A 72,089-nucleotide genomic window follows, 5' to 3' on the forward strand; every position below is an offset into this window, starting at 1 on the left:
TCGAATAATTGACCACAAACCGAGCGTTGACCGAAATTCTGAATCGGGTTTGGAGTTAGACTCTGTTTCAGGGCTTGTAGAACTGAAAAACGTCGACTTTTCATACCCTTCAAGACCAGATGTTAAAATTTTAAATAATTTTAGTTTAAGTGTTCCTGCTGGGAAAACTATTGCTTTAGTCGGAAGCAGTGGCTCTGGAAAAAGCACGGTGGTTTCCCTCATCGAAAGGTTTTATGATCCCACTTCAGGTAAACGATAGCGACTCTTCATTAACTCAGTCCAACCAACATACCTTTATGTACAACTTCCTATTGCATACTGTACAACACCATGTTTGGTCTCTCTGACAATTCTGTTTGCCCTTAATGGTTTGTAGGACTTTATTGTGTAAACAAAGTCGGTTTTGTGTTTTACTTTTTACAGGACAAGTATTGCTTGATGGGCATGACATTAAAGGACTTAAATTGAAATGGTTAAGGCAACAAATTGGATTAGTTAGTCAAGAACCAGCATTATTTGCTACAACCATTCAAGAAAACATACTTTTGGGTCGACCCGATGCATCCATGGTTGAGATTGAGGAAGCTGCCCGTGTTTCCAATGCTCATTCCTTCATTATCAAATTACCCGATGCGTATGATACTCAGGTGAGTGGATCTTTTTAAGGGTATTTTGGTCATTTTGAGCGGGACCCATATGTTTGGCTTTTTGTTGGTGTAATTGTTACATGTGGGCCTCACTTGGGTAGAGTGTGTTGGGGGTAAAATATTGTCACTTACACTAGAAGGTGAAAAAAATGATGAATGGGTAGGGGGAGTGGGTTTCTTTTGAGAAAGTTGGTTACTTTTTGGTTTTGCTACATTATTACATTTTACAAAACTAATTGAATGGCCCATTTAGTCAAGAAAAGATCCTAACTTTTGGTTCAAAAAAGTCAAAACTATGGGGGAGGTGAAGTGAAGCTTTCTATAAGGACATCCATTAATGAAATGTGGTACAACATGCTTCTTGAGTCAATAGTGCATGTGCAAGATCCATTGCTAACAAGAATTGAGTGGTTGACCAAAAAGTCAACATCAAAATAATCCATAAAGTTAAAGTAAACCATAATTAAGAACAAGATCAGAGATTTAGTTTGACCAGGAGCATGTTAAGGGAACCCTTTGACCATCAAAAATGAAGGAAATAATGCAAGATTAGATGATTAAATATACAAGAAAAGAAAAGAACAAAAAAAGTGTGGGGTATTGGTAAAAGTACTAATTTTTATTACTTTGATTAAATCCTGAAATTATGGTAAAAAGAAAAAGTGATGGTGTTGGTCTCTATGACCAAAATCATTACAAAACCTTGAAATAAGAACCAAATTTAACAAAATATGTTTTTTTACCTAATTAAGAAAGGATCACAAACCACAGGGACCGTTTTTGCAATTTACTCATTTTAGAAGAAAAAAAATAATCTGCAGGTTGGGGAAAGGGGTTTACAGTTATCCGGTGGACAGAAACAGAGAATAGCGATAGCGAGGGCAATGTTAAAGAATCCGGCGATCTTGCTTTTGGATGAGGCAACGAGCGCTTTGGATTCTGAATCGGAAAAGTTAGTTCAAGAAGCTTTGGACCGGTTTATGATCGGAAGGACGACTCTGGTAATTGCCCACCGTCTGTCCACCATACGAAAGGCGGATCTGGTGGTGGTTTTGCAGCAGGGTAGTGTTTTGGAAATGGGAACTCATGATGAGCTTTTTGCAAAGGGCGAAAATGGTGCATATGCTAAACTTATAAAGATGCAAGAAATCGCCCATGAAACCGCCATGAATAATGCAAGAAAGAGTAGCGCCAGGTAGAAGTTTGACTTTAAAAGTCAAAGTGTACATTACCTTTTGCGATTTTCATTTGTTTACTTATTGTTCTTTCTCTGTGTTTTTAGGCCTTCGAGTGCAAGGAACTCAGTGAGTTCACCAATAATCACCCGCAACTCATCATACGGGCGATCCCCGTACTCCCGGCGGCTGTCGGATTTCTCAACCTCCGATTTTAGTCTATCAATCGAAGGTGGATACCCGAGTTATCGTCACGAGAAGCTTCCATTTAAGGAACAAGCAAGTTCCTTTTGGCGGCTAGCGAAAATGAACTCACCCGAATGGACATACGCTTTAATCGGGTCGGTTGGGTCCGTGATTTGTGGGTCCCTCAGTGCCTTTTTTGCTTACGTGTTAAGTGCAGTTCTGAGTGTCTACTACAATCCCGATCATGAATATATGGTTAAAGAAATCGGGAAATATTGTTATCTTCTAATCGGGGTGTCATCAGCTGCACTCATCTTCAACACTTTACAACATTTTTTCTGGGATGTGGTTGGTGAAAATTTGACTAAACGAGTCAGAGAGAAGATGTTGGCTGCAGTTTTGAAGAATGAAATGGCGTGGTTTGATCAAGAGGAGAACGAGAGTTCAAGAATCGCCGCCAGGTTGTCTTTGGACGCTAATAATGTCCGGTCAGCTATTGGTGACCGGATTTCAGTCATTATGCAGAACTCCGCCCTCATGTTGGTGGCCTGCACCGCTGGTTTTGTTCTTCAGTGGCGGCTCGCTCTTGTTCTTGTTGCAGTTTTTCCGGTGGTGGTGGCTGCCACCGTTTTGCAGGTCTGTGTGCTATTGGGTACTAATGTTTTTAATTTTCCGGCAGGTTGAATTTTTCATGCTTACGTTTTCTTTTTTGTAAGCAGAAAATGTTCATGCAAGGATTTTCCGGCGACTTAGAAGGTGCACACGCGAAGGCAACACAGTTAGCCGGGGAGGCGGTGGCTAACATGAGAACAGTGGCTGCGTTCAACTCCGAGGCTAAAATCGTCAATCTGTTTACAATAAGTCTCCAGAAGCCACTTCATAGATGCTTCTGGAAGGGTCAGATAGCCGGAAGTGGGTTCGGGGTGGCTCAATTTTTACTCTATGCTTCTTACGCGATCGGTCTCTGGTACGCATCATGGCTCGTAAAACACGGGATCTCTGATTTCTCGAAAACGATCCGCGTGTTCATGGTTCTCATGGTCTCAGCCAACGGTGCAGCCGAAACCCTAACCCTAGCTCCTGATTTCATCAAGGGTGGTCGGGCCATGAAGTCGGTTTTCGATCTTCTGGACCGAAAAACCGAGATCGAGCCTGACGAGATCGACTCGATCCCGGTCCCGGATCGTCTCCGAGGAGAAGTCGAACTCAAACATGTCGACTTCTCTTACCCGTCTCGCCCAGATATCCCAGTATTCCGGGATATCTGTCTCCGAGCTCGGGCCGGCAAGACTCTGGCCCTAGTGGGCCCAAGTGGTTGCGGAAAGAGCTCAGTGATTTCACTCATACAAAGATTCTACGAACCGTCTTCAGGACGGGTTATGATAGACGGAAAAGATATAAGAAAATATAACTTAAAATCAATACGACGCCACATGGCCGTGGTCCCACAAGAACCGTGTCTATTCGCCACCACGATTTACGAAAACATCGCGTATGGGCACGAATCAGCAACCGAATCCGAGATTATCGAGGCTGCCACCCACGCGAATGCCCACAAATTCATCTCTTCTTTACCCGATGGTTACAAAACATTTGTCGGGGAAAGAGGGGTGCAGTTATCGGGAGGGCAGAAACAGAGGGTTGCGATTGCTAGGGCGTTTTTGAGGAAAGCGGAGGTGATGTTGCTAGATGAGGCCACGAGTGCGCTTGATATGGAGTCTGAGAAGTGTATTCAAGAAGCGCTTGAGCGGATTTGTTCAGGGAAGACAACGATTGTGGTGGCGCATCGGTTATCGACTATAAGAAATGCTCATGTGATTGCTGTTATTGATGATGGGAAAGTGGGTGAACAAGGGTCGCATTCGCATCTGTTGAAGAATTACCCGGATGGGTGTTACGCAAAAATGATACAGTTGCAGAGATTCTCACATGGGGAAGTGGTGGATATGGTTTCAGTGGGGTCGGGGTCGGGTTCGGGTTCTAAACGGCTAGAAGGGTAGTCAGTTAAGATTGTCACATTTTAATCATACGACATCTTGATTTTTGAATATTGTTTTTTTTTTTTTTTTTTTTTTTTTTTTTTTTTTTTTTTTTTTTTTTAATATCATATGGTATAGTAATATTAATATCAATAGTGATAGTATTTGTGTACCATTTAGTTCCATTTTGTGCTTAGTAATATTAATATGAATAGTGATGTAATTGGCATTTGTATCCGATATAGTTCCATTGTGCTTGGCAATTCGCTAGCACGTGGATGCTTTTATTGAAATATGGCTGTTAAAAAAATTATGTACAATTTCGTGTTTTTTTAATTACATAAAGGGTGAGATTGTGCGTTTCCAACCTAAAATGATGACCTTATTTATTTATGATGAAAAGTTAATGTTGTCAACGCGATTACCTGAAAATATAATAAAAGAACAAAGATTGTAGGATTTTTAATGTCTCAACGGAATGGTATTTAGATAAGGGAGTTGATTTTTCCATTGTAGTTTTTTATCCTTCCGCTAGAAATTAATGTATTGTCGATTATGCCCCTCATTTAAATGTATTTGAGAGGGAGAGAGAGTGTGTGTGTGTTCTTGTCTAATTGGCATATGAAGATGATGTGTTAATCGTGTGAATATGGCTAGATGATTTGACGCCTTTGTTGGTGAATTTGTTGTTGAAAATGTTGAATTGGCAAGTAATAGTGATAAAATAAAAATCTGCACAAGAGATTGAGGTTTAAAAGAATGTGTAATTTGATTCAATCACATGCCCCTCTTATTCTCATTCTTAATGATGGCGAGGGTAATACAACGTTAGACTTGTAAACTTTAAAGAAATTGAAGAACATAACGTATGAAGTAACAGTTTTGGTAATTCACTCACAATTGAATCCCATGATTTCTGGTATATTCTTGAATGCTTCACGTCTCGATGTGTGAGTTCAACAAAAGTTTATTCCACGAGTTTTGTGTTAGGGTTGGTGGTGGTGCTTTGTTAACTTTCTTGAACAACATTAGGGTTTGATGTTGATGGAGTGGAGGCCGATGAGGGTGTTTTGATTGCTGCAAAGTAGTATTTCGGGTTTAACAATGATAAGCCTATTAAACTAATTAATTGTTGGATATATATATATATATATATATATATATATATATATATATATATATATATATATATATATATATATATATATATATATATATATAATTGTCGATATATTATTTTTACAAATTATTTGCAAATTAAATCAAGGGTATAACTATCAATATATTATATTTTCAATCGAAACCATTCAATGAAAGAATCGGAAGGTTTTAGATAAATATGACCTTAGATGTATTTAAGTATTATATTGCGTTTGGTTGGTAAAACTTTGAATGAAATTAAGATTATTCATTTTTACTATATTTTTCAGTTCTCAAAATAATTGAATTGTATCGATGTTTTAGACACGTCGAGGGGTGGGCGTGGTGTTGCCAAGGCAATATCATCTTTCATATCACTACTGTTGAGCTTTTACCACTCCCACTCTATTACGTCAAAAAGACGTGTTAAAAAAGATTATTTTTTTCTTGAATGTTTTCAATTGCCTAGTCGTAAGTCTTTATGGAATTTGATATAGAAGCTTATTTGCACCACACAATCATTGTTTGTCATATATAATAATAATATTTTGTTATATTATATAATCTCTTTGAAATATAAATTGTTGTATAACATAAAAAGTTGTTGTGTATCAGCTTTTTAAAATATGATCGTATGAGTGTTGATCAGTATTTCTGACAATTACATGTTGGTTACAAATTAAAACAAAAGTAGAGATTACTATCATCTATCCTAATAAATCAAAATCATTTTTACCAAATGTTAACTTCTCATTGTATTTGACACATGTAATTTTTGAAGATTTTTAAAAAAAAATTTCACTTATCATTTTATAGTTTCTTTTCTATTTTATTAAATTCTATTTAATATTCAAATGTAATAATTGTTATAAATATAATAATAAATAAATATCAATTTCATTAATGTAATATTTTTTTTTTGATTTCTAACATTCTAAAATGAATCCAATTATTTTATTTGTTTATTTATTATATTATTTGTTTAAATTTAAAAATGAAATGAAAAAGTTAAAAATAGTAAATTAATCGTTAAATTTCAATAATTCAATATTTTTTTATAAACTTATATATATATATATATATATATATATATATATATATATATATATATATATATATATATATATATATATATATATATATATATAGAGAGAGAGAGAGAGAGAGAGAGGGAAAAGTGAATATACCCTTAAGGGTATATAAGCTTAGGTATCCAAACTCACCATACTATGTTGTTTTGTATCGTATGTGTACATTGTAATTGTCCAATATTCTTATAATTCAACTTTTAACTTGATTTACTTCTAAGATTTTTATAAATTTCACCTTTATCTTCCTCTTACATAATTTTCATTTTCAACTCTAATATATATAGCCTAATATGTGTTTGGCAAAAAATAAGTGATATAAGAGGAAAACAATAGTGAAATTTCGAAAATCTTCAAAGTAAATCAAGTTAAAGTTGAAGTTTAATAACATTATAATGAATATATCAAATAAAACAACTAATTATAGTGAGTTTGGGTACCTAAACTTATATATCCTTAAGGGTATATTCACTTTTCCCATATATATATATATATATATATATATATATATATATATATATATATATATATATATATATATATATATATATATATATATATATAGGGTTCAGATCCGATAGAAATTGTGAAGACTATTCTCCACCAATCATTTCGTCAATGACACAAATGTCAAACCCATTTACTTGGTCGTGAAACGTTCGCACGTGACGCATGTGCATGAAACGTAATACGGACTCGATGGAATAATCATGCACAACGAATGTCCATGGAACGTCATTTAAATGACTTTTCCTTTTCCTTTTCAATTATTTTGGTTTTTCTTTTGGATTTATTATTATTATTTTATTTTTCATTAAAATGTAACGCGTGGTTGACGTGTTATTTAGTTTTCAACATTTTTAGACTTTGGGCTAGGACTCAACGAGTTGGGGAGCTCCAACTCGTCGAGTAGAGATCATTTATGAGGACGCAGGATTTAGATCCTACTCGACGAGTTGGAAGGCCCCGACTTGAAAAGTAGACACTGGAAAGGAAAACCCTAATTTTTAGGGTTTGTATACTATTTAAAGGCCTTAAGTGTCACTTGTAGCCTCCCTTATCATCCCCTTTGTCCAGAGAAACCCTAAATCGTGTCTCATCTCCCATTTTGAGTGTGTGAGGGATTAAGGAGTGTCTTTTTGGTGTTAATGTGAAGAAGCTTGAGGTGTTTGGTGCATAGCTGAAGGGAGAGGTTGTAGATCCGGTGTTTACTCTACTGTGGCAACCATTTTAAGGTATAAAGTCGAAACCTTTACCTTCCATTGCTTAGATCTTCTTGTATGAAAGTGTATGGCCATTATTAGCCTAGTTTGGTACCATTCTTTATTTTGAGCATGATATGAAGATATGGCTTTAGATCTGGACATCTGAGGGCCTTTGGGGACTTAAAGTTGCCAACTTTATCAAGTGTTGGTCCTCCTTCATGCTCTAAGTCCCTTCACAAGCTTTTATTAAGTGTTTTTAGCCTTGGATGCCTTGCATGCACGTAAAGTTTGCAATTTTACATGGTAACTACACCATAAGTGGTTGGATCTGTGATTTGGAGCCTTGGATTCCACTGGAAATGACTGAACATGAAGAGGGATGAAGGGACTCGACGAGGTGCTTAGCTAAGTCGACGAGTCAAGAAGGGTTTTCCCATTTTCGGGATCCTGGGTGATTTCGGTGAACTGATTAAGAGATTTCGGTGTAGAGTTTTTAGGCCTTTGGATATTAAGGAACTCGACGAGTTACTTAGATGAATCGGCAAGTTGATGGACTCTGAAGGAACTCAACGAGTTGCTAGATGCACTCGAAGAGTTAAGTCAACTCGGGGAGTTGACCTTGACCATGACTTTAACCTTGGGTTAGGAGTTGACTAGGGTTGACCATTTAGTATTTCAGGCCTTTTTGGATAATGGGCCTTCTTGGGTTAGGTCCATGATGGATTGGGCCTTACTGGGCTTTGTGGGCCATTTCGGGTTTGGGCTATTATTTAGGTTTGTGGGTCGTTGGACCAGTTAAGGAGGGATGTTTTGATTGGGAATAAGTTAATGGGCTTTAGGGTAAGGCCCATGAGGGGAGCCAATGACACTCGGATGTCAGACCATGTGGGGGAGCCCATGGCTTTCCAGCTAAATACCATGTAAGGGAGCCTATGGCATCCCAGAGTAAGACCCTGGTGGGAGCCCACAACATCCTTCTATGTTTATATGCATGGATTATGTGATTGATATGGTTTATGTAGTTGTTATAGTTGATATAGCATATATGGTTATATGGATTGTGTGGGGTATGTTATAGGGAACTCACTAAGATTCGTGCTTACAGTTTTTTTTATGGTTTTAGGTATCATTGATTTGGAAAGAAAGGGCCAACTTGATCGCAGCGCACACACCCGTGTTTCCGCAATATATAATTTTGGGACGAACTCTGATGAATGTTTTAATTAATAATGTCTTTGGAATGTTTAGATTTAAAGATATAGGTGTTTTGATTGTATTAAAGAATGAAATTTTTAGCCTTGATTTTTAGGTCATTACAAGTTGGTATTAGAGCCTTGGTTTGAGGGATTCATACATACTTTCGGGGGTGTCTCAACTCAAACTAAGGATCTGTAAAGTTTTCAAAAAGTTTTTCAAAAGAAAAATGTTTTCAAGGAAAAAGTTTTTTAAGACAAGAAAGTGTGTGGTGCATGCAATCAACCGAGCTCAAGTAAGTTTCCCCATAATACCCTTAGAATCATGTATTTGGCCTTATATATTGTTATGTGTATAATATGCATCCATAAGGTAGCCGATAGTGAGGATGGATGTGGACAACATGAGTTGTGGTATGTGGACCGAATGTTCTATTATATTTGTGGGTCGGAGATCACCCTAGGGTAAGCATAGGATGAGATTAGTGATAGGAGTCACCGAATTGCGAATTGTATGTCTGGGTAGAATTGTGTGATTAGAGTATGTTGGTTAGTTTTCCGTTGTCCGGATGATGCTTGCTTTGTTCTTTGTAGGACTCTTAGCGATGTGAGTTAGCTACTAAGTGAATATGATAAGTCAAATGTAGCACATGATGGATAATCTCAGAGTGATGGATTTGACCCTATTGCGCAACTCTTGTATGAGTCCAACCGTTCTAGGGATGAGTCTTTTACTTGAACGATTATCTAATCTCTGCTACATGTGGCTATATTCATGAGGCATCTAGTTGACATTATTGGGAATCTTTCAGTAGCTGAGGACTGGGTGGGTTGGGAATGTAAGAGAGCCTAGGATATGCTCCAGTGAGGTAGTGGGGCGGTTCGGTGAAGTTGGCAACCTAGGAGGTGCTTCAGGAAATATTGTGTTGCTGTTTAGCAGACATTTAGTATATCAGTGGAGTAAGTGACTTAGAGGATTTAGGAAGTTTTTTGAGGAAAGTATGGATATGTGTGGAAGGTAGTATTGGGCCCATAATACTGAAAGCATAGGATCCATAGTCAAATCGGTGAGCGTCTTGGAGAATCTGAGAAGCTTATGAGAAGGAGAATTCTTGGTTATGCTTTGACCGTGGGAATAGTTGCTATGTAGAATGAGGATGAGCATGCAAGGTGAAGGACCAGGGTATGGTCTCGACTCCAGTGGTGAGCCAGTTAGTGGAAGGACTGTTAGGGTTTTGAGTTCTCCTTGGATCTCTTGTATCAGGAGGCAAGGATTAATCATGAGATTTATTGCACTTTTCAGATTGAAGACTATGTCTTGGGGGTAGCTAGTAGCCCAGTTTAGGGCAAAGGTTGCTCCAGCTATTGAAGTTCATCCGTTGACGATTGAACTAATGAGTGTGTCAGAGTGCGAGACCTTGAATGATATGGATCCTAGAGCCTGAGGGCGGAAGATCGATTCGGAGTACCTTGAGAAGAGAGGTTTAGGTCATGTAAATTTAGTGGAGGATCTCAGGAAGAGACCCAAGGCTTGGAGCAATGTTTGAGAGGCCAATAGGGTGAAGTTAGTGCAGTATGTGCATGAAACTGTACGATAGAGTTGGCGTTCTAGGGGTCTGGGTTGCTATAAGTGTGGCAGGGTTGGTCATGTCAGCAGGGATTTCCTACAGGGGGCAAGCTTGTGTTACTTTCATTGTGATCAGATGGGTGATAAGGAGGTCGTCTGATTGATGATCAGGAAGGAGCAGTGAGTGCACCTGCTCCGGCTATTTTAAGGATTACTAACGGACGAGAGTGTAGAGCAGGAGCCCCAGCAGAGAGGAGCTACACTTTGTAGAATCAGACACGAGAGATTGGAACTTCAGCAAGCGAGGGTCCAAGGTATGTACCCTTTTGCCTCCCTACCAGCTTTACCTGTATTTAGTGGCGGTTATCTTGTATCAGCATGAGTAAGCGTATTGTTGGTTGTGGTTCAGTTGTATGTATATTCAAGAAGAGTTATATCCCCTCTGCATACCATGAATTTTGGTGGAATAGTACGAGGTCGTCTCCTTATATATCACGAATTTCCAGTGTTCGAATGCCACCTGGAGTGTAGTTAGGGTTGGTTCAAGGGCTTGTATGAGGGAGTTATGACTAGGATTCAGTAGCCTTAGTAAACATGCTTGGAAGCGTTTTTAGGGTTGCCGAAGGAAGAGAGAGTTGTTGCTGAAGTTTTAACTGGAGCATCCGGCCTTTGGACTTCGAGATATGAGTGTGATATCATTTTGAGCATCTAGAGTCAATGGCGTTGTTAGGATTCAAGAAGTGTTAGCTGGTTTTCAGGAATTGTGTTGTTACTAGTTTTGGTAGGCACCGGTCTTCAAAGAATTGATCATTGGAACAAAAGAAGAATTGGGAATCCTTCAATTTTCATGTGCCGAGCGTACTTAGTCGAATCTAAGTGGGGGAGAACCATTCAGATATTCAAGACATAAGCGAGTGTGAGACTAGGATGCATTTCACATCCCCATCAGGGGAGGGAAGGTGGACTTAGGGGATGTCTGAATATAAGATGTTGCGGGATGGGAGTTTGGGAAACTCCCCGGCATTTGGATCGCGTCTTCTTGACATCAGATAGTAGGATTTAGGGAAGGGGACCAGGTTGGTTTCCATTTTGTACTTGAGTTTAGTTGGGAGGATAGACCACATAGGTGCTCAACGTTGAGAAGTGTTCGATTGGTAGATGAACGATAGGGCCATGGGCATCAGTCATCTAGTTAGGGTGAAAGTGTTATAAGACTATGAGGGAGCCATAGCATTCATTAATAGTTAGTTAGGGTGAAAGTATTGCAAGACTAAGGGGGAGCCATAGCATTCACTAATGGACAGTTAGAGTGAAAGTGTTGTAAGGCCGTGGGGAGTCGTAGCATTCACTAATGGTCAGTTTGGGTGAAAATGATGTAATACTGCGGGGGAGCCGTAGCATTCACTAGCAATCATATAGTGTGGGAAGTGTTATAAGACTGCGGGGGAGTCGTAGCATTCACTAACGGCCAAACAGAATGGGAAGTGTTGTAGCCATAACATTCACAGATGGTTATGGGAATTCGGGATGGAACTGGTAGAGAATTTTAAGTAAAGGGTTTGGATCTTGAGTTGCAAGATCATGTAGATAAGTAGTACGTGACACAGTAGGTCTACGACTGGGTGGTCCTAATATTTGATCTCTTGGGAACCCGGTGGTTGGACCGGGTGCGAGACTGGTAGTCTTGGGGATTGGCTAAGGCTATTTATTTATCGGTCAAGTAAGGGATGTCAAAAGTTACGGTGCATTTTGCAAATGCAAATTCGTGGATCTTGAGGTAGGAGTGAGGTATCGATTCGTTTTGGGAAAGATCTTGAATCGGAGTTCGCGCGTGTTCAATACAAGATTTTGTTTTAGTGAGATGAGACTTGGGAGCATCTATATGCCAAGGGCATCAAATGAAGGATTCCAGGGTAATGAATAGGTTTGGTACAATGGTAGTTTAATCGATTGTGATGTGTCTCGGGCTGGTTCTATTTATAATAGAGCCACGACACGTTGGAACCAAGTAACGGTAGGTTAAAGGAGACCAGAAATGAGGTAAGACAACCATTGTTCAGGTAGCGCGCACTTTTATATAGGATTCAGTGGCGACAGGTTGCCAGGTTATGATGATCGGATGTGTTAGAAAGATTGACAGAGCCATGAGTGGCAGCATAGCTAGGACAAATACGGCTAGACGAGGTCTCTTTCGGAGGTTGTGTGGGGCGAGTGTGAGGTTGGTAGTCGGTTTAGCAACCGGATAGGAATTCGATATTCTGAAAGTAGGCATTCGGCACCCGATTACGGTAAGTGGATTCATTCAGTGGGTAACAACGAGATAATCAGGATTAGAGATGTAACATCTGGACTCCCAGGTATATTAAATATTTATTTATCTTATTTTTGAGGTCTATTAAGCAACTCGACGAGTAGGTTCTTCAACTCGTTGAGTAGAGTCGTATTGGCAACGTGGGATTAGTAACCTACTCGACGAGTCAGAGAGTCGACTCGCCAAGTAGGCACTGTGTGATGAAACCCTAAATCCCCGAGGTTGGGGCCTATTTAAGAAAACTTATGTCTCCATTTGCGCCTCACCAACTGCCCAACTTCACTGAGAGAAACCTTAATCGGCCATTGAGCTAAGAGAGAGTGTTTGAGCTAACTTTTGAGTATTTTGGTGAATCATTTGGAAGGAAAGAAGGGTGATACAAGCAGAGGATGAGAAGATACTATGGGATCAAGCAATTCCTTCACATAGAACTTCTGTGGAAGGTAAAATCTTGCATCTTTCTCATTTATTTAGTTAGATCTCTTGAGTATGGAAGTTGGAGCTTTTACCACCTTTTATTGGCACAGTGAGTGCATGGAGTCTATTAGGAGGTCTAGACTTTAGATCTGGACCTTGTGAGGTCCCTTAAGTCCAAAGGTCCCAACCTTATTAAGCCAAAAGAGGGTTTTTGTGCTTAACACCTTATGAGACCATGTAGTTGGTAATATGGAGCAAATATGCCATGCATTAAAGTAAAGATCAAAGCTTTACGTGACAATCAAGTCTTGGGATGCTAGATCTAGTGTTTGGAGTGATAGATCTTCTTTGAAACGTCTGAATGAGAAATCAGATTTAAGGACCTCGCCGAGTCAATGATCTGACTCGACGAGTCGGTTAGGGTTTGTACTGATGATCTTGATCATGTGATAACTTGGCGAGTTGGGGGTCAACTCGACGAACTGAGCTGGACCATCACGAGACTTCTGAGGAAATGATTGGAATCGACGAGTCACATAGGTGCACTCGATGAGTCGGGTCAAACATGGACTATTGACTTGATTTTGACTTCTTTTGACTTTAGGGTTTGGTCAAACATGAGTAATGGAGACCAGGGAGGGGTAAAATGGTATTTTACCCATCTTAAGAGTTAGAAAGGGAGAGTGTAGCCATCGGTTTATTTTAAGTGTGAATAGATTACTAATGAAAGATAATTATCCTATATGTTAGGCGGAGGCTATTTCGAGATTACATGTACGAGGTTGTTACTTGTTTACTTACGAGGGGAGTCTTCTCACTATACTTACCTAGTGTGGTAATTCGAGTTGTGTGACCAGAGGTTTTTATGTGCTTATATTGAGTATTGTGATATCTTGTATTATGTCTATGTGATTTATGTTGTGTATTATTCTGAGCTTACTGAATTAGGACCGGAGGCTCCATCTAAGTTAGGACCAGAGGGTCCACCCGAGTTATGGGATGGGAGGGTCCCACTGGACACATTGACCAAGGGTCTTATTAAGTTATAGCCTCGAGTGGCTAACAAATTGTGTGTGGTATTTTGGGGAACTCACTAAGCTTTGTGCTTACCCTGTTATGTGATATGTTTTCCAGGTACTTCTCAGGATCGCGGGAAGACACCGACTTGATTGTTCACACATCTGAGCTGGAGATATATTTTTGGAGGATCTTAGATTTGTGATGAACAATATGAAATATGTGTGATAAATTGATACTTGTGATTTTTTAGAAAATGTGACATGTGTTTTATTGTGTTTTAAAATGAAAATTTTGGTTTAAAAGTTTCCAATCGTAGTCCCTGGAGTGTTTGAGTTGGGCCATGAGGAGTATAAGGACTAAAGTTGCCACTTTGAGTCAGGAAGGAGTACGCTGAGCGTACTGAGCGTGCCCTGGTACACTGGGTGTGCACTCATGTGCGTTGGGCGCACTAATGTCTGGAGCAAACCCTAATATTTAGGGTTTGGGGACTATATAAACAACCTTATAGATAATTTCCTCTGATTATCCTCAGCCTATATTCGTCCTCCCCAAACCCTAGCTCTTCTTTGTGGGTGTTAGCTTGTTTGTTGTGTGTTTTAGAGTGTTTCAAGAGAAGAACATTGCATCCAAGTGTTGGAGAAGAAGATGAGGTTCATAGATCTGAAGTTAGTTTGTGCTCAACAAGCTCCTAAAGGTATAAAGTTCTAAACTTTGTGAATATATGCTTAGATCTAATCATTTTACTTTATTAGAAGCATCTTTTGTCCTAAAAGCCATAAAGTGGTGTATTTTGTGTTATGGACGTAAAGAGTTGTCCTTCCAGGCTCTTGAAGGGACTTTCAGTGATAAAAATTAAGGTCCCATTAGCTGTAAGTGTCCCATGCAAGAGAAATAAGGTCTTAATGGATTAAGACCAAGCATTTAGAACTTTATGGACGTCCAAAGTGATAAAGTTAGTGACTTTATGGACACTGGGCATGTTAAGCCTCTGGATCTAAGATTAGGACTTAAGTGCTTAAGCTATTAAGCACTTAATAAGGTTTTGTCAAGAGATGGAATACGCCCATCGTAAATCCAGTACACCCAGCGTACTGGGTCAACCACCCCAATGGTGGTCAACATCTGGTCAAGTACGCCCCACGTACCAGAGGAGTACCCCCCGCGTATGTCCTCTGTTGGGCCATTGACATTTGGGCTTCGAGTTTTGGGCTGTTTATGGACTAAAGGGGTTTGGGCCTTTACTGGGCTTAATAAATAAGATGTTATGGGCCAGTTAGTCAGTAGTGGATCATGGGTTTAGGCCCACTAAGGAGATTAGGCCTAATTTAGTAAATTGGGCTAATATTGGACTTAAGTGTTGGGCTTTTAAGATAAGGACTTGGTGTGGGAATTTGGCCCAATAAAAAGAATGGATAGTTCGGGATTCTTGGTGAGATCATAGTTAGAACTTGCAGTATTTCAGCACTATTTGCGAGGTGAGTTATCCTTGCTATATCGACAAGGTCTAAGGTACCAAGGCCGACCCTTTATGAACTGTATTCATATTTGTTTATATCCGTTAGTTAGGATGCTATGTTAGTGACCTGTAAAGTCGTTGTCCTGGTTATAGGATCATTACTATGCTTGTGATTTGTTAGATCGATTTGAATGTTATATGCATGCTATTGTTTGAATGTGCACATGATTGTTTTTTGGAGGTTGGGTTGAGGCGGTCCTGCTTCGTGCTGTAGGCCAACCTACCCGGGGCGGTACGGATAGGCTGTAGGCCCTGAGGAGGCAGTCCAGTCATGCCGAAGGCCCGACGAGCGGTCTGTATAGACTGTAGGACCTAAGGAGGCGGTCTAGTTATGCCAAAATCTAGGGAACGGTCCAGATAGGTTGTAGGCCCTGAGGAGGCGGTCCAGTCATGCTGAAGGCTCATTATACCTGTTGTTTGTTATTATTTTGTTGTGTGGTATATGTTGGTATTTTGGGGGTAACTCACTAAGCCTTCGAGCTTACATTTATTGATTTTTGTTTCAGGTACTCCAGGTAACCATAACAAGGTGAAGGCGTGACACACACATCCTCACATTTTATGATTTTGGATTTCTGGGAACTCTGATATGAAATCATTTGAAATAATTTGTGAACTATGTTGATGTTGAACAATTTTTTATTATTTCGATTGGTTTTGAAAAGTTTAAAATATTTAGTAAAATTTTGTGTTGTTACATGACAGCTCAGGAAATGGATAGGGCAACAGCTAAGGATTTCATTCAGGAAGCTTATGCATTCGAGGTGAGTCTCATCACCATATGATGGGTCGAAGGCACCAAGTTCGACCTATTTTATGTTATGTGGTACACAAGTTGATGTAGTGATATGTGGTATACTAGTTGGTTATTTTCTATGTGATATGCTACCTGTCTTTGTGATACCCATGGCATTCCAGGTAAAGACCATGCGGGTACCCATGACACTTGGTTATAAGACCATGTGGGGGAGCCCATGAAATTCCAGGTAAAGGCCATGGGGGAACCAATGTCACTCGAATGTCAGGCCATGTGAGGGACCCATGACTTTCCAGCTAAAGGCCATGGGGGGAACTCATGACACTTAGGTGTAAGACCATGTGGGGGAGCCCATGACATGCTGGAGTAAGCCCCTAGGTGGAGCCCATGACATCTTTCTATGTTTATATGCATGACTTATGTGATTGATTTTGTTTATGTAGCTGTTATAGTTGATATGAATTGTGTGGGGTATGCTTTGGGGAACTCACTAAGCTTCGTGCTTATAGTTTTGTTTATGGTTTTAGGTATCATCGGTTTGGAAAGAAAGGACCGGTTTGATCACGACGCACACACACGTGTTTCCGCAATATATGATTTTGGGAAGAACTCTGATGAATGTTTTAATTAATCATGTTTTTAGAATGTTTGGATTTAAAGATATAGGTGTTTTGACTGTATTGAAAAATAAAATTTTTACCCTTGATTTTTTGTTCTTTACATAAAAAAATCATTTTTTTTCTTAAATAGATATATGCTCGGTTTTAATGTTTTTATACATACTTGAAGATAATAGGGTATTTTTGTTTTTATATTTTTATATTTTGTTTTATTATTATTATTATTATTATTATTATATTATTTTTGATTTTTGATTTTTTAACTAAATATCAGTTTAAGTTTTTAATGTTTAACAATTATAAAATTTTAAATAAGAAGAATATTAAGGATCATAATATTTTTCATTCATACTTTTTTTAATCATATTATTTTTGGATTATAAAATTTTGAATCATAGTATTTTGAATGATAACATATTATGCATCATATATTTTTGGATCATTTTAATTTGGATCATGTTAATTTGGATCATAATATATTGAATTAAATAAATTTTTTTATTCAATACAACATTTAGATAATTGTAATTTTTAAATCATTTAATTTTGAATTATAAAAATATAATAATTAAGGATCATTAAATATTTGAATCAAAATATTTTTATATGATAACAAGTTAAGTATCATATTGAATTATAATATTTTTGAATCAAAAATATTTTGAATCATCTCTATTTGGATTATATAATGTTTAACATTTTTTTTATAAACTTTTAATCTTTTAAAATCAAGTTTAGTATCTAAAACTCATTTTTTGAAAATTCTTTTTTACAAAATCATTAGAATAGTGAGTAGAAGTATTCTTTAATTTTTTTTATAATTTTTGGAGAATTCTTTATGCATTTTTTTAATAAATATAAAAAATATATTTTTTTTTTCAAATTTTCATGATTACGCTCATTTTATAAAAAATTAAATTTTAATACCTTTGGTTTTTTCATAATTTTTTTCAAAGAAAAAAAAAGTTATGACCGAAAAACTAAACGAATGGAAAAAAACTCACCAGTCAATAAGGGCTGGACACTTGTCATGTAGGGGGTGGGGGCACGTGTCAGCTCGTAGAGAGGCCACATGGCCAGATTTTCCTTTTCTTTTTTCTTTAAATATTTTTTGTTTTTATCACTTGTATCCTCCAAACAATTAACATTCCCCGCAAATTATTAAAATCACGTAATTAATTATGAAAATCCCATATTATCTTGCGAGATTTTGAAAATAAATAAAATCAAATCCTAACCATTTATTTTTTCAATCTTGATGTCAAAATTAGTTTTCTTGGTTCCTACCATTTTTTGAGTTCTATTTGATCATCTCTATATCTCTCTCTCTCTCTCTCTCTCTCTCTCTATATATATATATATATATATATATATATATATATATATATATATATATATATATATATATAGAGAGAGAGAGAGAGAGAGAGAGAGAGAGAGAGAGAGAGAGAGAGAGAGAGAGAGAGTAAACATACACGAGTGTCATGACCAGTAAACAATAAATTAAGAACATTTACCTTATGATATTACGCCATTAACTTTAAAATTTATAAAAATTATATATATTTGTATAGCAGTTGAAATATAATTTATCAAAGACAAAGAAAGATCTTGTGAGGAGAAATCAATATCAACCATACAACTTACTTAACCTATACAAGAGGCATGTCCAACAATAGGTTTTTTCGAGCTTTTAGTTTTTAGATTTAAAGAAAAAAAAGAATTGAAAAAGAAGCTTCGCTTGGCATTAGAAGTCTTTTTCTTTTATTAGCAAAATATATTAAAAACCAAAGCTAGCAAAAAACTAGCATAACAAACAAACTTAAGTCATGATCAGATTAATCATCCAAGCAGTCTAACTAATCCTAACCTTGAAATTACAAAAGAGAAACACCTCAAATAGTGTTCAATAATACTATAAAAAAATTGCTTCCGATACTTATTAGGTCTAAATAAAACCGCATTCATGTAGTCCACAGAACCAAAATCATCATCAAATACACCAACTCCACAATCGCTCTTTCCATCCTAACCACTTGCGTAGCATCCATCCACTCCACTAAATATGCGAAAGAACCATAGCTCATAAACTGCAAAATCCATCCAAAGAGTTACACGCTATCATATTTGTTGAGCTAACAAACACTGAAAAAACAAATGAGAAATATTTTCTGAAACGCTTTAGCAAATAAGACATATAAGTGACTCTAACTCCACTCCTTTATCAATCGTATTAGATCTGAGAGGTAGTCTATATAACATAAATCACCACATAAACATATTCATCTTAATGAGAACATACTTATGCCACCTCGTAATTGCACACGGAAGCCGAAAGTCTTCTATATACCTTTTAACCTTTTGTTTTATGTAATTTTACATCTTTCAAAACCATTAATTATTGTTTTCAAATACTTTTACGCAAATAAAAACTAAAAATAATAATTAATTTCACCAGATACATCCGATAATGTCTACTTGAACATTTAAATAAATAGATAATATTATACTGAAAAGATGTAAAGTTTAAAAGTCAAAATACAACGAAAACAACAATTCCAAAATTTTCGATCACATCCATGTTCCTGAATACTGATTGATAGATTGGAAGGAGGGACCTTCGGGTGTTCAATACTTTAATGTGTGATGTTAAAGTTATGTACTATAATATCCACAAACCTATGGACCTCGAATCATGTATGAATTTTAAGGTCCAATTGTTATTATGTTATTCATGGTTAAGGTTTTGAGTATTTATACAAAATCCACCCTACAACGATTTACTCAATTCATGCACTTACGATTACTTTTTTTACAGCAACATTATATAAAACAAACTAGTAAAAAGCTGGAGGAAAAAACCAATTTCCGAGAGTTCTAAAGAAGGGTTTTATAACCATCGGATCCAAAAGATACTACTTGTATTACATGTATTCGAAAACCAATTAAAAGATTAAATAACAATACTTTAAAAATATGGCTTTTCCTTATGCTATACGAACACATTATTGTAAGACTAAATAGCCCAAATGGCGATAATAATTACTTCAATTGCTCTTCGTTTCAATGACCTCAGTGTTACGCTATCAACTCAACTTATATCTCAGAGACATTCAAAAACAAAGGAAAAGGAAGATCTAAGTCATTTAACCACTTTGTTCCAAATTTCTTTGGCCACTTCACAAATCACAAACAAGAAATATATGGCTAGCGGCTAGAATCTTCAATCAGGAACACGTAGGGCATAAAATAGAAGTCAAGTCAATGTCCTTGTTCACTAGATTATCTCTAGTAGGGAGTCTATCTAGAGATTAACTATGTTGAATAAAACGTTGTAATTTTTAGTTGAAAAAAAAAAAAAAAAAAAAAACACCCGTATAATGAAAAGCACCCTTTATGAAAAGTATTTCAATTTCCAACTCTTTTCTACGTTTTGATGTATGGTACTTGTGAAAGACTCACCGAATAGACCACTTGTCGGACTATTTTCCACATGAATATAAAACGCACCAATGAATATATCCACTTATTAAATATTAATGGAAACATAATTATTAAAAGATATCTCTGGTTTTCATGTGGTGCTAACAATAGCAATAGCAATGCGTGAAAGCAACTGTGTGGATAGTGAGTGTGCTTAAATGAATCATGTGGTTGAGAATGTACAAATTCATTTTGAAACAAAATATATCCCACGAAAGTGATGGGAATTCATTATTCATAATCAACCTATATATTATATAATGACACTTCCAAATTCAATTCCATCGATGAATGTATAATCATTTACGTAAGGAGTAAAAAGTTAGAACATTTCTGTAAGTTTCGGTAATTTATCAACACTTCCTTAATTAACAAAAGTTCAAGATGATATTATTTATTTACCCAGAAAAATTAGGGTCCATTGTTCTTTGACGTTTACAATATAGCCCAACAATTTGATTGTTAGTTTCGGAGTCCTTGAAACGTATTTTATTTGCCTTTTCTTTAATCTTTTTATTTATTTTTTACATTGCCAACAAAAGCATAAAACCGAGAGCCCAAGCCCTATAATCTTAACGCCTTAACCCACCCGGACGGAAGGCTTAAACGCCCAATGGCCCCAGCCATGGGTTGAATAGGTAAATACAACTAATAGACGATTTTTTATGCAATCTTTTGTATAATTAAAATATGAGAAACTAAATAGGTTCCGTCTTGTTCCTACTATCCTCCTATCTATTTTAAATGGTGGTAGGTATCATTAAATTTAATTTAAATTTGAGTTTGATTCTAAATTTTTACACTTATCATCATTTAAAATAAGTAGGAAGAACAAAAGGTAGGAGGAAATTTAATTTCTCTTAAAATATAGGTTAGGAACATTCATCCGGGGTGAAAAAAACCGACAAAGAACACAAAACCAAATTGTCGCTTATGGGTTTGGATTTTTTTAAAACCAAAAAATTTGGTTTGGTTTGGGTTTCTACTTTACAAACCGACCCATAAAACCGAACAAACTCAATATTATATAATACTTATAAATTATAGAACAAATAGCAAAAAAATCGCTATGTTATCATAAAATTTTGATTTTGACATCGAGTTATTTTTTTTTCTCAATTATGTCACTATATTTACAATTTTATTGTAATATTAACCAAATAATTGGTTCTTCTTGTTTTTTCGGTAACTATTTTTCCTGAATTGCAATAAAGTCACTAAGTTTACCAAAATTTCAATTTTGATGCCGAGCTTCAAATTGCAAGAAAATCACTATATTATCGCAAAATTTTGATTTGATACAAAGTTTTTTTTCTCAAATTTTTTTGAAAGGCTATTTTGATGCATTGTCAACCAATTGACCGATTTAGTAAATGTTATTGTGATTTAGAATCTCGATTTGTACAACAAATAAATGAAAACCGGTCCAATGGTTCAAACTCACTTATAAGTCTGCGAAAAGAGTCATACTTTCAAGAAATGTTATTTTAGTTTAAAAGCTCGATTTGTACAAATAAATAAATAAATGAAGATTACAATGTCGATTTAGTGGTTCAAACTCACTAAGCATCTCCTAGATCGACCTTATAGGGGTCTTCATTTACTTGTACAAATCGAGTTAATAACATCTCTTGATAGGGTAAGTATACTATTTTCACTAACTTTTAAGTGATTTTGAACCAGTTAATTGACCTTTAGAAGCACATTTGTGAAGAAATACGCTGACGAGAATTAAACAGTAAACATTATAATTAATGTATCACATAAAAGGCTAAGTGTAACGATCGTTTCAGGTATCAAATTACTTCTCAAAATTTTAGGGTTTTAGACTGGAACTCGAAGAGTTGGGGAGCTCCAACTCGTTGAGTAGAGATCATTTGTCGGACACGAGATTTTGGATCTACTTGACCAGTTGGAAGGCCCAACTCGACGAGTACATGTTGTAAACGAAAACCCTAATTTTCAGGGGTTGGCAACATATTTAAGGAACATATGGGCCATTTTTGGCCTCCCTCATCATCCTAACTGTCTAGAGAGAAACCCTAGTTGTGTTTTAGTGCCTTTTTGAGTGTGTGTGTGTGTGTGAGAGAGAAATAGAGAGAGCTTTGGAGAGTGAATCTTATGCTTTTTGGAAGGAGACTTGAAGATTGAAGAGATTGAAGTTCGGAGAAGGCCTTAGATCTGACATCTACCTGGTGTTAGCATCCTTTTGGAGGTAAAAAGTTGCTATCTTGATCTCTATTTGTTTAGATCTCATCTTATGGAAGTATATGGTCACTTTTGGTGCAAATTGGTGTCATACTCAGATTTGGACTTGTCATGAGGATATGGTTCCAGATCTAGACACCTCTAGGTCTTCATGGACATAAAGTTGCCCACTTGATCTAGTCTACACCCTTTTCCATGCGCTAAACCTTATATAAACCTTAATTTTAGAGTGTTAGCCTCTTGAGGCCTTACATGCACGTAAAGTTTGCAACTTTATTTGGTAACTACACCCTAAGGGGCTTGATATGTAGTTTGGAGCCTTAGAATCAACTGGAAAGGACTGAACATGAAAAGGGTTAAGGGACTCGATGAGTTGCTTAGCCAACTCGATAATTCGGGTAAGGTTACCTTTTTTCAGGATGCTGAGTGATTTCGGTGAATGACTAGAGTGTTCGGTCAACACGAGTTTTCGTTCTTCTAAACATTAAATAACTCGACGAGTTACTCAGGTAACTCAGCAAGTAGACTCGAGATTTTGAATGTATGGACTTTGAAGGAACTCGACGAGTTACTGGATGTACTCAAGGAGTTGGAGTCAACATGGACTGTTGACTTGGAATTTGACCATGGTTGACCATGTTTGACCTTAAGGGTCTTTTCTGTATTTTGGGATTTTGACAAGCTAGTCACATGATGATTGTAGGTAGTTGAGTTGGAGCTGCGTGTTGGGACTTATCCGATTTTATCTTATCAGTTCAACATTCTTGAGAAGGTGAGTCTCCTCACCATACCAATGGGTCGAAGACACCTAGTTAGTTGTAGTGTTTACTATAGATTTACTACTGTGATGCCTGGTATGCATGTATATGACAATGTGCCAGTACCTATTGACTGGATAGGTAAAGACCCCCGGGGGGAGCCCGTGGCAGTTGGATATAAGACCATGTGGGGGAGCCTATGGCATTTGTAGGTAAAGACCATGTGGGGAACCCATGGCAAGTAGGTATAAGACCCTGGGAAGAGCCCACGACATCCTTATATGTTTGTATGCATGGTTTATATGGTTATATACCTTATATAGCTAATGTAGATTATGTGATTATGTGGATTGTGTGGGGGTATGCTTTGGGGAACTCACTAAGCATTAGCTTACATTTTGTTGATTGTTTCAAGTACTTCAGAGCCTAAGGGAAAGGGTAAGATTTAATGGTGCGACGTGCACTCTCTGACATTTTATATGGGACACTATGATATTGGAAATAAAATGTTGATGTTATGGATTTTGAAAACAGTTGTCATTGATATTTCACAAGTTATGGGAATTTTTTGTTTAATTAAAAATGAAAATTTGGGTCATTACAAGTTGGTATTAGAGCCTTGGTTTGAGGGATTCGAGCACACTCTTGGGTGTCTCACGACTCAAACTAAGGAAATGGTAAAATTGTTTTTAAAAATCAAAAGTAAATAACTTCTTAAAATGGAAAAAAGGGAGAGTGCAATGTGCGTGATCGGCCGAGCCCAAGTAAGTATTTCCCAAATATGTTAGCCATGTTATGCTAATATTTGGATTATGGGAGTCGGATGGAATTTTGCTATGTGTATACTTTACGTAACACCCCGTTTATTAAATAAATAAATAGATAAAGTTGATGAATGGATAGTAGCCCTATAATCAATAATTATATAGTGAGGTGATGATTTTGAGGAGTTAGTTGGCATAATTTAGAAGTTGGGGGTTAAAAATGTATGTTCGGGATTAAAGTGAAAAGGATTTCGGAATTCAGGGTGTATTTGGTAATTAATGGACTTAAATTGAAAATATTTGAAGGCTTAAGGGGCTTATTGGTAATTTAGGGATCGATTATGAAAGGAATTTATGGGATCAGGGTTTGAAAGGTAAGTTTTGGATTTAGTATGTAAAGATTTCTTGGGGCAGGGTCTGTTTGGTATGTTTTGGATCTAAGTTGAAGTTGATTTGGGAAGGAAGGACCCAACATGTCAATTTGGGTAAACTTTTAAATGGGATGGGAGTTTAAGAACCGTCCATTCCTCCTATGTATGGAAGCATCGTTCAGACCCAAAACCCTATGGTCGCCTCTCTTCAGTCGCCACCATCGCTTTGGAGCACCTCGGCAGCCGGTTGCATCGCCAAACCCTACCGCCACCGCTACAGCGCCGTCGAGCGTCGCCATCACATGCTTGTTGTCAGAGACGTCGGGAGTAAGCGGAAGACCACCGAGGAGAGAGTAATTATTGTGTTCGTTGCTGCTCGATTCCCGAACTACCGAGAAGTCACTGGTAAGGCCATCTACCGCTTCTTCTTCCCATTCCCTTCGTCCTTTTCGCGTTTTGATGTCGTGTTTGGCAGCTGTGGGCACTGGCGGCCATTGAACCGCCATTTCTGACATTCCGATGACCACAGCCTCTTAGTTGGTGGTTGGATAGCTTGATCTCGAGTCGTTTCATGTAGGTGTTGTTGCCAGAGGTTGTATGTGTAAGCTTGGACCTAGAAACCCACCGCCAACACCTCATGGTGGTGGCTACCACCATATTCTGCCGCCCATTTCCGCCACCAGCCACCTTAGGAGGTGCCTGTGTGTTTGTTTATTATCATTTGTGAAGTAGTATGTGTGATTTTTGGATAGGAACCACCACCACCACCATTGGAAATGGTGGCTGCTGTCGTTGTGCCGCTGGTGTTGCTTTCGGACCTTCGTACGCCATCGTGAAGTGGGTGATCATGTGCATTCCCTAGTAGGAGACATATTTTGTAGTGTGTGTTTTGTCTAGCCAGAAAACCAAGAAAGCCACCATCGGTCACCACTAGGGTGGCTGTGTGTGAGTGTTTATGTTAGTTAGTTAGTGTGTGTGTGTGTGTGTGTGTGTGTTTATTTAGATTAATGCTTTGTAATTGTAATTAGCAAAAAGAATAATGAAAAGGAACTCAAAACCACAACCATAAGGTGGTGGCCGCCACCGTGAGCCGTCGTTGACCATCACTACCCGAGGTGGTAGTGGGTGGTGCCCCACGAGCAAAACCCTAATTGTGAGTATTTGGGCCTTGGACTTATTGTGACCCACCTTTTGGCCATTGGGATTGGATTGTGTATTAAGCCTAAATTATTCCATATCATTTATCTGGTAGAGTAAAGGACTTAATGGATTAAGTCCTTAATGGGTTAAGTGAGAAACACTTAACCCTAATTGTCATTTTACGTGAAACCTTAATTTCACTTGGACTTTGAGTTGAGCCTTCCTATTGGGCTTGGTGATTGGGATAATAATGGACCATCCAAGAGCAAGCAAATGGACTAGAACATTTAGATGGGCTTTATGTTAAGGCCCATATGTGAGGGTTTGGGTCTAATTTGAAAAATTAGGCCATAGATGGGCCATAGTGGGCCTTGGTTTATTATTAGACTTTTGGGCCTTTGGATTGGGACTTGAGTCGAATAAAGCTAAGATTGGGGTAAAGCAGTCTTTTACCCCAAGCATGGACTTATGAGTAGATTTGATGGAACCCAATTATTAATTGGGTGTTATTTTGATGTTGACAGATTCAGGAATCTGTCATCTAGCAGCTAGGGTTTTGTCAGCAGGACTTCAGCAATGTGAGGTGAATTTTCCTCCAGTAGGAATTGGTCTAAGGCACCAATGCTGGTCTGTTTATGTAGTTACAGTATGTCGGGGTAAGCCCGATGCAATTTATATGTTCAGTTTATATGTTCAGCTTATTTCGGACTTCGGTCTGATGTCGGGGTGGTCCCGAGAAGTAGTTTGTATGCTTGATGTCTTTGTGATTGATGTATGTTTATGTTATGTGTTATGTGTTTCGGAATCCAGTCTGATGCTGGGCAAGCCCGATGCAGTTTATGTGAGTATGCTATATGTTTAAGTTTATGTTGTTATTCAGTTTATTCCGGACTTCGGTCCGATGCTGGGCGGGGCCCAAGTTATTCCGGACTTAGGTCCGATGTCGGGCGGCGCTCGATGCAGTAGGTGGGGCCCAAGCTAGTCCGGACTTCGGTCCGATGCCGGGCAAGGCAACTTGATTGGAGAAATAAATAAAGAGAGAGAGAGAGATTATTATGATTTATTAATATGTTATAAGAATAATATATTAAAGGAGAAATCATATTTGTTTAATTAATATTGGTCAATAATTAATTAGGAATTAATTTTGTGATCAAGTGTAATTAATTAAACTAGAAGGGCTGAATTGTAATTATGTGATAGTTACAAAATAAGGTAAGGATTATCTTATTATTAGGTTGGACGAATTTAAGGTTATAAGGCCTTAGAATTCGACTATGATAAGGATTCAAAGATTATCTTATGGGTTGCTTTGTGGATAAGCAACTAGATAAGGATAATGACTGAAACCCTATCTCTACACCTATATAAGGACCCTAAGGCTCATGAATTCGTGTATCCCTTCCCAAGAAGTCCTAAGGACTAATTCTAACATCTCTCCTCTCTCTTTATACCTTCTCCATTTGCTCTTGGTGTTTGTAAGCCATTAGAGGAGTGACACTTGTGACTCTAAGCATTCCAAAGTCAAATCAAGGAGATTTGGGATTGTTATTGCTACATAACAATCAAGGTAATATCTTAAACCTAATTATATGTTAATATCGATTTCCATATACTAGAATTAGGGTTTATAGTCTTGGATTCAAAGCATGTACAATAGAGAAATCTAGATCCAAGCATTAGGGTTTGTATGAGCACATAGGATGTCTTATGACCAAAACCCATCAGTGGTATCAGAGCCTAGGATGGTTTCAGTTGTATTGATGCATTGTATATCTAAAAAAATTCGATTTTTTGGTGTTATGGAGGCTGGACTCGCCGAGTCCATAGCTGAACTCGACGAGTCCAGGCTTGACTCGACGAGTGAACTCGTCAGATAATGTTTATCTCGGGATTTGTTGCTGTTTTTGCATATGGATAGTTACCTTATCATGTTAGATCAATATTAATCTGATTATATGATATATTTGACTATATTTTTGATCTAAATGAAGATATTTATCAATTAAAAAGATAATTGTTTCCTTATAAGATAATTGAGTAAATTGATAAATTGTTTTGCAAGAAATCATTAAATAAATCAAATATGGATAATTATGTGATTAAATGTTAATTTAAAATTATTTTTTATTTGATCCTTATTGTTATGAAAAGTTTCATATTTTCCCCTTTAGGTTTTATAGTTTAAATTTGAACCCAAAAGTTTTGAAGTTTTGAAATTTAAATAGTTAAAACCCTAATGTTTTGAAAAAGGTTTCAAAACTTGCCCTCAAGTTTTGGAATTTAAAAGTTGATTAAAAGTTAATTAGGAATGTTAAATTCTAAAACCCTAGTAATATTTTGAAAAGTTCAAATACACCCTTATGGTTTTATTAATTAATTAAGGAGTATAATTAAAATAGATTTAATAAATCCATAAAAGCTTAGGTTAACCATTTAATTGAATTAAAAGTGTAATTGTTAAAGTTAACCACATAGTATTTTAAAAGTGTAAAATGCGCCCTACACTATATATAACATTAAAAGTCTAACATTATATATATGTATAAGTAAAAGTCAGTCTTACCGTTAGTAGGCCTCATTCACGAAGCTGGTCTATAAGGGGTGTTTAAGGAAATTTCCTATAATATGGCGATTGAATGGGTATCCACTCTTACCCACCGCACTCTTGACTAGTGGAGGGTCGTTAGCCAAACGGGTAGGATAGGACGAAACCTTCCATTATAAATATAATGAATTACTAAAGTAACTATATTTTTTTCTAATTCCCAATCTTAGTTACTTAGGCAAAAGTGAATTGATGCAATTCCATGAAATTACACTTTGTGCCCTTGCGAAGACGTTAGTGGAGCGTGTGTGGTTTACCGCCACACTAAACGGTTCTAAGCAAAGGTAGTAAAGGGTGACTCAATGTTTGTCATAGTTCGGTGGAGCGTGTGTGGTTTACCGGCACATCGAATAGGTGATTGTAACATGTGAGGGCACCATGTAAGTTTGCATGGTTATTCACACCCGCTTTGTGATCCTCGGCATCCCAGTCACAAACAAGTGGGGCATATCGAGATTTAAACATGCCATTGAAATGTTTAATGAATCTCAAAGGATCTAGGAGTTTTCATATATTTAAAACTTAAATTTACTTTTCGTTTTTCATGGTGGAAATTAGCGAATCGTCATTCACTTACCTTCAAATATTCTGCAACTAGATTACGGCATCCCTTTTCTAGGTTGTAGTCCTAGCCTTGGAATTTCATTTGGGTGATTTACCAAGGACTCAATCAATCAACTAACTTGAATTTCGTTTTCTCCCGTTTTGTAGATGTCAAAGTTCGACAACTATGGTCTTCCCAAATCCCGTGGAACAAGCATTCCACATGAAGATGATATTCCACGATTCGATCGAGGAACAAGAAATCATGCTTCACTTCCTCATCCTCCTCCAATTATTCTCCCTAACCCAAAAGATTGTAAAATTGAAAGGTTCAATATCACTCAAGCCCTTTTGGCAAGTAAACATAAAGAAGGAAAGTCGGTGTGTGCACACATCTTAGGGATGAAGTCACACATTGATAGGTTAAGAATGATGGGATCCGTTGTTAGTGAAGAGATGGCTGTTGATTGGGTTCTTCAGTCACTTCCTAACTCATATAGTGAGTTCGTAAGAGAGTACTATATGATGAACCACGACGTGACCCTTATTGATCTCACCTATATGCTTATTGCTGCTGAATCAGCAATGGTTTGGCGAAATAGAAAAGCAAAGTTGATTGGTGAATCTGCCTTCAAGACCTCTATGGATGTAGACAATGGCAATGAAAGACATGCAATGATCGAAAAGTTTGATCATAAGAGAAAAGCGATGTCTGAAGTAGTTCCATGTGATGGGTTTTGGTCATAAGACATCTTATGTGCTCATACAAACCCTAATGCTTGGATCTAGGTTTCTCTATTGTACATGCTTTGAATCCAAGACTATAAACCCTAATTCTAGTATATGAAATCGATATTAACATATGAATGGGTTTAAGAACATACCTTGATTGTTATATAGCAATAACAATCCTAATTCCACCTTGAATTGACTTTGGAATGCTTAGAGTTACAAGTGTCACTCCTCTAATTGCTTACAAACACCAAGAACAAATGGAGAAGGTATAAAGAGAGAGGAGAGAGGTTAGAATTCGTCCTTAAGACTTCTTGGGAAGGGATACACGAATTCATGAGCCTTGGGGTCTTTATATAGGTGTAGAGATAGGGTTTCAGTCATTATCCTTATCTAGTTGCTTATCCACAAAGCAACCCATAAGATAATCCTTGAATCCTTATCATAGTCGAATTCTAAGGCCTTATCACCTTAAATTCATCCAACCTAATAATAAGATAATCCTTACCTTATTTTGTAACTATCACATAATTACAAATCAGCCCCTCTAGTTTAATTAATTACACTTGATCACAAAATTAATTCCTAATTAATTATTGACCAATATTAATTAAACAAATATGATTTCTCCTTTAATATATTATTCTTATAACATATTAATAAATCATAATAACCTTTCTCTCTATATATTTCTCCAATCATGTTGCTTTGTTGAAGGCAACCCAAAAGGACCATGCACCATCGGGTCAAGTACATACCAAAATAGTTATGGACTTAGACACTAATCCAACAGTCTCCCACTTGGATAAGTCTAATAACTATTCTGCGTATGACTTCAGATCCTGATCTGCAATTGTAGCTTTCCAAAGCCGCTGTCAACTCTGATCCTATCAGATACGCGTGTCCTTAGATAAGGGATCATATATTCCTCCATTCTAGATATCATATGAGATATGATTTCAAATCATTCTCTTTGTACTATATCTTGATTTCCGATTTATGACGACTGACTAATTGAACAAATCAAATTAGCCCTAGCCCGGCCGAGCATTTACGTTTGTCATCACTAAACCATCGAGGGGCCCAAAAGATATCGCTTTTATTCTTTGAATAAAAGGAACGGATAAACTTTGATACAATGCTTGCTTGCACTCACCCACCGAATTACACACAACAATATGTTTTATAACACCAAGTTACTGGTGCATTTACATATTATCAATGTGCAACCGATTTGCAAGATACAACTCACACATCTCGGTTTCAAGAATATAAGATGTTATCATCTCACTAATTACTCGTGATACAATTCATGGAGTGATGCAAGTGAGCGTGGGTTTAATCCAATGCTCAAATTCATATTCATAAGCACTCATGAATGTTGCAGCAAACATTTGCTTATGCCTAATACTCTTTTAGACAATCCACACACCAATTCACGAAAGTCTTCATTCATATCTACTTCCAACATATGAACGACTGTGGCCCGTTTGAATAATTCGATTATTCTTAATAATTTCAATTATTCTGGAAGTCAAAACATGCAAGGTGAAACACAAGAATAATACTAATCCCATATGGCCTCAACCCTTTGAGCATAAATAAAACACCTTTTATTTATCACCATATCGATTACTCATTATTTGTCGTTTCGGGTAATCAACTTCTTACTTGAATTATTACACTTGTCCCATGCTCCTAGCATGCACACAATGTTTACCTATAGTTCTTACTTTGTGAAATAGATCACATTGGACACATTTCCAATCATTCTCATTTCACAACTCCAAATCCTTTTTCATAAGTGAAAGAATATCAAATTCTCGCTACTTATAGAATATGCCAGATTCTAACACTTTATGCAACGATCCTTTCGTAATGTCACTGCATCAAAGTCACAAAGACTATTGCCAATGATATTGCAAAGGTCTCTAACGGAGATTGTTACAAGACAATTCCTTAGATATGATGTCTCTCACTCAAAGTACATTCCTTTTAACATCCTTTTGCATAAAAGTTTCTAATCTAGTCATAGATTTTTCAATATTTACTTCCCAATATGGACACGCTTCCATATTTTCCATTCAATAATATGACAACTTATTCTTACTAGAATCTTATCTATTAATAATAATGTCAATATGGTCCATTCAATACCATGCTTCCAACTACTCACAAGCAACCAATCCTCGTCGAACTTTGGATTGTCCTTTGATAGTTGTTTAATTATTTTAGTCAAAACCGATTCTAGTCCCTTTTCCTCTAAATGCGCTAGACATTTGGAAAATTTTAGATTGAGCAAACATTAAAGCATTTGCAATCGATCCTATACCCGAAGCGTATGGGACACGATGCACAATATTTTATTTGCTATGTTCTCAAAATTCGAATTGTGAAAAGGAATTCCGTAATCATAATCGAAATTTTAAGAACACACTATGTACCTTTGACTAAATTTATTAACATTTCTCAACCTAAGCCTTTAGATTTGAAATGAAGCATAATATTCTCTCCCTTAATTATAGCAAAACAACTTTACAACCCTTACAACTTTGCAAGGTATAACTCTTGTTTTCTATAATTAATATTGCCAACTTGCAATACGTGCCTTAATAATCATACAATCATAACATTTATGCTCCTACTATCATGATGATTATTATAAAACATAACACTTATGCTCCCACTAGCTACGACATGTATTCATAAACATCTTAACTTTCAGAAAAACAATACCTATTGAATTTCTTAAGTCCATGTTTATAATACTTAATGCTTTGATAATCTTTTATCAAGGCCTCTTAAGCTTATAAACCTTTGCTTTAGATAGTTCATATGTGTGTCTAAACAATTAAGACTAATTGCCAAACCTCACAATTCAAATTATGGAAAGGGATACCGTAACCATAATTGAATTCGAGAATGCAATTTTACAATCACTATTTTCTTGAAATCTTTCTTAGTGAAAGCATTTCCTCACAATCATTTTCATGAAGGAGAAAATCTTATGACACTTAGATTTTAAACGGTGTATGTGTTTCTATCCATGTGAATTTGTTAAAACCAAAGTTTACAACAAATTCAAACTCATATGGATCGAACTTTCTTAATCTTGATTTCTTGCCTCATGATAGCACAGCGGCTCACCACGTCTTCAAATAAGTTAAGCATCTCACCTTTTTTCTTATCAATGTACCTTTCATTGATCAAGGTGCTTTGCCTTTTATGCGTTAAAAATGAGAACTCATAGAACTCACATGCATAATTAACTCAATTTGAATGGCATAGAAACAAAATAACGTCAACACGATAGGTCGTGAACCTCAACTCGTGTGCTAGTGATGATTGATAAGGTTTATTTGATTTGTTCTTGAAACCTTTCCAGACCATTAAGACTCCCACTAACTCTTTGAAATATAAGATTCTCTTGTCAATAACCATTCCTTGACAAAACAAATATTCAAGAGTTAGTGTAGCTTTTATCAAAACACTTCATAAATTGGTCATAGTCGGTCTTTGTCTTATTCAAGACATCACAACTTTCCACATTTGATGAATGTTATAAACCTTTAACACTTTTCACTTATTGTTACAATCTTAACTTTAAGACTTGTTATTGGAACGAAGTATGATAGACTTCTTGATTTAACCATTTTTTCAATCCTTGATTCCTCTTCTTAAACATACAATTATACTAAGACTCACTTAGAGGATCAATTGAGATATGGTTCTTAATCATTAAGACCTATCATAAAGCATAAAAGGTACTCTCCCGTCTTCTTAGAATGGAGAAACTTTTATCTTTCTGCCTACTTGACTCTTCTTATTCGTTTTGCTATTGATTTAAACATTTTCAATCAATTCAGAATTACACTTAATCTTATAAGCATAATCATATTTACTAAACCTTTAGTAAATCATGGCGAATGTCTTTGTTACTCTTATGGTGGACTTTGATCAACACGCAACTTTGTGTACTTGATCTCCTAGTCCTTCACTTGACACTTTGTCAATGAATTAGTCTAATTTCCAAAATATGAAATTTCTCATTCATCGTGCAACCAAGTTGCGTGATTCCAAATTCCAGTCCAATTGAAATTTGGGCGATGAGAAACTCTCCCCATTTGGTAAATTCTCGATATTTCCATAAATAACATAACTAAGAATCATATCCATTCGTTGTAGAAATATGCAAACATCAATTTTCATAACGATTTCATTGCAAGGAAGTAAACAAATAAATAAATAAGTCAAACAAAATTTATTTTATTTATAAAACCAGCGGAAAAACATTTGTCCTTACGATGCAAAATCTATTGAAAACTATGTAAAAGGAAAATTTCTAACAACTCTATCATAACTATCTAAGCTCAAAATCCAATCTTCATCCCACAAAAGTGCCATGGCTCCACCCCTTGGATCTGTCGCTAGATTTCATCAGGTTTGTGTTTTTGAGATCAAATCATGTATGTTAGTATGCATTTTATACATTTTAAACTCGTAATATATCAGAAATTTACTAAACCATCTTTTGAATTAATTATGATCACGTTAAATGATTTAATGACATTAAAATTATTAATAATCTATAGCTAAATCCATGAATAAAGGTCGGACAATATGATAAAAGAATTGTGGTGGCATCTATTGAATGAGTACGAAGAAAGCAAAAAAAGAAAAAAAATCCAAATATTGACCAATGTTGGCATAGTCACCGTAGTTGTGTGGACCAATAGTAAAAGTTTTCTTGTAAAGTAAAGTGAAACTTAGGGGTGCCAAATTCAGCTATCGTTTCGTGTTTCTGTCTGACACGATACGATACGGTACAATGTCGTGTTTTTTTAACTAATACGAAAACGAACGAATTAGAAAACGGCAAACACGATACGACACGACAATTATAACATATATACTAAATACTTGTTTATTTAATAAATACTTTATAAATATAACATGACAAATACAAAAAACACGATAAAAAACTACTAAATCGTTTCGATTTCGTGTCTAATTTTGAACACAAACACAGCACGACATCGTGTTTTTTACAGTTAACACGAACAGAAATTTTTATGGTCTTGTAGTGAGAGTTGAAAGCGTATATAGGGAGTCCCACCACTACCCTCCAACCCACCTGATTTTGTCATGGTTATTTGTGTTTTGCATTTTCACCCTCCTTTTATTTTAGTTTTTTATTCTTTTCTTTTCGTTTTTAGCATGTGTTTGTATGGTGATGAATTCATGAACGTGGGCTGATTTGGCTCCCATGTTTTTTCTCTTCAACTGGAGGTTGATATTATATGACTTTCACCGGTTAAAGCGCGGTTAAATCGCACGTAGATATACTCAAATTTTTTAATTAAAATAATAATAAAATATTTGAAAATTATGTCTTTCAACTTTTATCTAAAAGATTATTATTGTTATTTTTTTCTGGTCATTATATATATATATATATATATATATATATATATATATATATATATATTAAAGTTGTAGAAGAAAGGAATAGTAAACTTGGCATACTTGTTCAGGTTTGATCCCTTGATTTACATATCCGGTCCGTGTATTTCTTTAATTAATTTATTTATGTTCTTTTGTTTATGTTCCATTCAACTTCTCATTTTTTTTTGGCAGAATTGGTCTTTGTATTATTCTTGAAAGTTAGGAATACTAAATTTGGATGTTTATTGATAACTTTGCTCATTATTCTTTATTCATTTTGATACTTTTGGTCATTGCAATTAATATTTTTACATTTTTTTAGAACCTTTTAATATTTAAAGTTTGGACACAAAACTTTAACGGTTTGACAACTTTGATCATTTTTCTAAAAAGTTGCTAATTCTTACCCCTTTAATTCTTTAACCATTTTCACACTTCTGATCCATGCAGTCAAAACTTTTACATTTTTTGTCTGGGGCAAAACCCAGATTTTTCATCCTTGCACTTTCTATATATGTTATATTTATCAATTCGGAAACTACATTGAATGCTTCTGCCCCCGCGTAGCGGGGTAACCTTTCTAGTTGTATTTTTAAATTTTTTTCTGGAAATTACAAAAGGTTATTATTAAGAGCTTTTTTTTCAATCAAAACCTATGTTTTTTTAAAAAAAAAAAATATATATTTATCAAATATATATAGTTTCAAAAATATTTATTAAATAGGTGTAGTTTTAAAGTTTTGTATTTTTCTAAAACTTTTAGTTTTTCAATTACTTATATATATATATATATATATATATATATATATATATATATATATATAAAGAGAAATTAAATATCCTCCTATATTTTATTCTTATTTATCATCCTATCCTATCCTATTAAATATTGACATGTATCACATTTAATGATATATTTAATAAAATTAATAAAAATTTAATATGGGTAGGAGGATGATAGAAAGAAAATGTTTGAAGATATTTAATTTTTCTTTTTCAAAAATAATAAGGCACCATCATTTGATGAAAAAAATGATAATAAAAACTGATGAAACCGTTATGGAAGAAGAATCTATAGCCGATGTTAATGGTGATTTCAAGATCTAATGCAAGTTTATCTACCGGAAGGATTCCAATTTTTCCACCATTTTCTCTGATTGAGGCGTTGTGAAAAAAAATGAAATCAAGGGTGTTGGTTGTAGGAGTGATGGAACAGAGAACGTTTTTTCTTACCGGTTCAACATACTCCTTCAAGGTTTTCAGAAGTATATCCTATTGAACAATCAATGAGGGATATTGTGGTAGTAATCGATTTTAAAAAACACTAATTTACTTATTTGTAGCCAAGAAATCCAAAATAAAACAGAGATATACAATGAAGAAATATTCGCTCGCACAAACATACCTAAAATCGTGTTATTCAAAATGCCTTATACATAGGGCGTGCTTGACAAAAGTAGTTGTTAGTTGGAAGCGAGTAGCATGTAGCGAGTAGCTGGTAGCGGGAACTTGTAGCTTTTATTTGTTATATGAGTGTTTGACAAAAGTAGCTGAAAGCTTTTGAAATGTATAAAATTACATAAAATGACAATTGATTAAAAATAAATAAATATATAAATAAAATTTTAAGGGTAATTATGGAAATTGATTTCAAAAGCTCAGTAGCGTTTTGTTAAACGCTACATGAAGTAGCTTTTAAATTTGGAGCATTTTGTTTAAACTAAAAGTTAAACGCTCGTACTACCAAACGAAACTTTTTGTTTAAACTAGAACGTTTTGTCAAAAGTTAAATGTTAGAAGCTCTCAAACGCTTCCAAAAGCTCCGTGCCAAACATGCTCATAGATAGAGAAAAAGACACCTATTACTTTAGTGTTCTTGAGAAAAGAGAATGAAGATAGTAGTTGTGTTGGTGGCGCTTGATCGTCGTGGCGACGAAGGCGAGTTGGGTATTCAACTACGAAATGAATCCTTTTAAATCTTAGCTTAAATCTCGGTGTGAATTGACTCAATAGTTCAGCACCAGGTCAAGATACGGTATGATAAGAAGAAAAGATGAACCGGGTCAAAATGAAAAATAATAACTTTTATGTATTGTATTTGTATCGGATACTTGTATGTATTGTATTATTTTTTTATACAATTTAATTCTAATGTTTTTTTTGAAAGAGCTTAATTTAAATGTTGTTAAGTTTAAAATTTATTATTATTTTATTGGTGTTTTCTTGTACTATTACTTAAACATTTGGACGTCTCAAATTTATTTTTTAAAAATACTAGGTTTATATATATATATATATATATATATATATATATATATATATATATATATATATATATATATATATATATATATATATATATATATTGTGTGTTTCTGTGTCATGAGATATTGATCCAAGGAAAATGTTATTCATTAGCCTACTCTTTACTTTGTCGTATAGTATAAAGTAAAGGAAGTGGATAAGGTATTTGGAGGATATATCTAGAAGACCCTTTGTTTTGTTAACTAGTGTAATTGTTATTGTATTTGGCATGTATTGATATAGACTTTTCCACATCCTCTTTGGTATTGAAAGTACAGTTTGGAAAAACTTGATCTGTAAAGATATTTTGTGGTTATGATTAGATGCGAATAATTGGGTAGTGTTACAGTACATTACTTTAGATGTTGAATCATCAATATTATTAACATATGCTATACATATAAAACGTCAACAATCATATTAAAATGTCAAGCCCTTACTTTAGAAATTATGAGTTTTACATGATCAATTAGCCGATCAATAGTCATGTCCTTACTTATTCATCCTGAATCTCCTACACTACATACATCTCTGCTTCCTATCGTTGATGTTGACATTACTGAACTCATCTGTGAAGAACCCAAACTTTGTATTCCAGCCTCCTCAATATTCCTGTCAAATATGATGTTAAACTGTCCTTATCATTCTTGCAGATTTTATCACATACATTCTTGAGTATGCTAATACTTCCCTAATTTGTGCAACTTATCTAAATCCATTCAGTTCAAGAGATTATACTTTCTATGTAATTTAATTGGAAAGAACATGTTAATAATATTGATAAATCTTAAGAACACAATTTATCGTTTAAAGTGATAGTATATACTAAAGAGCGAATTGAAACCAGGCAATAGCAAGTTGGTAAATGCACAACATTTTGTGACATTTTATCTCCAATTGTTCATCCTTGAGGATTCGCATTACATATAATCTGACTCTGCAAAGAACAAAATTCCAAACTCAGAATAAAATCATATCGCCCCATTTCATGAAGATCTTCATCTAATCGCATCCCCTCGATCTGGTTCCTAAACTTCATCATAAACAATAAAATTACATGGACAAAACTAATTCGTTGGAAAAGATACCTATCATTTTTTTTTTAACGAAAGTCTGTATTAATGTAACTTTTGTTTAGCGTTTTCAAATCGTAAATTAACATTCCCTCATATCTAAATACATTTATACCAGAATATATATAAAAGGTAGCAGGAATCTTAATATAGAAATGTCTGGAATTTCGTTCAAAGATGAGTCCATATATACAAGCTGCAAACTTTCAAGTTATCAAAGAGTTTGAACAAATCCAATCACATCCATGCATGCAATGTTAAACCGATAAAATTTGTAGTGTGTGTGTGTGTATATATATATATATATATATATATATATATATATATATATATATAACACTTATGCTTACCTTAATTTGCATTAAAACCATCTCTTCTTTCTCTTACTTCCACCGTTTACACACACACATATATGTGTGTGTATAAGTTCATATATTGTATATGTATGTATGTCAGTGTGTGTGCGTGTGTGTTTATGAGAGAGATGCAAGAATATAAGATGGCATTTCGTCTGCAGATACACCTGCACCTTTGTAATTCTCAAACCCATGAGAAAAAAGACAAAATGGTGTATGAACAGTAGCAAGTAAAGGTGCAGGTGCAAATGCAGATAAAAAACTAAACATCTTGAGAGTTGAGAGAATAAATGTACACATGAAACACCCTAAACCAAAGACTCATATATATGCAATGTGTGGGGCACACACCATAAATGGAGTTCAAGATTCGCCACAATATTATTTTAAAATAATTTTAATTAACATTGGACACTCTCTGCATTAAAACTTGTACACATAGCCAACCATTGCAACAAATTTAACTTGAATATAAAAAAAAAATGAACTTAAAATGTAGTTATATAATATTCGATGCGTATTTTAACTGATCGAAAAATAAGATCATGTTATTAGTTTATTATAGAATATTGAATTGTATTCAAAAGATATAATAAAATCCCCGACTCTTTTATTCTTATGTGACACTCTCACAATTCGTTTTTCCGACAATGTTAATTTAGTACAATACCTTCCATTAATTCCTTTTAATTTCCGGTTACTATACCTTTCCATCATATACCATTAATTTTCATTAGATTTAGTATGTAATAAGACACTTATTTTGTTTTTTGAATTCCCGTTAATAATTAAATGGTATGCTTTAAATACAATTGTAAACTAATCAGTGCTTATAAAATGGTACGAATTCCGTAAACATTATTCGATCCTCAAAATCTGATATTTATTTATTTCGAACCATGATATGTTTTTCTTAAATGATATTGCAATACCATTAAATGGAATCATTATGATCCTATTTGCGGGTATATATATATATATATATATATATATATATATATATATATATATATATATATATATATATATATATATATATATATTGCTACCCTTTAAAACTGAAATTATCATGTTATATCCGTGAGTATGAAATTGTATAGTTGCATTTATAAGGATTGTTTACGTAAAAATAATTATATGTTTCTATAATAAAGTTTGCTACATGGATCATATATGTAAAAAAATGAATGTAAGGATTGTTTCTGTAATAAACTGTATGCCTGCATTTGTATATAACATCTGCTTATCTATTTTTCTTCTTTTCCTGTTTTAGCATTATAGTTTCGATATATGATAAAGATCTTTTAATTTGATTTTTTTTTAATCTTTAAGTTTCATCTCAAAATTTGTTATATGAAGGGTGATTCCTATTTAACAGTTTACACAAGGACCATTCCTGTAGTTCTTTTATGTAAGAACCATTGTTGTAATATTTTTAAAAATTATTCATTTTTGCTAATTTTTAAAAACTAGGACCCATAAATATATAGCATATATTCTTTGAAATACTTTAGTATATATTATGGGGGGCTTAGAGGGAGGGCAAAGTGGGCAGCTGCACAGGACCTAGTTTTTTTGATTATATATTTTTATTTAAAAATACAAAATTATAATAAAGATAAGGGCCTTTTTTTTTCTTGTTCGTCCTGGGCCTTTAAGAATATTTCATTTTTCAGGACCAGCCCTGGTATATATAGTATATTAACTCCATTCATGTAATATTTTTTTAAAATTATCCGTTATATTATATCTATGAATGTGAAACTGTATGATTGCATTAATAAAAACATAAGACTGTTTACCTAAAAATAATTATTTCTGTAGTAAATTTGGATACAGGTACCATATACATAAAACTTTATGTACCTAAGGATTGTTTATGTAACATTCATTAAACGTAGTATGTATGTACCTTTTTCTAACACCAATTGTAGTATTATATTTTCAATAAATTTTGAGAAGATTTTTAAATTTGAACTTTTTTGTTCTTTAACTTTCATATAACGTGTCTAACTGTGTTTTTGTATATTGTATTTGGGCACATATAAAATGTATTAATTATGAAAAATATTATCATAATTAAATTCAAAATACATTTGTTATGGAGATTATTAACGAATTTCACATTTAATTATGGTAATATTTGTTATAATTAATGTGTTTTATATTTAATTATAGTAATATTTATTACTAATTAATACTTCTTATATGTGCCCTTAGGACATATATTAGAAAATCTCAAATGCAAAATACAAAAATCCCTTTGTATTTATATGTGTGTTGAACAAACTTATTTATGTTTTATATTTCCAAACTCAATGGCAAACCAAAACACACTTTTTGTTTATTTACGTGGACAATTATATGTTTTATGTAGTGTTCAAAATAGAGAAACATTGAAATTGTTAAGTTTAAATAAAGATGTTAGTCTTACAAACAAAACTTCTAATATTATGTATAAGAAAGTGTTTAGAAATTTATAAACATTTTGTAATTTATTGTGTTGTATTTATTTAATTTTATTGTATTTCTGTTATATTTAATTTTTCATAAATCAATGTCATTTTCATGATTCATTATGTCTTTTATATTGTATTTAAATTTATATTATGTTCTATAAATCATAATTACATTAAATGTCTTCATAGATATAATGTATATCGGATATTCAAATAAAAATATTTATTAATTTTAAATAAGCAATATAACAGTCTAAACAAAACTTATTTCTTATTCATTTAATAAAAAAAAATTTAGATCTTTTACTTGTGGTTTCCATAGGTTGTAACCTAGTCTCCAATATAGAATATAAAATTGTATTCAAAAGATACAATAAATCTCTAATTTTATGTCTTATAACTTCCTTCGAGATTTTAAATATTCATGAAAACCGAGAACTTAAAAAAAATGTTAGGAAGTAAAGTGGATAATAAGCAAAACTAAAAGCACACAAGACACAGTATTTACGTGGTTTTGTCAATGTGACTTACGTTTAGGCAGGTAGGGATTTTTTTTTCAGAGCTCTCAAACAGAGGTTACAAGTACAGTTTTCATATAGATTCATCTACAACTCTAGAATTCAAGATACAAAATGACTTAGCATTCATCCCTATTTATACTTGAGGAATCAGACCTATAACCCTAATTGAGCCAAACTCATTGGCCTATAGGCCCATGAATGACTTGCATCAAGATGGCATATCAGGCATGAGGATGGTACATCTTGATCAAGGGATGGCACATCCTCTCCAAGGTTGGGATATCTAGACATCCACTCCACAATGGCATATCCACCTTATGAATGGCAGATACATTCACATAGTGGCATATAGTGTTACTTGATGACATCATGTCACTTGGTGGCATATCCAATCACTTGACGACATATCATGTCACTTCATGGCATATCAAGTTCCAACAGTAGCGCACATTGACTTCTAAGTGGCACATTCAAGCATAGGATGCTCCATTGACCGTTTCAATAAAAAATGCACTAGAAGTTTTTCTGTAAATTATAAGGAGAGCTTTTGTAATTTATTTTCTATACCGGGACCAAACCTACCAACATACGAAAATATTATCGTCAAAGTCTAAAACTCAAACGAAAAAATACACAGTGTTATTTTCTATAAATTACATGGTCAGCTTTTGTATTTTATTTTCTTTGTAGGGACCAAATCTAAAACCATATAAAACTATTATAACAGAATTCTAAAACCTAAAAAATCTACCATTCATAAACCAATTGCCTTTTATTATATACTAGATGTGTGTCAGCGTAAAGCGACGTTGATAAATAGATTTTTTGTGAATAGTTACTTACGAGGAAATAATAATTAAATTTTATTACTAGTTATTATTTAAAGAAAATACTACTTTTAAATAAAATATTTATGTTCATATCTTATAGTTATATTGTATGTTCATATTATTACTGTATATTATTAATATTGATGTCTAGTTTTAAGAAATATAAATTAATTTATATACATGAATTTAATATTTCAAAATACTCATTTAACTCCAAATTGATTTTCTTAATTACTTTCCTTAATTCAAATCTTCAAACTTTTGGCAAGTATTAATGAATTATTTATGAATAATTGATTTCTACAAAAAAAAACTTTATAATTTATTGTAACATCACAAAATTTATGAAAAATTTAAACTTTTAAATAAACCCCAAAACCATCATTGTTTACAAATAGTTTTCAAAACGAGTTCAATATCAAAGTCATCCCAAAATTATGAAACAAAACATAAGGAGGTGCATGATCACGCATTCGTCTTCTCGCAATCCTCTGAGGTAACTGAAACAAAATCCAAAACTGTAAGCCCAAAGTTTAGTGAGTTTCCCAAAATACCAATACATAAAAAATAGCACAAATAAAATAACAGCATGCAATGGGTCCACAACTAACAGACATGGATTACCCCGGAGCCCATAGCATAACCATGATGCCTACACTAAGCAAATACAGTAACGATGTCTTTCCATTAGAGAAGAACCCTAGGCTATTAGGCATCATATAATCATGCAATTCTATCATGCAAAATCCTGAAGATCCATAGCCTATCACTAGCATGTTGTTCTAACATATCACAATATAATATAACAGTATGGTATTTTGGGGTCTACTTTATGGCTCTGGCTAATCATACACATCGCATCCTCCTTGATTATTTTGAAAACGAAAAAATCATTTTGCTTAGTTTGAGACTGGATTCACACGAGTGTTCCTCCAATTCACTCAAAGGCTCTGATGCAACTTGTAACATTCACAAAATTCATGAAAAATTGAAACTTTTAAATAAACCCAAAACCATCATTGTTTACAAATAGTTTTCAAAACGAGTTCAATATCAGAGTAATCCCAAAATCATGAAAAAAACATGAGGAGGTGCACGATCACACCTTCGCCTTCCCACAATCCTCTGAGGTACCTAAAACAAAATCTAAAACTGTAAGACCAAAGCTTAGCGAGTTCCCTTAAAATACCAAAACATAACAAATAGCACAAATATAATAACAACATATAATAGGTCCACAGCTAACAGACTGGATTTTACATGACCCCACAACATAAGTCTAACTTGCCCTCTTGGCCCACAACTTATGTATAGCTTGCTCACCGGCCTGATCAGTCCTCAGATTGAATACCACTAAACTCTCAGTATGAGTGGATTTCCCTTCCCCAGCCCTCAGTTCATATCCGGTATGCTCTAGGTTTAGTTGGCTATAGCACAGAGCAATACAACCTCATCCCAACCCCCATGATATGTCGACATATAACATATATATCATATACAGATAAACAGACAATATCATAGGTAGTCCTATAAACCTAGCAGACTAGCATATCAAAGCTAGCATGCATATCTATTCCATACTCATCATATAAATAATATCAGGTTATCAAACCAATAGGCTGGCCTTGGTGCCTTCGACGTGAAAGTACAGTGAGGAAAACTCACCTCACAAGCAGCACATAACTGATAAGGCCCGACTCTGAATCTTAGCTCTTAAATCAAATGCCTACAACCACCAAGTGACCAATTCCATCAAAATCCCAACAATAACCAAAAAACCCTTAACAGTCAAACTTGGTCAAAGTCTATAACCCACTGAGTCAACCCAGTCAAGTTAACGCAACTGAGTCAACCCAACCGAGTTAACTCGAAAATGGTTGAACCATGCGAGTATGCGGGGCGTACTCTGGAGGTTTGCGCAGTGTACACGATGCTTCGCAGAAACCACCATCAGGGTGGCTAACCGGGTATGCGAGGTGTACGCCAGCCTAAGCGGGGTGTACCATCGCATATCCATTTCCCTCCTTAAGTGCTTAATGGCTTTAGAACTTGAGCTCATACTTCAAATCCAAGGTCCAGAGGCATACTAGGGTCATAAAGTTCCCAACTTTATGACTTTTCATGTCAAAAAGTCCTTAATACAAGGTCTTAATCCATTAAGACCTTCGACAAGAAGCATGAAGACAAACTAGCTAAAGAGACCTCATTTTTATGGCTTAAAACCCTTCTTATGGTCTGAAAGTGTCACACCCCCAAACCAAGGATGGCGGAAACGTCCGGGGGTGGAGGACTTCATGTAGAGTATCACAACAATGAGTATAATAGTGCTCAAAGTAAATACAACCAACACAAATATAATTGAAAACGTTACATCAAAGCACATGTTTAAATGATTCACATCAATTACATTATGATACAAAATGAACTGTTTGACGATTTATCGTCCCATCCTCAAAACGTTGTTGATTTCCTGTTTTCACTGAATTCCTGAGAATACAAGTAGTTTTGAAAAGTGTCAACACAAAGGTTGGTGAGTTCATAAGAGATTTCGTTAGAAAAGTAAATCGTTTTCCTTGTAAAAGCGTTAGAATATGTATCCAGAAAATCCGATATTTTCTTTAAAATCTGTGTAATGTAGTCTTATGACTGAAGACCAAAATGTATAAGTAACCTTTCTTATTAATAGAAAATGTTATGTACTTAAATAGACATGGACGTGTTTGAATTAAATGAAATTTCATTATGTTCTCATGTTTGTTAATACTTTATATATATGTAGTCCTAAATTAGAGGACCGAGTAATAACAAGTATTGACCATACTTAAAGGTATGAATGTGGTTTCAAATGATGTGTAGTCGTAACTACCAAAACCAAAAGTGTACAGTAATATCTGTACTCATAGAGATAAAAAGTGATTTTAAATCGACATAAAACTCATTTAGGTTTTAAAAATAAAATCCCTTAAACTTATGGATTGTTATATCCCTATGTGAGTCGCTATAATCATACTATGACTATGTGAACCTGCCACGACGTTCTCAGGCGTCGCGAAAACTGAAATGACATTTGTCACCCGTAGACCTGCAGGTCCCACTGTAGCTAGCAGCAAGGTGTGGGGTGTCAAACCCAATATAGATCTATATACAAGTATCACGTTCTCCCTCAAGGAGATTCTGATTATAACTACCAGGAATTATATCCCGCACTTGGACGCACGGAGAGAGAGAGAGAGAGTCTCACAATATAGGTTAACAAGTTTACGTGAAATGTGTGTGAATATAAATCTTTTCTGTATGAATGTACCCTTTCTGTACGAGTGTGTTGAGTGATGTATCATAAACTATACCTATTATAGTTTATCTAAAATGTATGTAATATGTATGAACTCTTTTATGGAAATGTATTAGTGTTATGAATTTATCAAACTATAGGTTAACAAGTTTACGTGAAATGTGCGTGAATATAAATCTTTTCTGTATGAATGTACCCTTTTTGTACGAGTGTGTTGAGTGATGTATCATAAACTATACCTATTATAGTTTATCTAAAATGTATGTAATATGTATGAACTCTTTTATGGGAATGTATTAGTGTTATGAATTTATCAAACTATAGGTTAACAAGTTTATGTGAAATGTGTGTGAATATAAATCTTTTCTGTATGAATGTACCCTTTCTGTACGAGTGTGTTGAGTGATGTATCATAAACTATACCTATTATAGTTTATCTAAAATGTATGTAATATGTATGAACTCTTTTGTGGGAATGTATTAGTGTTATGAATTTATCAAACTATACTTTTTATAGTTTATTATACTTGTTCTAAAATGAATGCATAATATTTATTACGATTGACTTAGTTTCAGTTCATGATGATAAACTAACAAAGAACACATTCAATAATTAGAACTTATGATTATACACTTTTCTCAACATAATACAAAGTGTTATGATATTTATATGCTGTTGGCTAACTTTAGCTTTTCTGCACTATTTTGGAAAAATCATAGAAAAATAATACGAAGTCGAAAACTAGATCCGTAAATTCTGAGAGTTCAAAAAATGTGTCTAGTTTACTCATAATTTTTATCACGATTTTTAATGACCTCCAACTTGGGTGAAAAAGTCCATAATCACAGACTGGTCCGGATTGTTGTTTGAAATGATAGGCAGTTTTGTAAAAATTACCATAAATTGTAGAAAAATCGTATGGAGATGTGCAAGTAGTCATTTTAAAGCTAAAAACTTGAACTATTTGCACCTTGTATAGTTTTGAAAACAAAAATGTTTAAGATTCCCAAAACAGTCCGTGAATGGAATTGAACTTTTCTGATGAAGGTTGTTAGAAAATTTTAGTTATGTTCTTGGTGTTTTAACTAGTATTCCCCCCCTGAAAACTTGAGAAAACATGAACATGTAGGGGTATGAACTCACCTTGAGTGATTTCAGTAGATAAGTGTTGAAGAAGAGAAGTGTTCAACCCAAGAACACTTGAAGAATCACTTGAAGATTCGAAGCTCTAACACAAATATAATGGAGTTTGTGTAAGAGATCCATGATTTGAGTGGAAATAAGTGAGATAATCATAAAAAGAATGGATTATACTTACCAAATGCGGAGGAAAAACTCAAGATCAGCCCTTGAATCTCGAATTTCTAGAGAGAGAAAGTGAGAGAGGAAAGAGTTTGATCTTCTTGTGAAATGAGAGCAAATGAGAGAAGTGAGGAGAGAGGATGAATATTCAGCTCTCAAAACGTGGGAAAGAGTGATAATTGAGTGGAAAGGACATTGATGTGACCTAGGTAAGGTGGGGAGGTGTGGCTAGTCATAGAGTGGGTGTGGGAGTGGTTGCTTGTGTCATAAGGTAAAGCAAAGTCAACACTCCACCTCTTTGTACTTTACCCACTTGCTTTTATTATTTAAATAAAGATTTTTATGAAAATATGATTAAATTGTGAATATTTAGGGTTTATTATGTTAAAATATGGTTTTGGGTGAAAATCCCGCATTAAAATAATTAAAAACGGGCCTTAAACGTAAAACTACGCGAAAACTGGGAGAAATTGAGTTCCCAGCGAGACCTCTCGGTCCTAGGCCGAGACTCGGTCCACGCTGAGGATTGTAGCCGAAAACGAACAGACGGAGGGAAACGAAGGGCGAGGAGGCGAGAGGAGAAGCGAGAGGCGAAGGCGAAGGCGAGGGTTCGGTCCGGAGGTGAAAGGCAAGAAGTCAGACCCGGAATGAACCGAATGAACAGTAGTGAACAGTACCTTCGGGTTTGGGTGCTTCTGCGAGGTTCGGGCCTGCAAGAGTCTTTCGAGTTCGGTTCCTCCTGGGCGAGGTTCGGCCCTAAGAGGACCTTCGGCTCAGGAGGGTTCAGTTCCTTGCTCTCAGGTTCGGCTCTCTTGCTCTCGGTCCCTAAGAGGACCTTCGGGTCCTAAGAAGCTTCGCCTCTTATAAGAGGGTTTCGATTCCTAAGGTCATTTTTTCTCGTTTTTACCCCGTTTTAAGCCGTTTTTGACCCGGTTAAGGGTCGGAATGACCCGAATGATTCTAAAAAGTTATGGGAAGCTTTTGAGAGAGATTTGGGAGAGATTTCACATACTTGGAGAGATTTGGGAGAGATTTCTCATACAAAGAGATATTTGAGAGAGGTTTCACATACTTGGAGAGATTTGGGAGAGATTTGACATTCTTGGAGAGATTTCTCATACAGAGAGATATTTGAGAGAGATTTCACATACTTGGAGAGATTTGGGAGAGATTTCTCATACTTAGAGAGGTTTGTGAGAGATTTCACATACTTAGAGAGATCTCTCATACAAAGAGAGTTTTGGGAGAAGTTTCACATACTTAGAGAGATCTGGGAGAGATTTCACATACTTAGAGAGATTTGGGAGAGATTTAACATACTTATAGAGATTTCTCATACAAAGAGAGTTTTGGGAGAAGTTTCACATACTTAGAGAGATCTTGGAGAGATTTTACATACTTAGAGAGATTTGGGAGAGACTTAACATACTTATAGAGATTTCTCATACAAAGAGAGTTTTGGGAGAGGTTTAACATACTTAGAGAGATTTCAAATAGAGAGAGATAGAGTGAAAACGATTGAGAGAGGTTTCAAGTGTGGCATTTGTGAGTGTCCGGCTTCACAATGCAAGGTCCGTAAACACTGTTAAGCCTTGTTTAAGGATCTTACACACTCCCGATGAGTATGCAACATTGTTTTATCGGTTTGGCTAGCCACGTACCATAGTTTTAGGTTAAGGAGATCTGGATGTTCGCACTTTTTGATTTATGATCTCTCATTAGAATAGAGAGTTGTGTAGAAATTTCATAATGTAAATTCTAGTACCCAAGGGCAAATTGAGTCAAACGGTTTAACTTGTTGACTTTAGTTGACTTTGACTTGACCGAAATTTGACAGTTGTCACATCATCCCCCCGTTAGAGGGAATTTCGTCCCGAAATTTTGAATTTAGGCAAAGAGTAGGCATGAACAATCAAGCCAAGAAGTGAGGATACTTCCTAATCGATTGACTATCGCGCTCCCATGTGACTCTAGGTCCTTGGTTAGTATTCCAGCGAACTTTCACTAATGGGAAGAGGCGTTGTTTTGTCCGCTTGACCTCTCGGTCCATGGTCATTATGGTTCTTCCACGAAGGTGAGGCTCTTGTGGAACTTGATCTCGTCGAGGGGAATTGTAAGAGTCTCGTCGGGTAGATACTTCCGTAAGTTCGGGACGTGTCGTGTAGAATGTACTTTACCAAGCTCGTGGGAGTAGATTGAAGTAGTGAGTTATAGGGTTGATTCTGACAGAATCTCGAAAGGCATAATTATCTGGGGTATTGGCTTTCCATGCTTTCCGAAGCGTACTAAGCTTTCACAGAGTGAGTGTTTCTAGAGGAATTTGGTCGGTTATACTGGCGTTCTAAAGGTTTCTTCCTCTTGCTTCTCTTCTTGTCAAGGGTTGCTCCCTTTAGGGTCAAAGTTGGGAGGGGGTCCGTATTTTACGAGAAGTTCCAGAGGAACTAAGACGGTAGGTCAGCGAGACCCAGAATTTTGGCGTATTCCTGCTAACACTTTCGGTGTTGACTGTTTCTCAACGGTTTTGATCAATTGAAAGGGTCCTTATGAATTTCCACCTTGATAATGATGTGTCTTGAGAATTGGACTCCTCAATTCCAAAACTCGTATCTAGAGAACTTCAGGTAATACTTCTCTGATCATATTGCTTCTGTGGTTTGTTGTAGCTGCTCTCCTTGGTTTCCTTCTTACTACGAGGGTAGATAAGTAAGTCATGTGTAATGACGATGATGAACTGATCCTAGCAAGAATGGCATATCCTATTTATTACGTTCATGAATCCTACGAGTGGGTTTGATCCTATCCGAGGGTATCACTACGAACTTTCATCGTCCGCATCGAAATTGGAGGATTGTTCTCGGACATCCTTCTTCAATACTCATGATTGGTGATATTCAGATCTCAGGTTCAATTCCTGAGGGGTACCTCGTTCCCTGCGGTTGGTCGGCCTATTCGTCTATGCGAGGCATATAGTAAATGTTTCTATTGGAGATGTTGTCGGGGCCTCTGAAATCGATGGAATTATGAGCAATTTGTCTTTCTAATTTGAAGAATAAGACCAGAGCTTTTCAGGGTGAGAAGCTTGGTTCTTCAATTTCATTGTTGAGTAGTTCGACAGGTTTGCCCTGACAGCTCTTGTAGCTCGATAGGAAGTATGTGGGTTTGGTTTACGCGACTAGGACTTTTTGAATGGTAGGACATTTACTCGTCCTTCTGGGCAACCTTAGCCCGAAGCTCATGGCAGGACTCGTACCATATCTGTCCCAAGCTTCTATGCTTGAATCTTGTCTGATACATGCGTGACATTCCCGAAGGTCTCCTGTAAATACATGTGATAAGGCTTCGGGAAGTATAACACTCCTCTGGTGCCTGTTTTGGAGTTCCACTGTGAGAGGTGACCCAAAGGTCCGTGCTGGATGTTTATGAGAGACGATAGTTTCGATATTTGGGGGGTTAGGCGAAGGGCCCTTTTGTAGTCGTTTAATCGGGAAGACGAGGGCAATATCAATCAAAATTGGATAACGACAACACTATCTTTTTAGATAACATGAGATAAGTTGTATTCGAAGGAAGAGATCACTAGAGTGATAGAGTGTCCTGTATTTCTTTTCTGTGTGTTCCGTTTTGTTTGATGTTATGATTATTGTAGATGATTCATGTGTCTAGCACTGGTAGTAGGTGTGTTTTCGATGGCCATTAATGATACTTGATATCATGATTCCTGACCGGTCTCCTTACGATCGAGCGGTATATGATCGTCGTATGTAAATTGACATCGTGAAATTGTCAAGTGGGTGACCCCACTCAACCCCTAATACTAGACATGGAATCGAAGTCAGGATGGAATTATCTATTTCAAGACTTTAGTATTTTAATTTTAAATTAACCCCGATGCATGGACAAGGTCATCACAACTTACAGGTGATGCTCCTAAGGTCACATATGAATGTCTTTGGTTTGATTTGTAGGAGAGAGAACGTTTTAGCTACTTTTTTGAAGGAATGTTACTTTAGTAAGCGTACCAAATTCATTACAAACATATAGTACTTAAACGTTTTGTCGTTGGGAACATTACAAAAGCCCTAACATGGTTCCCTTGCTGCTCCTGTTGGTGTGTTCATCACATTCCTCCTGTTCCTTCGTCATTCTTCTCAGTTGGATATTCTCTCTTGAAGTGTCCCATTTCACCGCATAGGTAGCATACTGGGCCTACCTTGGTGCAGGTGATTGAAGGGAGGTGATGGGTCGGGGCCTTGCAGAAACGGATGGTATGCCCTTTTCGGTTGCAGTTTTTACAGTGCATCTCTCGGCAAGCCCCATGGTGATGATGATGGGTTTTGAGCATTCTAACACTTCCTAAGTGTACATGCAACCCTAATAACCTTGGATCTATGTTTGTCTAATTGTCATGCAAAGTTGAATTCCAAGGTTATATTCCTATCTAGCATACATGGGGAACAATTTTAACATAAAGTATAGATAGAATAACTTACCTTGTTGTTGCTTGTGTTCCTTGAAACCTTGTGAGCCTAGCACCCCAAGTGTGATGCCTCAAATGCTTCACACAACACCAAATGCTCTTGGAAGAACTTATGAGAGAATACTCACTTCTTCAAAATCGGCCAAGCCCTCTTATTTCTTAGTGTAACCGATTTTGGGTGGAGAATATGTTACTTATATAGTGTTGACACATCTAGGGTTAAACCCTAATGTGTCATGACTCTTCATTTCCATGACCCATGGGTTTGTAACTCCCATGGAGCATCCATGGAGCATCCTATGGGTGGAACCCAACTTGATGGTCCATGGAGCCTTTTAGCCCACTATACAAGATATGGATGATTTACATAATCAACCCATATATTTAATTAGTTATCTTTTGATCACTTAATTAATTCTAAATTAATTCTTGATCAAACTAATCAAATAATATTATTAATATATTAGAACTTATAATATATTAATAATCTCCAAGTGTTATTTCTCTCATTTAGTCTATCCAATTGCATGGTGCCATGCAACCCAAATGGACCATGCCGGGTCGGGTCAAGTACATACAAGAAATAGTTATGGACTTAGACACCTTATCCAACAGATGAAAGCCACATTTGTTGCACTTTGGGAGTGATCCCTCATATGGTCTGGCAGGCATTTGGGTGGCAGACCCCGAGGCTAGTGTCGAGGCATTTGTCATGACTGTTGTTGTAATGGTAGGGGCGACCCTAGGTTGTTGTCTTTTAGTATATCCTTGAGATTGGTGGCACTCTTTCATGTTCCAAAACTTTCTCTTCTTGTTCGTAGGTTCGTGGCCTGAGGTATTTTTGTTGGTAGGTACCCATTGGTGTCTCTGATTGTTACCACAATTTGTATTGTTAGTACCGTTTCCACCCCTGCTGACGTTGTTAGTATTGAAATGCACCATGACGGCTGCCACTGCTACCGTGACTGCAGCTTGAAAAGTAGCAGCGTCTATCTGCAGTGTTGGTGCCTTGCTAGTTGGTTTGTTGCCTCTTGGTGAAGACATAGCTCTGTTTCATGACGAAAAACGACTTCGTTAGTGGAAATGATTGTCTTAAGTGCGTCCTTAGAATTTATATTTACGCATATAAATTTTTGCACATTACTGTACTATTCTTAGTGTTTCTGCTAACGCTCCTGAGATGGAGTTATGGCAGTAGGTAGGAGTAGGTTTCATATGGACGTTAAGCTTTACTCCTCTTAGAATCATGTTTGTCCGAACACACTTGGCTGAGGAATTTTGATGGGATCCGGTGCATTAGTGCTGGTATGATCACACCCATAGGTCTATGAAGAAGAAACTTCTCAACAAATGTTTAAAGGTGAGACGATAATGAGTTTTTAGAATGGCTATATGTCGCGAGTTTTCTAACTAAGTTTATCTCATATCGATTTGTATCAAAGTTCGGTTGTTTAGGGTGTTCTGAAAACAATTTATAACGAGATTCTTTGTATAATAAACTCATGTATTTTAGTAGCTCGGTATCCAAGTGAAACCTTATACTTGACCCAAGCTAGGTCCTTATCACGACCTATTGATGTATGCTTAGTTATATAATTAAGGCTAGATAGACATTCGAGTCGGATAGGTACATCCTAAGCCCATCTTGTTAATATGACTCTAGAAATCATGGTTTCAGTGAAAATTTTGACCTCGATGCAGGTCTACTTCACATTTGTGCATGGGCGGGATTTGATAGTAGATAGATTTCTCGATTAGTATGACCACTTAATTTGTAGTGTCGTGATTTTACTTACAATAAAGTAGCACCAGCGCATACTTATGAAGCTAATTTACCAGGTCTGGTGAGCGGTATGAACTCTACTTACGATGATCCATCCCTTGTGATGCCTGAGGCAAGGTCGATGTAGTTTTGTAGCTTTGCCAATCAACGCTTGGCTACAATCATCCTTTCTTTGAATGCTGTGTGTCCTACCCTTTTACTCTCTTTCCTCTTCACGAGTGGCGATAAGGTCCTGAAAAGAGAGTTGGTCTCGGGAATAGTAGTATAATTCTGAGTCACCGGTACATGAAATGGTGGGGTTTATAGTAGTGCGCAGTTTTCTGAACTCAGATTGTAGTCTTCCTGTTTTGATCCCCGATGATCGCGATCCGCCGGGTCTTTGCCGGGAGGGCTCTGTCCGTCAGTCCCCCGTGTTTGAGGTCATAGCACCCTCGTTGGTCTCCACATGGTGGTTGTTGTCATTGTTGTCGACATTCAACCCTCGATCACGATTTCCCAACGGGTCACAGGTTCGTTATAGTCGAAACGGTTCGCGGAACCCTTGCTATGCATGGAGGATCGATTACCTCCAGTCCTTCTTATGATTCTTCTCATAACCATTCACCATTCCTCGAGTTCGGATTAGGAAAGTAAGGGTCGTCCGATAAGTAGGATTTTGCTATGCCGTATTTGCGAGAATAGGAGTGGAGGAGATAAGTACTATGTGTCTAACTCTATTATCACTTACTTATTGGGGTGATCCTTATTAGTTACTTCTATAATGACATAGTGCATACTAATTACATATATCAAGATACGATAGACCTATTATTAAGGATCTATTTAGTTTTCATATTAGTTATGATATTACAAAATACTCCTATAGTATTTTAAACTCATGTTCTGTTCTAATGTTCTCATTGTGGTAGTGTTGGTAAGTTTTTAGACTTGTTGCCATATCACAACTATTCTTGGGCATGTGCTAATCACTCCTCGGACCAGCATAGTTGATCAGGCTATGCCACTCCCAAGACTGACCATACATCCCCGAGCTTACCTGTAATATTCAACAATCATTACTTTTGTTTTGTTCTAGAGTGGTGCTGACCTTAATATGTATGTATGCATGTATACCTTTAATAAGAAACTATTTATTTCTAAAAGTATAGTTGTTTTGAAACTTTAAATCAGAGACTTAGTCACAATGCATTTATAGTTTGTATATCTTTTGTGGTTCGATATACTGAGTTCACTATAAACAATGCTCTTTTACCAATCTGTCACACCCCCAAACCAAGGATGGCGGAAACGTCCGGGGTTGGAGGACTTCATGTAGAGTATCACAACAATGAGTATAATAGTTCTCAAAGTAAATACAACCAACACAAATATAATTGAAAACGTTACATCAAAGCACATGTTTACATGATTCACATCAATTACATTATGATACAAAATGAACTGTTTGACGATTTATCGTCCCATCCTCAAAACGTTGTTGATTTCCTGTTTTCACTGAATTCATGAGAATACAAGTAGTTTTGAAAAGTGTCAACACAAAGGTTGGTGAGTTCATAAGAGATTTCATTAGAAAAGTAAATTGTTTTCCTTGTAAAAGCGTTAGAATATGTATCCAGAAAATCCAATATTTTCTTTAAAATCTGTGTAATGTAGTCTTATAACTGAAGACCAAAATGTATAAGTAACCTTTCTTATTAATAGAAAATGTTATGTACTTAAATGGACATGGACGCGTTTGAATTAAATGAAATTTCTGTATGTTCTCATGTTTGTTAATACTTTATATATATGTAGTCCTAAATTAGAGGACCGAGTAATAACAAGTATTGACCATACTTAAAGGTATGAATGTGGTTTCAAATGATGTGTAGTCGTAACTACCAAAACCAAAAGTGTACAGTAATATCTGTACTCATAGAGATAAAAAGTGATTTTAAATCGACATAAAACTCATTTAGGTTTTAAAAATAAAATCCCGTAAACTTATGGATTGTTATATCCCTATGTGAGTCGCTATAATCATACTATGACTATGTGAACCTGCCACGACGTTCTCAAGCGTCGCGAAAACTGAAATGACATTTGTCACCCGTAGACTTGCAGGTCCCACTGTAGCCAGCAGCAAGGTGTGGGGTGTCAAACCCAATATAGATCTATATACAAGGTGTGGGGTGTCAAACCTCAAGAAGATTCTGATTATAACTACCAGGAATTGTATCCTGCACTCGGACGTACGGGGAGAGAGAGATAGAGAGAGAGAGAGAGAGTCTCACAATATAGGTTAACAAGTTTACGTGAAATGTGTGTGAATATAAATCTTTTCTGTATGAATGTACCCTTTCTGTACGAGTGTGTTGATTGATGTATCATAAACTATACCTATTATAGTTTATCTAAAATGTATGTAATATGTATGAACTCTTTTATGGAAATGTATTAGTGTTATGAATTTATCAAACTATAGGTTAACAAGTTTACGTGAAATGTGTGTGAATATAAATCTTTTCTGTATGAATGTACCCTTTCTGTACGAGTGTGTTGAGTGATGTATCATAAACTATACCTATTATAGTTTATCGAAAATGTATGTAATATGTATGAACTCTTTTGTGGGAATGTATTAGTGTTATGAATTTATCAAACTATACTTTTTATAGTTTATTATACTTGTTCTAAAATGAATGCATAATATTTATTATGATTGACTTAGTTTCAGCTCATGATGATAAACTAACAAAGAACACATTCAATAATTAGAACTTATGATTATACACTTTGCTCAACATAATACAAAGTGTTATGATATTTATATGCTGTTGGCTAACTTTAGCTTTTCTGCACTGTTTTGGAAAAATCATAGAAAAATAATACGAAGTGAAAAACTAGATCCGTAAATTCTGAGAGTTCAAAAAATGTGTCTAGTTTACTCATAATTTTTATCACGATTTTTAATGACCTCCAACTTGGGTGAAAAAGTCCATAATCACAGACTGGTCCGGATTGTTGTTTGAAATGATAGGCAGTTTTGTAAAGATCACCATAAATTGTAGAAAAATCGTATGGAGATGTGCAAGTAGTCATTTTAAAGCTAAAAACTTGAACTATTTGCACCTTGTACAGTTTTGAAAACAAAAATGTTTAAGATTCCCAAAACAGTCCGTGAATGGAGTTGAACTTTTCTGATGAAGGCTGTTAGAAAATTTTAGTTATGTTCTTGGTGTTTTAAGTTGTATTCCCCCCCTGAAAACTTGAGAAAACATGAAAATGTAGGGGTATGAACTCACCTTGAGTGATTTCAGTAGATAAGTGTTGAAGAAGAGAAGTGTTCAACCCAAGAACACTTGAAGAATCACTTGAAGATTCGAAGCTCTAACACAAATATAATGGAGTTTGTGTAAGATATCCATGATTTGAGTGGAAATAAGTGAGATAATCATAAAAAGAATGGATTATACTTACCAAATGCGGAGGAAAAACTCAAGATCAGCCCTTGAATCTCGAATTTCTAGAGAGAGAAAGTGAGAGAGGAAAGAGTTTGATCTTCTTGTGAAATGAGAGCAAATGAGAGAAGTGAGGAGAGAGGATGAATATTCAGCTCTCAAAACGTGGGAAAGAGTGATAATTGAGTGGAAAGGACATTGATGTGACCTAGGTAAGGTGGGGAGGGGTGGCTAGTCATAGAGTAGGTGTGGGAATGGTTGCTTGTGTCATAAGGTAAAGCAAAGTCAACACTCCACCTCTTTGTACTTTACCCACTTGCTTTTATTATTTAAATAAAGATTTTTATGAAAATATGATTAAATTGTGAATATTTAGGGTTTATTATGTTAAAATATGATTTTGGGTGAAAATCCCGCGTTAAAATAATTAAAAACGGGCCTTAAACGTAAAACTACGCGAAAACCGGGAGAAATTGAGTTCCCAGCGAGACCTCTCGGTCCTAGGCCGAGGTTCGGTCCCTAGGCCGAGACTCGGTCCACGCTGAGGATTGTAGCCGGAAACGAACAGACAGAGGGAAACGAAGGGCGAGGAGGCGAGAGGAGAAGCGAGAGGCGAAGGCGAAGGCGAGGGTTCGGTCCGGAGGTGAAAGGCGAGAAGTCAGACCCGAAATGAACCGAATGAACAGTAGTGAACAGTACCTTCGGGTTCGGGTGCTTCTGCGAGGTTCGGGCCTGCAAGAGTCTTTCGGGTTCGATTCTTCTGGGCGAGGTTCGGCCCTGAGAGGACCTTCGGCTCAGGAGGGTTCAGTTCCTTGCTCTCAGGTTCGGCTCTCTTGCTCTCGGTCCCTAAGAGGACCTTCGGGTCCTAAGAAGCTTCGCCTCTTATAAGAGAGTTTCGGTTCCTAAGGTCCATTTTTCTCGTTTTTACCCCGTTTTAAGCCGTTTTTGACCTAGTTAAGGGTCGGAATGACCCGAATGATTCTAAAAAGTTATGGGAAGCTTTTGAGAGAGATTTGGGAGAGATTTCACATACTTGGAGAGATTTGGGAGAGATTTGACATTCTTGGAGAGATTTCTCATACAAAGAGATATTTGAGAGAGATTTCACATACTTGGAGAGATTTAGGAGATATTTGACATTCTTGGAGAGATTTCTCATACAGAGAGATATTTGAGAGAGATTTCACATACTTGGAGAGATTTGGGAGAGATTTCTCATACTTAGAGAGGTTTGGGAGAGATTTCACATACTTAGAGAGATCTCTCATACAAAGAGAGTTTTGGGAGAAGTTTCACATACTTAGAGAGATCTGGGAGAGATTTCACATACTTAGAGAGATTTGGGAGAGATTTAACATACTTATAGAGATTTCTCATACAAAGAGAGTTTTGGGAGAAGTTTCACATACTTAGAGAGATCTAGGAGAGATTTCACATACTTAGAGAGATTTGGGAGAGACTTAACATACTTATAGAGATTTCTCATACAAAGATAGTTTTGGGAGAGGTTTAACATACTTAGAGAGATTTCAAATAGAGAGAGATAGAGTGAAAACGATTGAGAGAGGTTTCGAGTGTGGCGTTTGTGAGTGTCCGGCCTCGCAATGCAAGGTCCGTAAACACTGTTAAGCCTTGTTTAAGGATCTTACACACCCACGATGGGTATGCAACATTATTTTATCGGTTTGGCTAGCCACGTACCACAGTTTTAGGTTAAGGAGATCTGGATGTTCGCACTTTTTGATTTATGATCTCTCATAAGAATAGAGAGTTGTGTAGAAATTTCATAATGTAAATTCTAGTACCCAAGGGCAAATTGAGTCAAACGGTTTAACTTATTGACTTTAGCTGACTTTGACTTGACCGAAATTTGACAGTTGTCACAGAAAGGACAACCGAATATATCTAAAACCAAAAATGTAAAACAATGGGATTGTTGGGAAAAAAGAACATCATAAAGCTACCAAAATGAGATCCAAGTAAACAAAGCATAAAGGTAGCAACTTTTTACCTTCTCGAACTTCCCAAGAAGGTAATAATCCAAGATCCACAAGCTTGATTCAACTTCTTATCTCATTGATGCAACTCTTTCTTCCTTAAGCACACAAAGAACACACATTTAGCTCAAAACACTCTCTTATAGGTTTAGGGTTTGCCAAAAACGACTCAAGGGCTTGGATACTGAAAGGATGAGGCTAAATGATACATAAAGATGCTTAAATACCCCACAAACCCTAAAAATTAGGGTTTCACTCAGACATAAGTATGCCCAGCGTACATATTCTGTACACCCAATGTACTAGGGCAAGCCCTAGTACGCTTAGTGTACTCACTATACGCCCAACGTACACATCCTGCCCTCAAAATACCATTTTTCCGTTAGGGCTTCTTAGGGCTACATCCTTACAATCCAAGGAACAAAATGACGTAATTTAAAACCAAAGGAAGGATTTGAATATACCAGAAACCCGGGATGTTACATTTATACAAAACACTTTATAATTTATACCTCTTAAAATTCAAAATATGACTACTATATTTTATAATATAGTACTTGTTTATAACCCGTTGGAACCACGACTACAAAATTAATTAAACTTTCATATTAAAACTAAAAATTATTAATCAATTATTTTAAATAAATTATTAACTAAGAGATATTTTTTTAGTTATATAAAATTATAATCATTGATTAAATAAATATGTGAAATTATATCACCTTATAATTTATATTAGGTTTATTTTAATTTTTATTATAATGTTATTAATTGAATGTAATTAGAGTGAAAAATTTTAAAATTTGAAATATGAAATAGAGAATCAATAGGTTGACGAGTTGCATGAGATTAATTAGGAGATCTAATAGGGTGATACTCGGCAAAAGGAGAATAAAAATATTCTTTTATTATAATAGGAAGATAAAACATAAGATAATAATATACGAAACCTTTACTTCCAGTATATATATTAACTTGTGTTATTTAAATTATATGTCATAATCTACTGATCGTAAAAGATGAGTTTAATAAAGGGGAAATTAGGGAAAATAACCTTCATAAATGAGCTTTTTTTTTTAAATAACCATTTTTTAGTTTTTAAAAAATGATCACTTTCTCCTAAACGTCTCATTCCAAACTACTCTTCACATTCCGGACTGTTTTTCATTTTTTTTACAAAGAGTTATCCACACATACCTACGATCATTATCCACTATATACCACTTCCTTGACCAAGCCCTAAACTGAGATTCCACATACTCGCGTCGCGGGTCCCTAAAGTCATTGCACAATACTACGATCCTGAATAAATTGAAAATCCTCCAAGTAGAACACCCAGTTCTCCCCCACTTAGCGTTCGAACTACCACCTACTGGTGGTGGAACCAACCAATAACTCACTCTGCTCAACTAGGTACCACCACCCCATACCCCGAGGATGAATAATACCCACATGGTGGTCTTTCAAATAAGGATCACACCAATCCAAAGAAAATCCTGAATTTCAGCTGAAGATCCCCAAATTTTCTCAACCATGGCCACTTATCACTAAGGATCCCTTACAAGAGCATAAACCAATACCGACTTATGATCCCAAAAATACACTCATTGTCTGCACTTCCAACCGCCAAACCGATGCCCGTCCTGTTATAACCCAAGAACACAGACCCTTAATCACATCTTAAAGCATCCATAACACATCAACCCATCTACACCCAATCGTGCTGACAGCCTATCTCCAAACACCGCAACCAACAGACACCAAGTCGGGCTTACCTCCTAACCTTGGAGGTCACAAGCCTACTCACTCCTTCCATGAACTCGGAAACTGAAATGGAAAATCCTCACTATAGATGATAACATACGAACCATCAATCAACCACTCGACTTCCAGCTGCAAATCCCCAAACCGATCATAATGGTTGATCCATCCTTGAGTACTGCGACTCAAATGCATGGTCTTGAGCAGAGCCCTCGAGACCTCAAAACCAAAAAGCTCATCCATGACTGTACCAACTAATCCAAACCAATATCACTGTTGTGGCCAAACCATTACCAGACCCAACCTCTTGCTCGAGCAAACATGACCAAGATCGACAAATACGAGGCTACTGCCACAGATCATGGTATCCAACCATGCTATCTTCTCCCGACCGACCCTTAGAATTCCCGAAAATCTCCTTGATTCAAGTATAGATCATGTGCTTCCCGTAGTACGGACCCAATACTACCTTCCATACCTATCCATACCTTCCTCATGGATCATCTCAGGTCCTCTAAGACCTACACACGGTAATACTCCCAAAATCTGCTCAATAGCGAAACAACCGCACTAAAATAACCTAAGATCACCTAGGATGCCCTATCTCACCTTCCATCAGATGCTAAAGAACTCCTCATAATGTCAGTTAGCTACTTCGTGAACACAATCACATGTAATAAAGCTCAGATAATCCTTCAAGTGGAGGACTCATCCCTACAATGGTTGGACTCAGGCAAACGTTGTGCAATAGGGTCAAACCCATCACTCTGAGATTATTCAAGCTTGATTACATGTGACCTTACATGTTCACATAATGGCTAACTCACATCATTTAAGAGTTCCACAAAGCACAAACCAAGCAACATTCATGCAGTGGAGTCGACTAGCATTAAACATAATAAAATTAGACAAATCCTCCTACAAAACCCTCGATCTCAAACTCTCAATACCATGAATGCACCCTCGCACTAATCCCACTCTATCAAGAGTGGTTGATCATTCCTCACGCTGACCTTCCAAGTACCGAATCCATACCAAGAAAACCATCGACTCCTCTCAATAACGCAACTGGCCGGAAGACCCCTTACGACTCACCATACCACTAATTGCCACATGACTCTCCATTGGTGCCAGATAACTATCGTATGAATACAATCACATGCCCCACAGTTTAAACAATCTTAGGCTAAAAAGATTTAATCCCACAACAGTTAGGACTCAGCCAAGAGTTGTGCAGCAAGACAAAATCCCTCAACCTAAGATCCTTTAAACCATGTAGCATGTGACTTAGTGTATCCACTCAATATCCAGTTCACTCTCAAAAGAGTCATACAACAATCAAACAATAGAAATCTATAGGAACTAAGGCATCATATAATCAGGAAATTCTATCATGCAATTCCTGAATATCCCTAGCCTAATACTAGCATGCTGATCTAACATATCACAACATAATATGAAATAACAATATGGTATTTCGGGGTCTAATTACTGGCTTCGGCAGATCGTACACATCGCATCTTCGTTGATTATTTTGAAAATCATTCGAAAATTATTTTAAAATTTTTTTTCCTTAGTTTGAGATTGGATTCACACGGGTGCTCCTCCAATTCACTCAAATTATGACTCTGATACCAACTTGTAGTGTCCCAAAATTTTCAATAAATTTAAACCTTCCAAAACCAACCCATTTAATAATAATAATGTTTACAAACTATTATTTCCAAAACAATATTTAAAATCAGAGCCGCTTCCAACTTAGTTTTCAAAACAATTCACATTATCATAGTTTCCCACAAATCATAAGTCTAAAAACGCAAGTATGTGTACGATCATGCCTTCACCTCGACACGATCCACTAAAGTACCTAAAACCATAAACCAAAACTGTAAGCACAAAGTTTAGTGAGTTCCCCCAAAGTACCATCACACAAGCAAATATCATATACAAATGATAGCATGCAATGGGTCCACAGCTAAAAGACTGGATCACCCCTGAGCCCGTAGCATAAGTCTGGCTTGCCCCTTGGGCCCATAACTTATGTATGGCTTGCTCCCCGGCCCTTAATACGAGTTTGGCATGACCTAAACGACCCTCAGATCATATCTGGAAGGCCCATGATCCCTTAGTATGAATCTTGCATGCCCTTCCTGACCCTTAACTCATATCGGGTTTACTCCAGTACCCCCAAGCCCTCAATACGAGTCTAGCACACCATCAGGTCCTCAGTTCATATCTGGAATGCTACTGAGCCCTCAATATGAATTTGGCATGCCGTACCCAACCCTCAGGTCGTATCTGGAATACTCCAGGGTTTGTTGGCTAAAGCACGAAGTAGTACAACCTCAACCCATCAAGATATGTCGGCAGATGACAAACATATACAGATAATCGTGCAGATATAATCACAGGTAGTCCTACCGATCTACCAGACTAGCATATCAATAACTAGCATACTCATGCATATCTATTCCATAATCAACATATCAACAATATTAGTTTATCAAACCAAAGGGTCGGCCGTGGTACCTTCGACCCGAAAGTACAATGAGGAAAACTCACATCGAATGCAGAAGCTCACTGAAAAAATCCCTAGTTGCTGCCCTGATGACACCTCCAAGCTATCATATCAAAATAACACCCAGTTAGCAATTGGGTTTCATTCTAAGGCCCACCATCCATACTTCGGGGTAAAATGACCACTTTACCCCTAGGCCAACATGAACCAAAACTGAGGCCTAAATTAAAAAGATCCACAAAGGCCCACTAATGGCCTAATTTTTTAAATTGGGCCTAGCCCCATATATGCCTTATCCTAAGCCCATAATTTCTTTAGTTACAATTCAGATTACCTCAAGCACCTTAAGGACAACTTAGTCAAAGAAAAAAGTCAATCAGTCAATGTCAACAGTCCATGTTGACCAAACTCGTCGAGTGCACCAATGAACTCACCGAGTTCCTACAGTATACAGAAAATCGGGGAAATCCCAGCCAACACGCCGAGTTGGATCTCAAACTTGCTGAGTTTGCTTGAACTTGATACCTTCAGTCGTTCCTATGATTCCAAGGACTCCAAGGCTCATATCTGACCTCGAATACTATAGAAAAGGATAAAGTTTCCAACTTTATCCTTTGGGGCTACTCCAAGTGTTCCAAAACCCAACTATAAAGCTAGAAGATCCAAAGGCTTAACCAATAAGCGTAAAATCCTTGAGATCTAAAACCTACCCCTTTCTAGAAGAGATTCTAGCATCAAAATCAACCTAACGGTTGGTGTTTAATAGACATGCATGTCTAATGCATGTCTTGAACCCAAAATGGATCTATAAGGGGAAAATATGACCTAGAATCCATGCATGGTATCAAAACTTGGCTAAAGATCAAATCCAAACCACTACAAGGTCACCTTGACCTAGAGATTCATAAAGTTGTAAGCTTAATGAGATCCATCCATTTTAACATCCAAGAATAAGGCGAAAAATGGTCAAAACCCAAGATCTAGCTACATAGAGGAATAAAAATCAAATTTTGGACACTTACAAAGGTCCAAAAGAATGAGCAAACTAAAGATGAGAGCTTGCTCGCTAGATCCTTGCTTCCTTCTTCCAATTTTATTCTTCTTTTGCTCCAAAAATACCACACTAGTTCACTAAAAGTAAGGGAATGATGATTAGGGTTCACAAGGGCCGCTAAGAGGGTTTGGAGGTTGATAAAGGATCAACCCTAGGGACATAAGAAGATTAAATAGGATGCAAAACCCTAAAATTTAGGGTTTCTCACTCAGTCTCCAACTCGTCGAGTTCCCTTCACCTACTCCCCGAGTTGGTCCATAAAAATGTGCGGCCCAAAAGCCTTCAACACACCGAGTTTCCCTACATCAACTCGTCGTTTTAGTCCGTAGGAAGGAGATTTATTTCCACAATTATTCCTCTAGATTTCGGGTGTTACAAAAACCCCAAAAACTGAAATTATCGGTTTGGGTTTGACTTCACCCCCAAAAACGACATCTACACATTCCTAATTACAACCCAATAAACTACTTTACCCACTTCACCGATACTATCTCGTTTTAATGATTAATTTCTCATTTGTTTTAGTTCGTTTTGAGCGTTTGATCTAAGCAGTTATCGTGGTCAAAAATATAAGAATGGTCACTGGCCGCTATTTGAAATTGCGGTTCTCGCGATGGTATATCGTTTTTTATATTATTTAGAATATATATATATATATATATATATATATATATATATATATATATATATATATGTATATATATATATATATATATGTATATATATTAATTAGTAAATTATACTTCAAAGTTCAACCCAATCCATTTAATTAGTCAATCAGTAAATCATAATTCACATATCATATTTAGTTGATCATACTTCACATATCATAATTAGTTGATCATACTTCACATATCATAATTAGTTAATCATACTTCACAGACAAGTTACCAATGTTACAATTAATCATACTTTAACACAATCAACAAGAAAACATATGCAATACTTACTATTTTATCATAGTTTAACACAATTATAGTTAGCAAATAAAATGATTAAGTAATTTGATAGTTAATCATAATGTAGTATTTCAAGTTTTCAACACAATTAACATGACAAAACATACATGGTTTCAATCAAAGTCATAACAATCACAAAATTACAATTTTATTCAATGGAATGATATAAAAGTTTTGATTTGGGCTAAGAAAAAACAATTTTATTCAATGGAATGACACAAAAAATAATTTATTTTATGTAAAATAGCCCAAAAAATTGAATTTATTCAAATAGTGGTTATAGCGTCGCTATAATGGTGACCATAATCACAATAAATAGCAGTAAATCGCGGCACTAATAGCTTCACCGCTATTTTGAAATAGCGTTTCCTTAACTCCGCTAAACGCCATAGCGCCGTTATAGCACCGCTATTGACTACATAGCGTATGATATATAAAAATATGAATTTATCACGGAGGAGAATACAATTATATATCCCTTTATCTATTTTAACAATTTTTATGTTTTGAAATTCGTGTAAAACTAAATTATATATTTTTTAAAAAATATTGTTTAAACCAATTTTTCCAACAACTAATACATTATTTAGTAAATGTTTCATGATATATTTATGTTAGGGTATGGAAGGATTTAAAGTAATTTAGCAGTAGAATAGAGTTTTCGTTTAAAAAAAACAAAAAAAACAAAGTAAAATATATCTCCACTTATACTTTGTTGCATTTTTACTTTCCTAAAGTGGCCATAATTACATCGGTTTCCTTTCCGGAATTGTTTTCACCGCTGGGTGTATACTTGTAACACACGATCATGATCCTAAGCCCTATATTAATTTTTGAACAGGCAATGTCGACTTTTAAAAATCCAATTTTATAATAAAAAGTATTTTCATATAAGAATAAATGCAAATATGCGATGCTTTCTGTTTCACCTATATTGACTTAAATTCGAATAATAAATCATTTCATTAAATAAATATTAATATTGTATTTTGAGCAAAATTATATGTAACATAGGAATGGGAATACCGGAAATCCGGAATATAATTTTATTCAGCACAGTCATGAGCTCACGAAAAAGTAACCACGTGACTGTACTCTGTACTACTCAGCAAGCTAGATATTTATCACGTGACAGCAGATGGAGTCCCACGTGGGAATAACTCTTGCAATGTCTCTTTGGTCCCCACCACCCTCAACCCCCGGCAATGTTTTAAAACCCGGGTTTTTAGTTTACCCGGTGTGATGACCGGTTCACGGGTCAACCGGTTCAACCGGTTGAACCGCCGGGTCAACCCGGTTTATGATCTTTTTCTATTTCTATATATTTTTATTTGCATGTATAATCCATAAACATATAAAATCAATAATTTGATATCCATAAAGTTTAAACATTGAAAAACATTAAAGAAACCGCAAACGGCCCGTTGTTTTGACGTTCGATACTTGTATCAAACTATCTAAACCCTATTAAAACGGGTCAATCCGGTTTTAACCGGTTCGACATAAGCGGTCGAACCGCGGTTTAGGGGAAACCCGGCCGGTTCGATCCGGTTCGTATTTTTACAAAAAACCGGTCTCAATTGACTCGCCTTTTACACCGGGTCACGGTTCAACCGGCCGGATCGATCCGAGTTTTAAAACATTGACCCCCGTGTCTTGTCCGACTTGCCTTCTTTTGTTGAACACGCGGTCATTCTTATAGTTGTAAAATTCACATAATTGGTCCTTATAAAATACAAGAAATCCATTACTGTCACAGTTCTACAATTACGTTAGCCGCCTCGTGTTTTAACTTTTGAATAATTAATTACTTGGTTGTAAGTTAACTTGTTTATGTTTGTTCTTTTATTTTTTTAGCACGTTAAATAACTATAAATGTACGAACATATAAAAAAAATATGTACGTAAAGAAACAAATGGTAGATCATCAATACTTCTTATATTTGATTGTATTTACTATTTAGTAGTGCCATTTTTTATATTTTTGCAAATCTAGAAGTTGTATCTACTTTCACTTCCATCCGTTTTAAAACATTGTATATAATGTAATATAATATATAACCGAATATAAATAACGTAAAAAAACGAGATTATTGTTTTATTTTCGTTTGTTTAATTAAAAAAAACTACTGTTCAAATTTGTTCGTGTATTAAATAATGAACCTCCTATTGAACGTTGTAGGATTGGTTTGTTGAATATTAACTTCGTTTATAGTCCAACTCAATACTCTACAAAGTGTCAAAGTTATACTCAATTAGCATATTGAGTTTGCCATTATCTCGTACATAATGGTTTTAAACATGTTTAGATTTTTATTTAGTTCTATATACTGTTGTAAAAATCTTAAATAGTCCCCGATTAATCCTAGGCAATATGTGACCGATTAGGTGACGCATAGAGATTAATCTGTATAGACAATGTCTAGACAGTTAGTAAAGTTGTCGAAGCCAAAAAAAAATTTAACATCTTCAAGGAGTTCTATCCCAATGAAAATTATTTGAGAGAGTATAGTGTTGTATTAGTTATATTAATTTATTTTGTTATGATATTAGTCATATTACCTACTTTATTAGTCGTATTTAAAAAAACAATAGATTTACAATTTAAGGACCTCGACTAATCGTCAATCAATCCCTAACTATATTGGCTAATCTCTAATGGCTAGTCAATTGACTTAGTACCACATATCGACTTTTACAAGCTTGCTTCTAATGAAAGACTATAAAATTTGTTTACGTTAGAAAATAGGGATAATGAATATTAATAACAACTTAGATATTTATGGGGGCGTATATACATACTTTCCAAAATCTCTAATTCAACTCTATAAAGGTGAGGCTATATGAAACTAAATTTGAATAATGCAAAATTACTATCCGTGTAAGTCTGTAACGTCCCATTAATAAAGACCTCAAAAATTTTCATTTTTAGATTAATAAAACAACAACCCAAAACATTATTATAAAATCAAGATTATCATATGTATCAATACATCATCAATATCAAAGTAAATCACATTGATGCATAAATGAAGGGTGTGTGCTCTGCAATCATCCCAAACTCTTCCCTTTAAAACCAGAGTTACCTTAAACATAAACTGAAAACCGTAAGACCAAAATTTAGTGAGTTCCCCAAAATACCACATACCATACATAAATAATCACATAACGGGTCCTGCCAAATGAGTGTACTGGGCCCCACCTACACTCGTATAACGGGCCTCGCCCAAACTCATATAACGGGCCCCGCCCACTGAGTATAACAGGCCACACCTAAACTCATATAATTCTCCCCCCACATACAAATCATATAAGCATAACAAATAATAGCATGTAGAATAACCATCGGTCCCCGCCCAGTAAGCATACAAGAACATACGCATACCAGAGTCATATAGACATCTAATATTCAAGCATAACATACCATGGGCCGGCATTGGTGTCTTCGACCTGCTAAATACAGTGAGGAAACTCACCTCATACCGTTGAATCTCACAAATAAGTCTCTAGCTACTGGCCCACTAAAATCACACAACATCATCCAATTAATAATTGGATCCTAACTCTCCCTAAGAGTCCAAACTAGGGTAAAAGACCTTTTTACCCTTCCTTATATTTGGCCCAAGGCCCAAGCCCAATCCGAATTTTCCAAAGGTCCAAATTCTAAAATAATCACCCAAGGCCCAACTATGACCCAATTTTCCAAATTGGGCCCAAACCCCTTCATGGGCCTTAAACCAAGCTCCAAAAATATTCTTAGCCCAAGACCACATTCTGATGGCCCAAAATAAAGCCCTAGGGCTCTAAGGTCCAAAATGGGCCCAATACCAAGAAGCCACATCAATGAAGCCCACTGTTGAGTATGTGGGGTGTACTCAGCTTGTACACTAAGCGTACTCGCTTTAGGGCTTGTACACGGTGTGTACCTGCTTGTACGTCCAACGTACTCTCCATGATTGGCCAACTTCTACATTCAGCTCTTAAAACGGTTAAAACTTCACTCCAACACTTAGATCTGACTTCCTTAAGGTGGGTTATCATGTAAAGTTGCCATCTTTACATGCATGCATGCCTTAATGAGGCCCTTAGAGCTCTAAAGAACTTAACAAGTGACTTAATGTATCTAGGAGACTACCAATGCCATAAAGTTTGCATTTTTATACATAAAGAACCCTCAAACATTTAGCTTCTAAAACGGCCTTAACTCATCGAGGCCAACCAAAAAGGGACAATGAAGCATGAAACCATAACATGAAGAGATGTAAGCATACAAAGATCAAAGTTGAGACTTTATACCTTCTTGTAACTGAGAAAGGTGCCTAGCCTCTGGATCTACAAGCTCAAGCTCCAACAAAGCTTCTTCACCAACTCCTTCTTCTTCCAAAAGCACCAACTCACCAAAGATACGCCACAAAAGGGTTGATAACACTCAAAGATGCTATTAGGGTTTGATATTAGGGTTTTAGGACAATGAAGGATGATAAAGAGGTCGACTCTTGGGACTTAAGGTGGTTATATAGGGTGCAACACCTTATAATTAGGGTTTCATTAAACCCCTTGCACGCCCTGCGTAACCCTCGTATGCCCAACGTACGAGGCTCAAATTTGCGATCCATCTTCTGCATTAGTATGCTAAGTATAACATGTGGTACACCCCACATACAAGCTTGTCAACTAGTACTCTAAGCGTACCCTATGGTACTCCCCGCGTACTAACCCCAAGGACCAAAAATGCAGTATTTTACTTATGAAGGGCTAAAAGGAAACATACCCATTTTGAGTGTTACAATCTCGGTTTCAAAGGAATTTTTTCAAATAAAATACATAATACTTGCTTTGTATAATGTGTTCGGGATAACAATTCGCAGAGAAAAAACAATGGAAAAAGTATAAGCCTTTCAAAATATTAAATAGTGCAAAAACGTAAAAAAAAACACTATGTTTATGTTAGTATTCTATAATGAATGTTGTATAAGTGTATTGTTGAAATAATTCTAATATGAATATTAATGTTTAATTATTCATATATTAATTAGAATGTTATTATTCTATTATAAATTTATGTATGTGCATATTTGTAGTAATATTCTAATATTAGTTTAAACTATGGGTATTCGTTGTGTGGTTTGGTACGTTTTACAGTTAAAACCGCAAACAGTACCACATATGCGGTTTAAGTTTTTCGAAAACTACAAACCGCACCGCGAACCATGTAAACCGTATTATGCGGTGCAATGTGGTTTTCGGCGGTACGGTGCAATTTTATGCGGTTTAAAGAATTATATATGTTATAAAAGTATTATACGTTATAATCATAATGAAAATAAAAACATATAAACAATTAGCTCAAAAAACAAATTGTCTATGATAATTGTCACACACATAGAAGTTAACCTATGATTACCATGTATACTCTACACAATTATCAATATTAGAAGGGAAATCTGCGGAAAAGTCCCAAAGTTTTTCCCCAGTTTATGATTTAGTCCTAAATTAATTTTCACTTATGAAAAAGGACGAGTTACCGACTATCACACTCAGTTTAGCCATGCGAACCGGTAACCCTTGTATTAGCCGGTTACCCCGGCTGACTGTCCTTATCACCCTCCATTAACCTCCCCATCATCTATTCATCCTCTGTAAAAACCCTTTCTTACCCTCCATCAAAGTAAAACTCTACATGAGATGAATCAAAGGTAAAAAAATCCACGCGGTCCTCCAATATCTTGTTTCCCTTATAATATTTGATTAGTTTTTTTGTGGTGATAATAAAGACAATAAATGACTTGGATACCATTGATGTGAAATTGGATGAGTTTTTCAAACACAAACAAAGAAGTCTATGCAAAGATGAGTTCCTAAACATTCTCACAGACAAAGCGCTTGAAGAATGCACCATACTTGAGATAAACCTAAATGATTTTGAAGGAATGTCGGAAGATGAAGCACCACAGGAGAAGCTAAGTGACGGTGAGGGTGATGATGAAATCAAATTGCAGTTTCAATACTTAACCCATGATCCAAATGTGAAATGGAACAATATGAAGCCAGTTTGCGGGGAGAGGTATGAATCACCACACCAACTAAATCTTTGTTTGACAAATTACTCTATAAGTAGGGTTTATCAAATTAGGTTCAAGAAATGTGATAGTGTAAGGCTCGTGGCTTTATGTGCAAGTGACCCTGAGAAATTTCAATGTCCCTTTGTTGTAAGGGCCTCATGGATGAGCATTGAAAGATCATTCCAAATCAAAAAACTGGTTGAGCAACATACTCGTGTTAGGAATTTCCGTAGTGCTAATCTTATGGATCCCACATGAATAGCTAGGCAATTTCTGAAGGAGATGGTTAGGAAACCAAATCTGAAATGTAAGGAAATGCAAGCTATTATTCAAAGTAGGTTCCATTGCAAGGTTTCATGGTCAAAATGTTATACTGCAAATTGTAGAGAAATTTCTTTAATAGATGGTTGACTGATCACTATGCAAAAGTATGGGATTATGGACATGAGTTGATGAGGTTGAATCCAAGGAGTACAATTCAAACATATGTCATTGTAAACCTTGATAACACTACTACTTTCCATATAATGTATACATGTTTTAAGGCTATCAAATAAGGATGGAAAGTTGGTTTTCGAAGAGTTATTGGGCTTGATGGGAGTTTTTTTTAAGGGACAATGTAAAGGTGAGCTGTTATTTATCATAGGGAGGGATGAAAATAACCACGTGTATCCCATTTCTTAGGCAGTAGTTGAAATTGAGAACAAGCCCAACTGGTAGTGGTTCTTGGAACTATTGCATGATGACCTGGAATTACAAGGAAGCTTGGATTTGTGTGTTATTTCTGATCAACACAAGGTAATGTTTTCGATTATCTTTTTTTTCATTTCATTTATACATGTATCAAGCAGTTACAAATGAATTTTTTTTAATGTAATTGATATGGTCTTTTGGAAGCTGTAAAGGTTGCACTACCACATGTGAAGCACATAAAATATGCAAGACATGTGTATGCCAAATTCAGAAAGGTCTTCAATGGTATAGAGTTCAAGAATATGTTTTGGAAAATTTACAAGTCAACTGTTGA

At 35.8% G+C, this 72,089-nt stretch overlaps 1 protein-coding gene and 1 long non-coding RNA gene across 2 annotated transcripts in view; one reads left to right on the forward strand and one right to left on the reverse strand.

The window, feature by feature from the left end:
* LOC145032661 (ABC transporter B family member 1) overlaps positions 1-4,314 on the forward strand; it is a 6,633-nt gene extending 2,319 nt beyond the window's left edge. The window contains exons 6-10 of the mRNA XM_078981555.1: positions 1-248; positions 424-647; positions 1,469-1,842; positions 1,930-2,644; positions 2,728-4,314. The exon at positions 1-248 is cut by the window's left edge and continues 69 nt beyond it. Of these exons, the coding sequence (XP_078837681.1) occupies positions 1-248; positions 424-647; positions 1,469-1,842; positions 1,930-2,644; positions 2,728-4,008 (2,842 nt within the window). The 3' untranslated portion in view covers positions 4,009-4,314. The remainder of the gene's footprint in view (positions 249-423; positions 648-1,468; positions 1,843-1,929; positions 2,645-2,727) is intronic.
* A 33,283-nt stretch (positions 4,315-37,597) lies between these two features.
* LOC145029318 (uncharacterized) lies at positions 37,598-38,892 on the reverse strand. Its single transcript, XR_013676468.1, has 2 exons — positions 38,601-38,892; positions 37,598-38,210 (listed from the first exon to the last, which is right to left on the reverse strand). It is a non-coding gene; the product is annotated as an uncharacterized LOC145029318 (long non-coding RNA).
* Between the last annotated feature and the right edge of the window lie 33,197 nt (positions 38,893-72,089).

Source organism: Lactuca saligna, chromosome 2 (assembly GCF_052625555.1).
Source record: "Lactuca saligna cultivar CGN05327 chromosome 2, ASM5262555v1, whole genome shotgun sequence".
NCBI classification, from domain to species: Eukaryota; Viridiplantae; Streptophyta; class Magnoliopsida; order Asterales; family Asteraceae; genus Lactuca; species Lactuca saligna.